At 35.7% G+C, this 71,314-nt stretch overlaps 7 protein-coding genes and 1 pseudogene across 13 annotated transcripts in view; 5 read left to right on the top strand and 3 right to left on the bottom strand.

The window, feature by feature from the left end:
• Positions 1-4,488: 4,488 nt before the first annotated feature.
• On the top strand, positions 4,489-8,245 carry LOC108996376 (UV-B-induced protein At3g17800, chloroplastic-like). Its single transcript, XM_018972245.2, has 2 exons — positions 4,489-5,085; positions 7,075-8,245. Exons 1-2 carry the CDS (start codon positions 4,667-4,669, stop codon positions 7,874-7,876), a joined length of 1,221 nt encoding a protein of 406 aa, XP_018827790.2. The 5' UTR covers positions 4,489-4,666; the 3' UTR covers positions 7,877-8,245.
• A 694-nt stretch (positions 8,246-8,939) lies between these two features.
• Positions 8,940-11,994, bottom strand: LOC108996375 (dimethylnonatriene synthase-like). Its single transcript, XM_018972244.2, is given in 3 exon segments — positions 8,940-9,879; positions 11,011-11,784; positions 11,786-11,994. Coding segments are annotated over 3 exon segments (1,560 nt in total). The 5' UTR covers positions 11,951-11,994; the 3' UTR covers positions 8,940-9,258.
• Positions 11,995-21,912: 9,918 nt separating this feature from the next.
• Positions 21,913-30,398, top strand: LOC108996263 (cyclin-C1-2-like). Of its 2 annotated transcripts, none has more exons than XM_018972041.2 (9): positions 21,913-22,117; positions 22,227-22,333; positions 23,628-23,667; positions 26,527-26,571; positions 27,254-27,372; positions 27,491-27,614; positions 28,288-28,338; positions 28,848-28,995; positions 29,882-30,398. In XM_018972041.2, the coding sequence occupies exons 1-9, from the start codon at positions 22,086-22,088 to the stop codon at positions 29,984-29,986; spliced, it is 771 nt and encodes a 256-aa protein (XP_018827586.2). In that variant the 5' UTR covers positions 21,913-22,085; the 3' UTR covers positions 29,987-30,398. The 2 variants fall into 2 exon arrangements, with proteins under 2 accessions (XP_018827586.2, XP_018827587.2); XM_018972042.2 differs by having other exon boundaries at positions 30,014-30,388.
• Positions 30,399-30,784: 386 nt separating this feature from the next.
• LOC108996261 (kinetochore protein NUF2 homolog) lies at positions 30,785-41,437 on the bottom strand. 3 transcript variants are annotated; one of them, XM_018972036.2, is made up of 12 exons: positions 41,111-41,437; positions 40,137-40,355; positions 39,163-39,253; positions 38,903-39,082; positions 38,025-38,114; positions 36,376-36,483; positions 35,515-35,568; positions 35,189-35,303; positions 34,947-35,104; positions 34,763-34,858; positions 33,596-33,668; positions 30,785-31,091 (listed from the first exon to the last, which is right to left on the bottom strand). In XM_018972036.2, the coding sequence occupies exons 1-11, from the start codon at positions 41,272-41,274 to the stop codon at positions 33,600-33,602; spliced, it is 1,344 nt and encodes a 447-aa protein (XP_018827581.1). In that variant the 5' UTR covers positions 41,275-41,437; the 3' UTR covers positions 30,785-31,091; positions 33,596-33,599. The 3 variants fall into 3 exon arrangements, with proteins under 3 accessions (XP_018827581.1, XP_018827580.1, XP_018827582.1); XM_018972035.2 differs by lacking the exon at positions 30,785-31,091 and adding an exon at positions 31,871-31,947; XM_018972037.2 differs by lacking the exon at positions 30,785-31,091 and adding an exon at positions 32,166-32,256.
• Positions 31,098-33,144, top strand: LOC108996264 (annotated as a pseudogene).
• A 97-nt stretch (positions 41,438-41,534) lies between the features above and the next one.
• On the top strand, positions 41,535-47,891 carry LOC108996260 (cell division control protein 48 homolog C-like). The gene is made up of 10 exons (XM_018972033.2): positions 41,535-42,613; positions 42,978-43,594; positions 43,996-44,148; positions 44,769-44,885; positions 45,129-45,233; positions 46,682-46,747; positions 46,892-46,956; positions 47,042-47,243; positions 47,373-47,510; positions 47,622-47,891. Exons 1-10 carry the CDS (start codon positions 41,638-41,640, stop codon positions 47,667-47,669), a joined length of 2,487 nt encoding a protein of 828 aa, XP_018827578.2. The 5' UTR covers positions 41,535-41,637; the 3' UTR covers positions 47,670-47,891.
• A 15,820-nt stretch (positions 47,892-63,711) lies between these two features.
• LOC109012611 (GTP cyclohydrolase 1-like) lies at positions 63,712-67,154 on the top strand. Its single transcript, XM_018994329.2, has 2 exons — positions 63,712-64,700; positions 65,774-67,154. Exons 1-2 carry the CDS (start codon positions 64,487-64,489, stop codon positions 66,964-66,966), a joined length of 1,407 nt encoding a protein of 468 aa, XP_018849874.1. The 5' UTR covers positions 63,712-64,486; the 3' UTR covers positions 66,967-67,154.
• Positions 67,155-67,750: 596 nt separating this feature from the next.
• LOC109012610 (AP-3 complex subunit delta-1-like) overlaps positions 67,751-71,314 on the bottom strand; it is a 6,026-nt gene continuing 2,462 nt past the window's right edge. For 3 of the 4 annotated variants that reach the window (XM_018994326.2, XM_018994327.2, XM_035690275.1), the window contains 3 exons: positions 69,281-70,145; positions 68,215-68,909; positions 67,753-68,121 (listed from right to left, as the gene is read on the bottom strand). In XM_018994326.2, the coding sequence (XP_018849871.2) occupies positions 68,323-68,909; positions 69,281-70,145 (1,452 nt within the window). In that variant the 3' untranslated portion in view covers positions 67,753-68,121; positions 68,215-68,322. Of the gene's footprint in view, positions 68,122-68,214; positions 68,910-69,280; positions 70,146-71,314 lie in introns of all 4 variants that reach the window. The other variant, XM_018994328.2, reaches the window with a different exon arrangement.

Raw genomic sequence — 71,314 nt, 5'->3', positions numbered from 1 at the left:
GGCTATCGTTTACATGGTTTTACAAGTTGTTTTTTTCTAATTTTATTTTTTATGATGTTATGGCTCTCCTTTTTTATTATTTCAGTTTGAGAAGATTTTAGGGTATGTTTAGACATATAAAAATATTTCAGAATTTTTAAAATTTTTAAAATTTATCATAATTTCATTCCCAATCATCACTCAAACATAAAATAACTTTTTTATCTAACCATTATCTAAACACAAAAATCAATACAACTTATACAACTAGTGGGAGCGGGATGACCCCAGCGGGGCCCCACCCCCCGCTCCGTTTTGCTCCAGATATATAAAAAAATATTTTTTTTACATTTATATATATAAATAAATATATTGTATATAAATATATACAATTTATTAAAGACTTGAAATTGTATCCAAGTTACTAAGTTCTTTAAGTATGACTATTGTCCTGCCTTGACCACTTATATAAAGGTTGGCCTAGGAGGCCAAAGCAATCCAAAATATAACTCTAATGAATTTAAGTTCTTTTTGTTTTTATAAATTTTAATTATATTATAATTTGGATCCAAAAAAATATTTTTAAACCCAAAATTAAGTTTTTAGACCTAATGGGTTGGTCTAAGCAAGGGGCGGAGAGGAAAGGGGAAAGGGGAAAGGGGCACCGTCCCCGCCTCCCGGGCAGGGGGAAAAAGCCCCTCCCCCGCATGGTGTGGAGCGGGCTGCAGGAAAGGGACCCCCCCTCCCGTCTCGCACCATGAGGGTAGCACCCCTAGCTTTGAAGGCTTATTTGTTCACCTCTTTGTCTGTCACAATCAATGCAACAAGACAAGTTTTGCTTTTGCTTTGTGAAAGCCAAATATCCTCCTCAGAGAGGTTGATCTCTTGTTGCTCCTCCTCAGTTAACTTGAGGCCCTCACACAAGTTTGCAAGCTCCTCCTCCATTGCTGACCTTGAGCAATGAATACGCACCCTCTTTAGATTAGAGATCAAAGAGACCAATCTCTATATTCCAAAGGAACATTGAGTGCAAACCCCACCTATATTTGATATATCTTGTAAGTAAAGATTTACATATTTGATTTCCCTAATCGTGAATGTTTTATTCTCACGCTAGTTGATCTGGTGTAATTTAATTAGCTTTTTACCTCAATTGCTTAAGAGTCTAGCTTTCTACATGATATCACCTATGGAGGGGAGGATACATCATTCACACATTTGATGCGGCAAGATCTAATTGATAAGATTTAAATTATAAATTATAACTTTTTTTATATTTTAAATCAAAACATCATGTTTTTTCAAGTACGGTATGAGAATCACATCATTCACACCAACTTGAAAACATGGTTATTCTCAACATAAACCATACAATATAGTTTACATATGCAAAAATAGTATTCCAGTGGTATCTTGACAATGCACCACACACATACGACACACGTACGAGCGTGTGCACGCACGGACGTGCTTGATCCTTTGCTTATCTTGAAGTTTTGGGATTAGCATTTGGTCAAGCTCAAAGTACGCATGCAAGGAGGTCAATTTCCATCACGGCAGTGACTTTCCTTGTTACAACCATGTTGGTATTTGTTAGCCTCCTGGTCAGGAGGTGCCTCGGTGTGAGGATTACAATCTGGGTGTTTACTTCCAGGCATCTGGCATGGGTCATCCACCCTAGGATTGATGTATGTTACGGCAGCGTGGGCGCCGCCTCTTAGCACCACCATGCTTATGATGAGAACCAAGCACAAGAGTAATCGCTTCATTGTTCTTCCTCCAAATTAGTTGTATGTATATATGTAAGTAGTTCTAGTGCTATTTTCCTTTCAGAATAGCACATGAATTTATATTGTTTTGGGATCGGGATGGGCTCAAGACTAAAATAGTAGGCATGCAGGGGGGAATTGGTGTAGAAATGCTTGTGGATGAGAGAAAATTAATCTGCGGAAATACAGCTTAGAAATTGGCAATTTATTTGATGTATGGACTTGGTAATTTGGTTCTGACGGATGAAACAGCTTAAAATAGTAAGCAAAGCTAATCTCTTTGACAATTTCAACGACTTGTTTTTATTTTAGAGAGAATTACATGGTCATGCAATAATGGCTATCGTTTACATGGTTTTACAAGTTTTTTTTTTTCTAATTTTATTTTTTATGATGTTATGGCTCTCGTTTTTTATTATTTCCCTTTGAGAAGATTTTAGGGCATGTTTTGACATATAAAAATATTTCAAAATTTATCATAATTTCATTTCCAAACATCACTCGAACAAAAAATAACTTTTTCATTTAATCATTATCTAAACATAAAAATCAATACAACTTATATAAATTTTAAATTAAAATTAATATTAAAAAATTGTATTCAAACAACTTTTTAATTTATAATATTTTATTCAACTTTTTTTCTCTCATTTCTCAAAATCTAATCAAACATCTTTTACTCAAACCATTTTATTATTGTTTACAAAATTTTAAAATACTCCAAGTATCCAAACATACCTAAACTTCATGCACCTTTTGATGAATATTAGGGTGCATCAAGACTTTTTGCAGATTCCTTAAAGTTTATTCTTGATTTATATGATTTGAACTTAAATGAGATGAGATGAGTTGAGATTAAAGTTAAAAGTTGAATAAAATATTGTTAGAATATATTTTTTAATATTATTTTTTTTAGAGATTTGAAAAAATTGAATTGTTTATTTTATTTTATATGAAAATTTAGAAAAATTGATTAGATTATATAAATTGAGTGGAATTATAATAACAAACGAGACCGTTTATTGAGTATTTTATATTGTTTAGGAAACTAACACAAACTAAAGTTAAAACAATAGAAATATACTATTTATAAGCCGGTATGGAGTATGCTAATACTTCATGATTTAATTTATAAGAAATATTTATGATTTTAAAGTTTATAAATCATATTATATCATATTAATTAATGATATGAATGATAGAATGACCCGACAAAATATAACACCGCACATGTGATTATTTCCTTAGTATTTATCAATAGTTTTTTTTTATCATGCGGCCACCTAACAATCTTCAAATAAAATGTCTTTGTGCGAGGACTATTTGTTGGGACATGATGTCTACACTGTCAACAGCATAGATGATAAAGTTTCTAGATATGATAGAAAAATATTGAAAGAAATAATTTAAATTTTTATATTTTTAAAAAGGATAAAAATATTTTTACAATTTATTTTATAATCAATCAATGTTGTGATAATATTCCTTTATTAAAAATATTTAAATCTTACTAATTTGAATTTGAATTTGAATTTATATATTAATATCTCCATTTACAAGTAAGTTTTTTTAAAAAAAATAAAAAATTATATGTCTATCTTTACTCAATATTTTACAATTGGTAGATACAAACCACGTCTGTTCCTTAGATAATAAATAATATTATCCTATCTCCTACTCTTGCGTAAATATAATAATAATAATAATAATAATAATAATAAATAAAAATGAATAATGAAATTGATAAGTGAAGACAAAATAGATAAGCAGTCCATTTCAGGGTGCCGTAGTGGCAAATTTTCAGTGTGCGTGGTGGCCAAATTATACACGGATTTGACTCTTCTTCTAACGCCTTTTCAAACGGATGGTTGACCTGTAAATTACCATCCTTGTTGGAAAATGCTACATAAAAAAATTATATAAATATAAATTCATATAATTTAATTATAAAATTATTTTTATTATAAAATATATTTAACGAATTCTATAAAATTACATAAATTTATAATTTTATTTTATATAATTTTTTATGTATGTTCAATTGTTATATTATTTATCGGGAGAAAACTTGTCATTTTTCTTTAGTAGAATTTACAAGGTAAGTCCTACTTTTTTGTTTACAATATTATTATAAGGAAACTTCTATATAAATAAATCTCATGAAAGAAAAAATTTATTATGATTTTATTTGATGCTTTAGATTTATTTTAGAATAAAAGTAATTTAATTATATCAAACCGCTTTAGATTGTGAATTTATTTTTATAAAATATTTTTACTATTAAAATATTTCTCTTAATATAGCAACTTGAAATAGCTTATCAGGCTAACAAATTATTTTTTAATTAATATCATTTCATAAATTGTAAAACCAAAATTTTTATTATTAAATCGGTGTATATAGCATATTTAATAAAATATTTATATGTCATAATTTGATTTAATAGATAAGTTTTAAAATTTAAATTTTACAAATCAAATTTTACTTTTTAAATAATATAGATAATGTCCTCAATCAGCACAGATTTGATAATAAAATAACTCATATAAATAATGTAAAAATATGATGAGTTAGAGATAAAAAGTATAATTTTTTTTCCCTTAAAACACCTAAAAATATATTCACTAACCCATGATTTTTTGGGGGGGAAAGAAAAAAAATCAAAGGTGAATTTTTTAAATAATATAATAGGATTGAAGTGTGATAACTGATAAGTTGTTTTGTTGGATAACACTTCTCTCTCTTTCTTTATAAATAATTGGCAATTGATCTTCCCTTCTCTGTCATGGCTGTCCTTCTCCCTCGGCCAGTGTGAAGTCAAACCCCGATCGTATCCATTGAAACTCGCCCAACCCCCTCTCTCACACTTTGCAGTACAAACTTCTCAAATCCTTTGCCTTTCCACTCACACTCTGTTAATGGACTGTTGGTTCTTACGCCACGGCAACCCCACCCCCACTGCTTTCACAGTTTCTTCTCCGTATCCCCCTCCCTCGTTTCGAAAGCCCCTTGTTTTTTCGACGAAAACTGTCCTCGACTTCCCCAACGATCCCCTTCTCACCAGGCGTGCCGCATCCGGTCTTTCCATCAGGCCCAGGAGGGTCTTTTCGGTAATCGCGAGCGCCGGGGCCAGCCACTTCGAGCCCAGTAGCAGCCTGAACTCGCCGCTCGAGCCCCGGTCCCAGCCGGGGAGGTTCTTGAGCAGTGTGTTGCAGAACCACCGCCAGTTGTTCCACATCGCCGTCGTGGATGAGCTGAAGCTCTTGGCCGATGTTCGCGATGGCGCCGTTTCCCGTATGCGGCTCAGCGTTGGCTCTGATGAAGCCTGCCTTCACAGGTCTGCTCCTTTAGTATCTATCTTTTGTTGTCTGTTTATTTCTCCTTATGTATCGCTATCTATGTGTCTATATGTATGTATGTATGTATGTCTGTATGTATGTACGTTTGCATTCAATTTTTTTTTTTTTAATGATGTATGCACATAGGATTTATTGAGTAAAGCGGGTGACCTTTGATTCGTTAGTTAAACTTGTGAATATGTGGAAATCTGTGAGGAGTAATAACCTTGCTTCCTTTTGTTCATAAAAGCTGTTGGCTTGTACTATAATTTAAAAGATTTTTTTTATTTTTTTTTCAGATCCATTGCCGAGTTTAATTTTGAAAGACATAAAAGAATAAGCTTGTGAAATTATTAGTCAGTTTTTTTTATCGATAAACAAACAAATTATTAGTCAGTTATTGTTGATTAAGTAGTTGATTGATTATTCTGTTTCTATTAAAAATTATTTTTGTTGGCATATTTTGGAGTGAGTTTCTTGAGAGAGCATGGTAGCAGTTATCAGGGTGTGATCCGAGGCAAGTATCTTAGAAATATGGTTGGTTTTTTAAACTTTTGGTGATTAAGTAGTCCCCTGTTGTACCTTTGAACTGTCATAGCGTCATGTGCTCATGTAATGCTATCAGTAATTTGACATGACCTGTGACTTGCTAAATTTCATCCTGTGGATGGCTCCAGTCTCTTCCAAATTTTCACAGATTAGATTGGGAAACTCCAGATCAAAGTTTGGAAATTTATTGAACCATGTAAAAACAAAACAGGACTACTAATTGCCTCATTTTCCCTTTTGTTTTCTATGTTGTCTTGTTTTGAGATTCAATGGGAACTTGGGAAGGTTGTTTTGTATGTATTAAAGATGAAAAGGGCCTTTTACTATTCCATTAAAATGGATGCTCTACATCGTAACTTATAAAGACAATTTTAATTTCATTGTAACTAACTACAGTAGCATAACGCATGATCTATTCTGGATTCTTAAGGGGGTTGTCAACTTGGGTTGAGTTCCTTTCTTACCATTGATTAGAATTCTTTGAATATCTCCTCAGTGAATTCTTGTGATTTAGGATGTGATCAACTATGTGATGGGTTACAATTGTAGATCATCTGTGAAAAAATCAGTTTTTTCTAATGATTTCATTCAAATCTCTTGGGTGGTCAAAAGATTGTGAGATGTTTAGAATCGAATCAGATGGTTGGAATTGAGAAATCTAGCTGTTTTATTGTACTTGGTTTACAATAGTGGACTTCTATGTGTGCCCGGTCTTGTTTACTGGAGATGGTAAGATCTATTGACATCATAATGTTTATGGTATCTATGTAGCATTTGAAGCCATTCATAATGAATTATGTTGAAATAGGTGTATATAAGTTTATGTAATGAAGGGCTACATTTCGTCTCATCTATGCTTTATAACTGCTTTATGTGTCCTGTAATCTGTTAGAAATGGCTAGACACCTACATGATCAGGATTGTAAGATAACATCCTCTATTTTCAGTTACTATCCTGCCTTATGACATAAAATCAGCATTGTGAGATAACATGATCAGGGTTTGACTTTTCATGTTCCTTTGTGTTCCATTCTATCAACATCTATCCTAAGCCCTACATGATTCATGCCCATGCATGGCCTAAATAAACCAACACCAAGTTGTACTGAAAATTCTTTCCCGGTGGTCTTTTTTTACTCCTAATTCTGGGATCAGAGGCATCATCTTCCAATTAGTTCGATGCCTGTTGTTTTGGTATTTGGGTCTGATGTTCCTTGTGGATTGAACTTGTCAAATTGAGGTCCATATTTCGTGTTGGTATGGCATTGTGATTGTCTATGGTGTATCAATGGCTTATGCTGAGCGCCTAGAACCCCAGTGGATGAACTGTTATTGGAATACTTTGTTGACTGAACTGTTATTTTGGAATACTTTGTTGACTGAACTGTTATTTTCTTAAATCTTTTTTTGATGACCTGAAATATATATATGAATGATAGGAGGGTTGCACTACTAAAGGAGCAAGAGTGCCAACTAGCCGTTGAAGATGTCATGTACATGTTAATCTTTTATAAATTTTCTGAGATCAAAGTCCCCTTGGTTCCAAGGCTCTCTAGATGCATTTATAATGGCAGACTAGAAATATGGCCTTCAAGGGATTGGGAGCTGGAGTCCATCCACAGCTTGGAGGTTTTGGAGATGGTCAAGGAATATGTCACGAATGTCAGTGGCTTGAGAGCAGATTCTAGTGTCACAGACCATTGGGCAACAACTAAGATTCCACGGCTCAAGCTTAGCCAAGTATATGCGGCCTCCATCTTATATGGCTACTTTTTGAAGTCTGCATCATTGAGGCACCACTTAGAGCAAGGTCTAGCCTTGGTAAACCAGGACAATCTTGGGCGTAGGACCCCCCTTCAGTTCCAACAGATGTGTCCGTATGGATTGAAAAATCTCCTCTTTGGCGGTGTTAGTAATGTACAATCTATGTCATATTCTCAAGGGTCAACTAACCAGGAAATGAAGCGTCAAACATTGAAATGTTATGTGAAGGAATTTGACCCTGATACGTTGCAGAGATGTGCAAAACTTAAATCTAAGGAGGCTGTTAACTTGATTGAGAGTCATTGCTGTGCACTTTTTTGGGATGAAAAGGTTAATTTAGTTGAGAATGATGAGTCGATCTTGACTTCATTTTCGAGTCTGAAGAGATTGGCGTTGGAGGCTGTTGCTTTTGGTTCATTCCTTCGGGACACAGAAGAATACATTGACACTGTGTATAAGCTCAAGGAGAATAATTAGTCAAACAGGGAGGTTATTAAGTAGAAAAAGTTGCTGCTTTCGGGTAATTCTCTTTGTAAATAGAAGTTTCGCGGCATACTTTTTGCTTTATTTTGCAAATACTCAAGAATTTTTGAATGTATAGTCTATCTCTATTGTCATTAAAGTTGATAGATTCCTGGGTCATTTTCATCCTGATAACTATGTTGGCTTGCTTCTGTATACTTTGTAATTGATTCGGTCGCTAGCAACTGGCATGTCAGTTTCTTCAATTGGTGAGTTTGGACTTTGGAGTCATGAATCATGTACACACAATAGCAAATTGGCACCATATCCCTGTATTCAATTTATTTTATATCTTATCTTCCATACCTTTTGTTCTTTGTTAAATGAGGGTGTTCCCCTGTTGCTTCAATGAATGAGTCTGTGTGCTTGAAAAATCAACAAATTACATTAAATCCGTCAGGGTCTCCCCTTTTGATCCAATCTATCATTCCTTCTTCATTATAACTGGAAATATGCATTACATACAGCTTGTTATCCAATAAACTAATCACCATTTTGAATCATTTTTCAGATAATCTCACGTTCCAAATTTCCTAAATATTTCAAGGGTGCAAATTGGCCTCAACTTTAGAAGTACTTAAAAAATTGCTAGAGTGGAAGAGAGGTAGACATATGACGGGTGCCCACACTACCTCATGTTGGGACTTTAGCGGTGATGCTCTTGCCAGTCCTACTCGAAGGATTTGAATCCATCACTGAGAAAAAAACATACGAGGTAGACCAATATATATTGAGAGGAGAATATAAATATTTTTAAAATTTAATCTACATATCTATAATTTTTCCACTTTAAAGTATATTGTACCAGGCCCCATTTGGATAGTGAAAATATTTCATCTGATCTGATTTTATCTCATTTCATTTCATCATTATAATTTTTTTAAATTTCCACACAAAATATAATAAATAATTCAAGTTTTTCAATTCTTAAAATAATAATAATAATATCAAAAAATAATATTTTAATAGTATTTTATTTAACTTTCAAGTTTCATCTCAACTCACTATCCTAACGGCACCTTTATGATCTCCTACCAATTAAGAAACTATATTTCAACACAGACTGTTCACTCCATGCATGAGAATACAGCTGATATCAATTGCCTAAAGAGTAGGGCAATTCTTATTCAACTCTTATCCTCTAACGTCAAGCAACATACTATAATTAATAACTGGCCTTTCGATTGGATCGAGATTTCTTTTAGTTTTCTAATCAAAACATTTTTACAATTTGGACAGATAAATATAGCAGCAGATGATCAACGCTTCAAATAGAATTATTCTGGTAGAAAAACCTGATCATGATAGTTGAACGGAGAACTTTCGCTTCAAAGCACTTAATAAAGCTCCATTGGAAGGCGAGGCTTGGGTACAAGTACGAGTGGATCTACCTTAGGTAAGTCAACTCCCAGACCTTCACGCATGTCCACCTTCACACCTCCCATGGTGGAGATGTCAAATCCCTGCAGCAAACGAGCTAGTGCCAAGTGAACCACCTGCAAGCCGAAAGAAGTTCCGGGGCACGACCTTCTGCCAGAGCTAAACGGAATATACTCAAAGTTCTGGCCCCAGACATTGATGTCGGCGTGAGTTGTCAGAAACCTCTCCGGTTGGAATTCGGACGGATTCGACCATATTTGCGGGTCTCGTTGCAGCTTCCATAGGTTGATGATCAAACGGGTGCCCTTGGAAACATGAAAGCCGCCGAGGTTACAATCTTGCATGGCCTCGCGCAGCCCTGTGAGAGGACCTGGTGGGTATAAGCGTAGGGTTTCCTTGACAATGGCTTGGAGGTAGTTTAGGTTGTTAATATCAGATTCTTGCACCCATCTTTCTCTGCCTACATGAATGTCTAGCTCTTCTTGGGCAGCCTCGAGCACTTTCGGATGGTTTAAGAGTAGGGAGAGTGCCCATGTTAGAGTAGCAGCTGTGCTTCCTGCGCCTGTTAGGATGAGAACCTGCAAATAATTAATAAAATGAATCAATGAGTAGTACTACAGTAGAAGATTTTTTTTTTTAAATTAAACTTCACTACAAGAAAAAATGATTTATGGGATTAATTTATTACAACCAAAAGACTATTTGTAACCAATTTCAATTGTAAATAATCATTTCGCTGGAATTAATTGGTCGTAAATAAACAATTTTCTTGTAGTGCTTGTACATACATAAATTATTTTTATGGACTTAATGAAATATAAAATATGTATTTATCTCTATAAGAAATCAAAATGATTATTAGAAGTAATATATTATATGCAAGTGATTGATCATCAAGTGACTCAATTATAAGGAATTCACATGCACATAGGAGAAAAAAAATGGGAGGGCATGCAAATTAATGAATTTCATCAAGATCCTTTAAGTTGTTGAGGGATAACTTAAAGGGATCTTTTTTCTATTTCATCACCTTCAATAATTAACTAATGTAAATCTTTTGGTGAAATTTGTTTGGTTATATATGTAAGTGTTTTCAACTCTTGAACTTTTTCTACTAACTTTGGAGGTTAATTATGAAAGAGAAGTAACGATTGGCGGTTGGCTTAAGTGGTAAAAATTTTGGTCTTGGTGGTATGCTCCATTTAAAGTCTAAGGTTCAAATCGGCTTCTTGGGTGCAAACAATTAGACTAGAAAATTTTTCTCTTAAATTACAATAGTTACGCTTGCGAAAACTCATTGTCAAGGGCATGTGCACTTTCAAAATTAGTCGGGACGCTATTTTTGAATATCTAATGTTAATAAAAAAAAAATACGAAAGAAAAGTGCTAATTCTACACAAAAACCTTAGAAAAATTAAATGTTTATAAATTGATACGACTTCATATAAAAGGTTAAATGATCTATTCTACAGTAAAAAAATTCACAATCCTAAGTGATTTGGTATATTATTAATTAAATCATATATTATTAATTAGTTATTCTTGAATACTTATATATTTAATTAGATTTTACACCCGAGAAAAATACTGTTTCCATCATGGCTGGCCATGAGACATACCAACCACACAAAATATCACGGAAGTCCACGAAGAAGAATCTTTAAAACGGTTGAGGAACAAGTTAACTGATAACAACAACGTTAACATACCACTGTTGTCGCCTTGATGATAATATCACGCGTATGGCCCGCAATCACAGCATCTGCCGGAAGGGTCGATAGCATTGCATCCATGAAATCACTTTCACCATTACTTTCACCCTCCGATTTCTGTCTTAGATGTTCATTGAGCCAAGCATCAACCACAGAGTCAAGTTCCTTTGCGGTTCTCTTCATGGAACCAACATGCCCTCGGAAGTCCATCCATTCAAGATATGGAATGGCGTCCGACATGACGAAAACGCCACTGAGACGCAAAGCCTCCTTTATCCCGCTTCTGATACGGTTCCCCTCGCTGTTTCTTTCTCTGTATTCGCTACCGGAAAATCGCTTTCCTACTAGCACCCTAAGGATGATGTTGAACGCCATGTGCTCGAGCAAATCACTGATATCCACCACCCCGTTGTTTTCGCACACCGAGTACACATCTTTAACGAGCGACTCCACCTCTGATGCTCGGACATGCTTTCGTTTTTCAATCGGTTGGCTTGACAGAAGCTCGAGGATGGCCATCTTTCTCACATCACGCCAATACTGTCCGTAAGGAGCAAGTGCAAAAACGGCGTCGTTGTAACCCATGTATTTTCCCGCTGCTATGCTTGCCCTCGTAGCAAAAACTCTATCGTTTGTAGCTACGCATTCCTTTGCCATCTCCGAACTACTCACCACCAAGACTCGCCGGAGACCGAACCTGAGAGAGAAAAGTGAGCCGAATTTATCGGCCATGGCACCAAGAGTTCGGGCGGCAGGGCCTTGCATGGCCTCCTAGAAGATGGAGGTGACCCAAGATGGGCAGTGCCCCTGATGGTTCAGGGACTGCAATGATTTTGGCGTCACGCCTGTAAATGGTACGTGATGCAATCTTTTTCAAGACGCTAAAGATGAGTAGCAAAGCTATAAGCGCTAAGATTGTTTGGAAGAAAAACTCCATACTGCTTATATGAGCTGAAGATATTGGGATGGAATGCAAATTGAAACGAGACTTGCATGTGAAATTTATAGCAGAAATTCACTTGTCCTTTTCTTTATTTTTGTTGAATAAAAATAAAAAATAATATTTTTAAATTTTTATAAAATATATAAAGAGAGATTTAACGTCGTTTGGATTCGAATATGAGTTGAGATGGATTGTGAATAATAATGAGATAAATTGTAAATAATAATAAAATTTATAAGTTAAAATTATTGAATAATAATAAATGATAATGATATGAATTGAAATAAATTGTAAATACAACTAGACATGAAATTATGGAGCCAAGCTATTAAATGGTCCGACATAGCCTGTCTTTCCCTCAGAAAATTCACTGGATTGGTCGAAACCAGGCTGTTAAATGTCGGTGCACAGAATATCGGCCTTCGTGTTTCACGCATGTTGTGTCGTTCTCTTATTCTTTTTGGCTTACATGCCAGATTTTCATTATTCACCAACATCCATAAAAGCAACAACCTACCAATTTCGCTATGATCACATGTACGTATTTGAACACTACTTAAAAATAAATAAATAAAATAAAATATTTCATACAATATATTGAGATGGCATATCAAGTTATAAAGTAAATTTTATTATAAAATATATTTAACGAATTTTATAAAATTTTATTGTTTTATAAATTTATTTTTATGTAACATTTTTATATCTATAACAATTTTTTTATAAATTGAAGAAGAGAATTTGTAAAATATAATTTTTTATTTTTATTTTACAAATTTATAATTATTAAACAAAAAAATTTTAAATTATAAAATATTATATATTTTAGTAATATTTAGAAATAAAATTATCAAAAAATTTAAAAATCTTGAAAATTCCATATCTAATCTCTGAATCCAAATATCTCCTGAATCTAATTGAATGAGATCGTTTAGTCAAATAGAGAATCGCTAGCAATTTGCATATAGCCTATTTGATGGACTATTCGGATGCAACTTGAGGCTGGAATATGTAACAAGGGAAGAGTATTGAGTTTGTTGTTATGTTGATGGGATCCCCTGATCATTTCTTTCTGAATTCTCAGTGAGAAAAAGTTAAAATAAAGTAGGGTAATTAAGATCAAATGTCTTAAATTAGTAATGGGTCATAGTAAGGCTCAAAAATCGGAATTGGGTAAAGACCAATTCATAAAATCAGGCGATTCTTGATAATTTTAAATTGAATATTTTAATGTTGATAAAAGAATATTAAAAATCATATTTGATGTAATTCAAGTATTTTATATCGTGTATAAAATAATATAAAATATAAATTTATTGACCAGTTTCAATAAAAATATTATATAAATCTAAATAGATTCAATAAATATGTAATTTAGGTATTTAATCTTAATTGTTGACATTTTTTTGTCTTATATACAAAAAGGATAAAGACCATTAAGTTATAAACACATGGCAAATGTAGTATTTAATACATAATCATAAATTTAATATAAAGTACTCGTCCATCTCCTTAATTTTGTATTCAACTAAAAAAAAAGAATTACATATTTTATTTTTCAATTTTTTTGTGATTCTTATTGAATACTATGATAAAAAAAAAAGTTAATATATGTTTAGTTCAATCATATTTTTGTACAAGAAATTAAAAAAAAAAAAAAAACTTAGTTGTTAGACAACTTAAACATAAATATAGTTTTGAATACGTTGGAATTGATTCAAATTAGTCCAAAATCGATTAGAATCAACCTAAATCGGTTGATTAAAGTGATTTAGTGAACGAGTCAAAATATTTATCAAAATCGGCTCGGTTTCTTACCGATTCAATTTGAATCGACTTAAATCGAATAGTGTTTTTCAAGTCTTGCATTAGAGGTAATCGCGACAGTTGTGGGGCAATGTTTTGATGGTGGTGGAGCAAAGTATGGTAAATTGGAAATATATAGAGATGAGAATCCATCCACGTTGCACATGTGAGATTTGGAGGATCAGATATGTACCAATGCTTGCATATTTGTGGGGTATATATAAGCTTCATGCACCTGCTTCTAGATAGTTTGTTTGTTTTTTTTTTTTTTTTTTTCTTTTTATAAGCTTTTAGATTGCTTTTAAATATGACTAATCTTAGATACGTATGCAAATTTCATATATTCTCTTTAAAAAAAAATTAGAATATATTATTAAAAATATTTTTTTTTATGTAAATCTTAAATTTATTTATTTTTTTAAAAAAATGAGTACGTGAAATATATACATTCTAAGACTGTAAATATAATTTCAAATCGTAAATATGATATAATGGTAGTGTTGCATGTGACATTTTACATTTAGGTGGTAGAAAGACAATAGACACTACAAGGAATGAGCCTTTTACCAGCGATTATTTATCGCTGGCTATACCATATAAATCGCTGGCGTACATCTACCCCAGCGATTTATAAGTCGCTGCTAAATCGCCGGTATTAAAGCCCCACTTTAGATCTAGTCCAACGGAAGGGAAAACTCGCCGCCATATACTGGTTATTTACCGGCGATATTATATTCGCTGCTCCATATTATTAATCGCCGTAAAATCAAAATAGGATTGAGTTGATAAACGCTGCGAAAGATATTTAGCAGCGACTAATTTTTGACGCTATAAGTGAAAATATCGCTGCCAATGCTATTTGGCAGCGACCAATCCAAATCGCCGTAATATAACTACAACAGTGTTATTGTATTTGGCGGCGATTATGAATCGCCGTTTTGATTACTGCCCGCGAGTTTTTAATCGCGGCTATTGGAGATGGCCCTTTTGGCAGCGACCATAAGATCGCTGCTAAATGCTACATTACGGCGAGTTTGTAATCGCTGCAATATAGATATTCCTATAACGGCGAGCTCAATACGCCGCTATTTCCTTATAGACAGCGATTTCGAGTTTCGCCGTCATTTAGTTATTGGTATTGAAATTAAATCGCAGCGAAATTTAAATCGCTGCTATAAGTTTATCGTAGCGATTTTGGGATCGCTGGGGTAGAGTTAATAAAGTAAAATTGATATAGCGGCGATAAATTAGTCGCCGGTTAAGGGTTTTAATTCGCCGCAAAGAATTTTCCGTGCTTAAATTCCCTGGGCCTAATTTTCTTTCTAAGCCTGGTTTTTTTATCTGTTCATAAAAGCAACATTCATAATCAATGGCGCCCAAGAAATGAAGGTTGAACATCAATATAACATGCAAAATAAAATCCCATCAACAAACATCCAAGCCCATCAACAAATCCAAACTCATATGTATTACAATAGGGTGGCGTATTGTATTCTCATATACAAACTGAGCTAAATCCATTCATATTAAATAACCATCACAGTCATTTCTCATTTTGTATTCAACTCTACTATCCACTGAGAATAAATACAACCAATATCAAACAAATTTACTGAGCGTCATGCCCCCATGTACAGCTCCTGCGACTTTAACCCAACAACGGCCAGGTTCAGTACTAGATTCGGCTGGCTTGGACCAAGTGTTGCAGCACGGGGCACCTTGGAAAAAGTAGAAACAATGAAAGGCATCAGTCTCATGTCATGTACTAACCCATCCAACTAATACATAGGTGGTAGCTTATGAAGACAAATCGAACTCAAGCACCAAAATACCTGGACTAGCACTGTTTCCTCCAATCCAATGTCATAACATGATCGAAAATATGTTGCAACAGACTGCAGTAGAACATGACACTAATAATCTAATAACTTGATAGGTTTCATGGAGGACAAGACACTGAAACAGATAGACACCTCATGATTTGAAAGGCAATATGGAAGGTGATTGTATAAAATGCCTTGAATTTTAAAATCATCACCTGGTCCAGAAAAATATATATTTAATGAAACGATTGGTGGGTGGCACTACTTGACTCTGGTTTTCTGGACCAAACATCCCTCCATATCTACATCCTGCAATTATTCAAATCATAAATGAATCCATTATGATTTGAAACTCCCTTCTTGTTTCACTGCAGATAGAACCACCATGCTGGCCCTCCTATATATATACATAAGCTCTCCAAACATGTAGTTAACAGCTTTTATTCTTTGAATTAATCCTTGTCTGGTTTATGTAATTAAAGATTCGATTCTATAAAATTTCTAGCCCGGTTACTATCCAGCAATAAGAGCTAGGCTTTGCCAATTGAACACTCAACCATCCAACCATCCATTCTTTTCCTAATAAGGGACTTTGATCTGATCCAGCATTTATAGATAGAGTCTAAAAAATTAGGTAATTTTAGAACTGTTTTTTCATTGTAGGTAGTAGTACTCAGTTCAATTGCATGGCTTGAGAAAGAAGAACAAAAAATTAGCTGAGAATAAAATGGATCAATATAAATATATATATATATATAAATATATATATATATATATATATATATATATATATATATATATACCCAACAATACTTTTATCCCATTTCATGTTATATTGATCCACACCCATCAACTTTTATCCCATTTCCTTTCAGCCGAGGCCTCGAAAGGGTCTTATCTACACTTCCATCACTTAATCTAGCACAGAACAGTACCTTAACATATCATTGGGAAGGATTCAACTTGCCAATGATATTTATATACATCATACATTCCTATTGAATCCAGGGACCACTGTTTTTTTAAGAAGTTTCCTATATATATATATGTATATATATATGTAATATATTTAATTATAGCTGTTAATATTCACGCATGAAATATGTCACGCAAAATCAATATTCACGTAAGGCTATAAATGCTGAGTGTGTAACAATATAATCCGGCATGCATGCAGCAGACCTTTGAATAATTTGCATAAAAACCTTTCAACTCCATACCTCCATGTATATATATAATCTATATGGATCTTTATATAGTCAAGACAAGATCAACATACTGATCAATAAACCATCACAATCAGCGTTAATGAAAGATACATGGCCAGAACAGCGAACATGAGATTTTCACATCCAAACAAGCATTTCATTTAATTATATTTTAGTAAATTCATTATTTAAACAATAATGTGTGTTAGTAGTACACAAGGAAATTTCAAAATGGAGTTGGTTGGGTATGTAAATTAACGTTAATTTCCGCTAAAACTACGTTGCCTCCTGATTTTCTTCATTGTTATATTTATCACACAGAAAAATATTATTATACGTGCATTACAAGTTCCAACATCTGAATATTTCCTTGTTCGTGTCTATTTTTGTTGAAGACCCAAATAAATTAATGTTATGCCCAAGCTTACATTAACCAAATCCACTTAATTGCTTGAGTCGATGCTCATGTACATATATGCAATATCTTAAGGCTTACGCAACCCAAATCGTTCAGAATTTTATTGAGCCGTATTTGTCTATTCTAGTAGGTAGGTGCATCTGTAAATAAGCCATTTGGGTCAGGATTTTAATAAATTTCTGACCCACAAAAGCCTGCCTTTGGGTGTTGGAGTAGCTTTCAAGGAAAACATGATGGCAAACTACTGATTCAGATTAAACCAAACAGGCTTCCTTTCCTGTTTTGTTTCTTCTCTTTTTGCATGAAATGGAAGCCCGGGCCAGGGATTGTAAGGCAAGCAAATTCAGAATCTAGATAAAGAGACTCTGATCAATGATAAGGGATGGTGGAATGTTAGGATCGTATCCATCATCATCATCATTTCTTAATCACAGATGCATGTACAGCTGCTGATGATGATGATGGAATATCTGCTGCAACAAGCTAGCATGCAATGCAGCAACAGAATTCCTGATATGGCAGTTATGCTATTCTTAAATTAAACTCTAATATAGTTAAGATATATTTAAACTTGCTCCTAACTAAAATAACTAGAAATTAACTTTTATGTTGTTATAAAAATAGAAAAATATGAAGTTAGTAGTATAAATAAATTTGAAACAGCTATTTATAACTAACTCAATGTGTCAGTTATAAATAGCTAGCCTCACCTGAAGTTGGCCTATTTTTTCCTTTTAGGGGTTTAATATATGAAGTATATTAAGGCATAGCTTAGCTTGAGTTGGTTTTGCTCCTTTACCAAATTATGATTTGTTCTTATAGTTTGGTACATTTTCCTATAGGATTTTAACTGTGAGCTATATTACCGAAACAATTTTGTCAGTATTGCCTTGCAACAGTTCGATCTTAAGCTTACTCCTGATCTAAATCTATATATAAACACTAAAAACATCAGTATTACACAAACAAAACCAGGCATCGAAAAGAAAATCAATATTTAGACCGTAAGATTGGGCAGATACAGAAAATCCTGAAGCAAACAGAGGAAAAATAAAATCAAGTTACATAGGAACATGCACATTTGTTTCGCAAGTTAAAGAAAAGGATTGACAAAAAAAACAAAAAAAAGACATGGTATTTTGCATGTCCAGTGTTCATGAGAAATAACCATTTCCAACCAAATACATAGTCAAGAGTAAACTAATTACATGATCAGAGTGCATTTGGCAAATGACGAATTTTGGAATAAGCACAAAAACGAATTTTAGATTTCATTGAAGGGAGGAAAACAGCTAAATTGGCAACTTTGTATACCTATACGGTAGTTCCCTTCCCTGGAGCCGCCAACGATTATGCTGATCTCTTGGCAAATCTTCAACTTGGGAAACGAAATGGAGGCAAAGAACTCATATTGTAAGGGAAGGAAACGTAGGGATTCGGCTTGTTACTAGTGGAAATGAAGGGGAGTGGATTTTTTGATTTTACTAGCTGAAAATCAAGAACCAACAACTGAAGGGAGAAAATTGCCGGAAAATGGGACAGTGAAAACCCGCATTCGGTGAACGCGGAGGAGGTCACGCCGTGGGCAAACACTGGTTAGGGTTGCGCAAAGCAGGTGCAATAGTCGCCGGGTTCGTCGAAGTGCAGAGGTTCGTCAAAGTGTTGGGGGGAAATGTGTTTGGGGGGAAAATAATTAAGACCCGAAACCTGGATGCCGGTTTGGCGCCCAGAAAATGTATTGCGGCGAAGTTTACCGCGTTGCAAATTTAATTATTTCTAGCAGCGACATTAATCGCCCCTATAGACCATAAAGTCGTTGCAATAGCCATCTTCTATGGACCCACTATACGATTGGTCGTATTTCATTTAAAAACAATCGGCGGTTTTTAACTCGCCGCTAGATGATACTTTTGCCAACGAATTATTATGCGGCGACTAATAACTCGCCGGTAAAGACCAACTTTCTTGTAGTGAGATAAGACATAATGTAACTCACCGGAAAGGAGAGAAAAATTTGCAAAGAAAAAGATATGGACAAAGCGTGGGTTGGTGGGAGAAGGATAGAATTAAATAGGAGAAAAATGAAGGACTTCCTGTGGATTATGACATAAAGAGAAGAAAATTTGTAGAGAAGGATTAAAAAAACAATCGAATGTCTCATTCTAAGTGTCAAACCGCTATAGTTTTCTAATTTAAATAGAGTTCGCATTGGTCTTGGAAGATTTTGGACCTAGCAATGTGTTCTTTGTATTATTTCTCAACAAGGTATTTAATAAAATTTTGATTTTCGTTTGGTTACATAAATAAGACGAGATAAAAGTTGAAAATTGAATAAAATATTATTATAATATTATTTTTATTTTAAAATATAAAAAAATTAAATTATTTATTATACTTTGTGTCAAAGTTTAGAAAAATTGTAATGACTAGATGAGATAGTTTGTGTAACCAAATGAAGCCCATGATTTCTCGACAAGATTCTCTAGAATTTTTCTTTTCGAGCTTTGCTACTCATCATCCCACACACCACACATCACATTTATTTTTAAGTTTAATTTTAATTAATTTATTTATTTGGTTTTATTTCTACTAAATTAATTGAGTTCATCTGCTTATCATCCATATTTAATACAATTCAAGCATTTTATATCATGTATAAAAGAGTATAAAATATAAATTCATTGACTACTTTTAATAAAAATATTATATAAATCTAAATAGTTTCAATAAATATGTAATTTATGTATTTAATCTTAATTGTCGACCTTTTTTTGTCTTATATGCAAAAATGATAAAAACCGTTAAGTTATAAACACACGGCAAATGTAGTATTTTATACATAACCATAAATGGAATATAAAATACTCGTTCATCTCCTTAATTTTTTATTCAACTAAAAACAAAAGAATTACATGTTTTATTTTTCAATTTTTTTTTTTGTAATTTTTATTCAATACATGATAAAAAAAAGTTAATATATGTTTAGTTCTATCATATTTTTGTATAAGAAATTTTAAAAAAAAAAAAAAAAAAAAAAAAAAAACTTAGTTGTTAGACAACTTAAAAATAAATATAGTTTTAAATCAGTTGGAATTGATTCAAATTGGTCTAAAATCGATTAGAATCAATTTAAATCAGTCGATTGAAGTGATTTAGTGAACGAGTCAAAATATTTACTAAAATCGGCTCAGTTTCTTACCGATTCAATTTGAATCGACCTAAATCGAATCGTTTTTTCAAGTCTTGCATTAGAGATAATCGCAACAGTTGTGGGGCTATGCTTTGATGGTGGTGGAGCAAAGTATGGTAGATTTGAAATATATAGAGATGAGGAATCCATCCATGTTGCACATGTGAGATTTGGAGGATCGGATGTGTACCAATGCTTGCATATTTGTGGGGTATATATAAGACTCATGCACCTTCTTCTAGATAGTTATTTATTTATTTATTATTTATTATTTATTTATTTATGAGCTTTTAGATAGCTTTTAAATATGACTAATCTTAGATAGAATCTTAACGTATGCAAATTTCATATATTTCTTTAAAAAAAAAATGAAATATATTATTAAAAAAATATTTTTTTTATATAGATTTTAAATTTTTTTTTTTTTAAAAAAATGAGTATGTGAAATATATATATTTTAAGTATAGTCGAAACGGTAAATATGGTATAATGGTAGTGTTGCATGTGACATTTTACATTTCGGTGGTAGAAAGACAATAGATAAGACATAATGTAACTCACCGGAAAGGAGAGAAAAATAATTGCAAAGAAAAAGATATGGACATAGGGTTGGTTGGTGGGAGAAGGATAGAAAGAGGAGAAAAATGAAGGACTTCCCGTGGATTATGACATAAGGAGAAGAGAATTTGTAGAGAAGGATTAAAAAAACAATCGAATGTCCTATTCTAAGTGTCAAATCGCTATAGTTTTCTAATTTAAATAGAGTTTGCATTGGTATCGGAAGATTTTGGACCTAGCAATGTGTTCTTTGTATTATTTCTCGACAAGGTATTTAATAAAATTTGTATTTTTGTTTGGTGACGTAAATAAGATGAGATGAAAATTGAATAAAATATTATTATAATATTATTTTTATTTTAAAATTTAAAAAAATTAAATTATTTATTATATTTTGTGTCAAAGTTTATAAAAATTATAATGATTAGATGAGATAGTTTGTGTAATCGAACAAGGTCCATGATTTCTCAACAAAATTCTCTAGAATTTTTCTTTTCGAGTTTTGTTACTCATCCTCCCACACACCACACATCATATTTATTTTTAAGTTTAATTTTAATTTATTTATTTTTTTGATTTTATTTCTACTAAATTAATTGAGTTCTTCTGCTCATCATTCCTATACAACATAATTTTTAAGAGAAAAAAAAATAAAAAAGATAAATAATCATTTGTGTGGTGTGTGGTGTAGAGATGATAAGTAGAATTTTTCTTTTCTCAAACGTAATTTTTAACTTATTCGAGATTAAAATGTGATTTAATATCTAATACTCAAACAATCTAAATTTATCATTAAAAATTAAAAAATAAGTATGATATATATGTGTGAGATGATGAATACCAATACGGCAAATATGATTACGAGACTTCGTAGTTTGGGCTGTCTAAAGGCGAAGTTTTTTTGGGCCCTGAGTCGGCCTGATTTATGTTGATCTGGGACCAAGAAACGGACCGAAACGGTAACGGAGACTTCCTTTCCTTCCAGGAATCCGACCTCCCCTTGCCGCAAGGCTAAGATTTTTCCTTATACTCCGTACCATGAAAAACTGAATCTTGAACGATCGAAGCAACTTTTGATAGTTCCATAAGAGCACTCTTAGAATCTTCCTGGTCTCTGATACGAAAAATGGCTGCAAATTTCTGGACATCCTCTCACCAGTACGTTTTCAACACAACCTGTTTTTCATTTTTTATTTACTTTGTTTTTCATATTTGTCTTGGTATATTTAGTCGTTTGTTTCTGAATTGTGGGTATTTTGTTTTCAAGAAAACAGCTATTGGACCAGGAAGAGGTGGATGTGGTGCACCCACTTGACAAAGACAAGGGCATCACTCTTGAGGATTTCAAGCTCATTAAGATGCATATGGCCAATTGTATGATCTCTGTCCCTCTCCCAGTCTCACTTGATTGTTGGATGTCATGCAAATATTTTGTTGAATTTCATCTGGGTTTCAGCTTGTTTCAGTACTTGTAGGTGCTTTTCTTTTTCAGGCTTACAGTTTATTTTTTTAGTTTTTGTAAGTATATTGAAGAAACTAATGATGGTTCATGCTTGGAATGTCAGATTTCTACATCAACCCCTCTTACAACTTTCTTACAACCCATTTCACAACCAACCAATGCAATGATGCCACTCCATTAAAGTTGAATTTTAATTTAACAACACTACCATTTATTTAAGATAGAGTTGTAAGAGAGTTGTAGTTTAATCATTTTCATACACGTAGACACCTAATTTGAAATAGGAAAAGATACAAGAAATCCACGAATCGTAGTCCACTAAAATTTATAGTAGTTGCCCAAAGGAACGAAGTATTGAAAAAGAAACTTTTAAATATCTTTTGTTGTTTTTTCATTATTCCCAAAAGTTATATCATTCCTTTCCCCCTAAATACACTACACTAGATAGATGGGGACCATCTTCCACAATGTTGCAATTTGTGGGCGACCATATTTTCCTCTCCAATTGGGAAGGGGTCTACTATTCTTCTAGGCATAACCCAAGCCAAAGTTGCATGTGGTATATGATTTTGTCAAGGGAATTGAAAGGAATTTGATTGAGAATTGCTGCTTTCCTAGTGCAGTTCACCTTGATATAATAGGTTTCTTCAAGACTTTTATTATAGGTAATCAAGAAGTTTTATTCATAAATGGAGGCAAGACCCAAGTACACAGGAAGTATACATGAGAAGTACCTAACTAGGTTTCTACAAGACTAAACTGCAAAACAAGATGCGTAATCTTTATTTTCAGAATATGGTTCTCAAGTTGTTACATTGGGTTTCTTATGCTATTAGAGATACTATTCATTCATGTATCATTAGTTGCCAAATTGTAGCTGAATGGAAAATGCTCTCTCTCTCTCTCTCTATCTGCCTATATGTGAGTGTTTTAGTACGATTATGTTTTCTGCTGGAAATTGCTATGTAACTTTTTGGCTTCATACCATCTCCTTCAGTTATTGATTTTATGGGTTTCCTTTGTTAATTGTCATTTTGTGGTAATCTGAAGATTCCACCCGCATACTTTGTATAATCATGGAATTATTACTTGGTATTTATTGGCAAAGTGTTTTACACTCACTTGTGTACACTTGACACTGCTAATAATTTTGCTTCCCAAATCCACATCATTTCAAAATTCTTTTTTTCCTGAATTTCATTACAGATATATTGAAATTGGCTCAACATGTAAAAGTGAGGCAAAGGTTTGAACTTATGCTCCTATTGCTACTGATACTATCACCTATGATTTCCTAATTTATGCTTTCATGTTCTCTTTTCATTTTACAAGTAGAACTGCTTCTTTTTTTTTTATGCCTCTGCCAGATGGTGTTCACAGTTTTGGTTCACGTATAACTCGTACAGTTTTCCCTGGAGATATTTAAGACTGTTTGGATTCAGAGTTGATCCTAACTCATCTCATTTAATCATTACAACGTTCTCATTAATTGTCATTCTGGTTGTGTATTTCCATGAAAAAGCATTTGGAAGGTGAAGGTACCTACTAAGGTGGCGTTCTTCAGTTGGGTGGTTGCTCTAGGGAAAGTATTGACTACGGATAACCTTAGAAAATGTGGTTTGTGTATAGCCGATTGGTGTGTCATGTGAAGGATGAAGAATCTTTTAATCATCTGTTTTTACATTGTGAGGTGGCAAGCTCTTTGTGGTATGAGGTTATTGGTCGGACGTGTTTATTTTGGGCGATGCCTAAGGAAGCTATGGAGCTTCTTGCATGTCGGCGGGGTTGTATGGTGAGGAAAGATGTTGCTGCCAGATGGAGAATGATTACTTTGTGTTTAATGTGGTGTCTTTGGCTAGAAAGAAATGAGAGACCTTTTGAAGACAAAGAGCGCTCTTTTGAAGATCTTCGAAACTTTTTCTTTTCTACTTTTGAGTTTGTGGGCTAAGATATTTGAAAGGAATGGATGAGAATGTACTGAATCTGTTTCTATTTTAGTTTTCTTGTTTTCTAGAGTGTAGTAGGTATTTCCTTTGTATACTTTATGTGTACTTGGGTTATGCTTATTCGTGATAATAAAATTCTTATTATTTATAAAAAAAAATTACAACTTTTCCAAATTCCTATACAAAATATAATAAACAATTCAACTTTTTCAAATCTCAAAATAATAATAATATTAAAAAATAATATTCTGATAATATTTTATTCAACTTTCATCTCAACTCATCTCATCTCAACTCACTATCCAAACCTCACCTTAGGCAGATCATCAGTCTGTCAGGGTGTAGTACATTTTTTTCTAAGTAAGCATATTATAGATATATTTAACAGTTATAGGATACAATAGTCAATAGGGTGGGAGGCCTCAACATTCATCCCAAACCAGCAAATACAACACGAGACATAAATAAATAAAAGAGGGATTTGGGGCCAATGACTTGAACCCCACCCATTTCCCACAAGGGGAAGTCGCTTGAAGCGGTTTTGATACAGACCGAAAATGGACTGTAATACTGCGACTGGAAGTAGTGAAGTGATGTGTGCTGCATTTCGTTGGTCTGGACTAGCTGTCGGAGACTTCCACTACCTTTTTCCCACGATCCTTGGTTAGGGGGAGCAAGAACATAGGAAGATAGCAAACTGGGGAAGCACCGAATCGCCGTTGGATGACCGTCGGGGACTGTGGAGGCCACGCGCCATGCTAGGAGAGTGGAGGATGGTCAGGTCTGAGGGATCCAAGGTTGCTAGCCCCGAAAATGCCACATGTGGCAGCAGCAAACACTCCTCGATGCGGTGGCGCGTGAATCTCACCCGTGGTTTGAACTGCACATGTGGCCCACGCGCTGCTCCTTTCTGCATTTTGCTTTGGCCGTCTGAAAGATCAGCAGCTGGGGAGTCCTTCGATAGGGCACGTGGTGGTTTTATGGGGCTGGAAGGCAATAGATCAGTGCTTCTCCTTGCTATGGACGGAAAACTAGAAAAAAACCAGTGGAAAACAACCTGAAAATTTTCTAGACAAGGAGGGTGGGAGGAGCAGAAGCTTCTGCTCCACCACCCCTCTGTGCTGAGAGGATGAGATGTTTGAGTCTTTTGCTAGAGAGCAAAATCGCCTCTGGAGAAAAAGAAGAGTCTCTGGGCGCTATATTCCAGGGTGTAGTACATTTGTTTAGAAGTCTGCTAATCTTGACAATGATTTATTGCGGTTACTTATTAAAAAATTCAGTTATAATCCTATTTATTAGAGAATTAGATTCTTAGACTGTTCTACCTTTTATTAGAGCAAGAAATAATGTTTTCTGATATTCCTCTCTGACAGAGGTTTTGAGAGTTTTCAAGCAAGTTCCTTTAATGCATCGTGGAAATTAAAATGTTTGTATTTTAGTTGGTGTGATGTGTAGTTATACCATAGCATGTATCTTTAACGATTACCAGTGTCTATTATGCTGAAAGGTTATATCACAATGTAATTTCAGAATTTCATATGTTAATGAATTACTTCTAACCAACACCAACATGCATGGTCTTTAAGCATGGTTCTTGATATTCTGGCAGGATACAACTGGATATGCCATCCTTACTAAATACATTGTACTTTGCAATGTCCGGGCTTGCTAAAAGAAAGATTAATTTCAATGGAACGATGAGCAATGTTTATTGGGAATAATAGAAGTCGGTTTTCTCCAGGGTAAAATATCACATATGGCCACACCTGACGGCTAAATTGATTAAACCCCAATTTCAACTTGAGATAGAAAAGAATAGGATGTTCAAGAATTTCTCAAAGCTAGATTTGACCGGTTGGAATTTGTTTTATGATAAGTAGACTGGTTGGAATATAATGGGTACTGTCTCAACTTTATTGGCTTGTAAGTGAGATGCTTGTAGTTTTGCTACTTCTATGGATACAAGCGGAACATAATTTATTTGTTTCTAAGAATTTTGGGCATTAGGTACTAAATTCTTTTTTTGGCATACTCCAGGACCACATAATAACAATTAATTTGGTAAATTGTGTTTCCTTAACTTCATAAAATTGGTACATAAAAGTTTTATTAGACTATTTTCACTGCTTAATCTTTATTATACTGGCCAAATGTTTCAGGGTGGTTGCTACTGCTGTGGCATATATGAGACGTGTTTACACCAGGTATTTGAAGTAATTAACTTGTGATGGAAAAATAAGTTTGGTCTGTGACCACAAGCTTATGCCTAATCATTGCTTTTGATATGAGTAACAACTATGAAGTTCATTTTGACTTTTAGAAATCACTTGGTAATTGATTAATGCTAGTTCATTGTATTATGTATATGAAGCACTTTTTCATTTTTAGTTTTTTTCCCTACAACCATATTCTACTTCCTATATTATTCATATCATGTCATTACAAAGCGTATGTAGTTTTGCTCCATCGGTATCTTTTTACTCAGCAAAACATTAGTTAATGGTGTATCCCATGGATGAATACATTGTCTTTATGGATTCCATTGAATTTCATTCACAAGAGCAACCTTACAATGTTCATGTTGATTCATGCCAAAAAAAAAAAAAAATAGAACTGAGATTGACAGCCTGTTTCATGTGGTTTTGTTTGACCGAATTTGGGAGAGAGCTTTATAAGAAAAACATAGATTTTCTTATTTTTATTTTGCTGCACTGTTAACTTGGTGGCGGTTTAATATTTATTTTTCTCTGTTATATTACTCTTGAATATTTATAAGGACATTCTATGTTGTCATTTCAGTATCATCTCATAAGAAAATACATTTAGGCACATTTAAGCCCAGATTTGCGATCACTGGCTAAGCTTGACTGCTTTTTGTTTTCTCAGAAAGAGTATGAATGAATATGATCCGCGCCTCGTGGCTCCTACCTGCTTGTACCTGGCATCAAAAGCAGAAGAAAGCACAGTGCAGGCCAGGCTTCTTGTATTTGTGCTCAAGAAATTATGTAACTACTTGATACTGAACTTATATAGATTAAATCATTTCAATTCCCACCAAACTCAATCATTGACATTTTACTTACTGTTGAAATTTCTTAGAGCCCACCTAATCTTGTTTCACAGATTCTGATGAAAAGTATAGGTACGATAGGTATGAGATCAAAGACATCCTTGAAATGGAAATGAAGATTTTAGAAGCCCTCAACTATTATTTAGTTGTATTCCATCCTTACCGAGCATTGTCTCAGTATGTATCTGATCCTCTTTATCATGTATCTTTAGCAACTTCAGATTGGCTGTAAGATATTTGGTTTTTATCTTCTGTGAATTAATCCTTTAGTGTGAACTTTAATTGGTTAGAGATAAGCTCCATCAACTTGATGAATGACTTGATTGCTAAGATAACATCTTGTAAAATTCATTGTGTTCAATTTTAGTTGTGGTCATTTTCTATTTTGACTCGGTACCTCACCTTATTTAAGCCACCGAATCCCTGTCCTTTTCTCTCTCTCGGGCATCATTTGATTGGGTGATTAGATTTTTTATCATGGTATCAAATAGTATGTCTGTGTTTATGGTTGAACTGTGATTAGATTACAAGCATAGCTGCATATCTGATAGTAAACATTTGGCTGAAATGTAAATGCAGTTTGTCTTCATATTCTTAGTCACTGCTAGTTAATATCCAACTTTGAGATAGCACTATTCTAAATTAGGTGCCATTCCTCATGCCTGTGTCCACATATTATACATGATATCTGTTGGTTCCAATGATGCCAATGTTGATCCTTTTGCATGTTTTTTATAGTTTGCTCATTTCTGAAAGATAGTTAGTTGATCACTCAATGAGATATCTTCCTCCGATTTTTATTTTTTATGACCAGTCAGTGAAGTCTGTCATTTTTTCCTTGCTTTGGCAGGTTGCTTCAGGATGCAGGCCTGAATGATATAAGTATGACTCAATTAACTTGGTAAGAGTCCAATTCCCAGCATAGTCATTTTTCTGAGGTGGCTGCTGGGATGCACTTCAACATGCTTATTTATTATTTTTTTCCCTTCAATTTTTCAGGACAAATATAGTTTTAATATTCTTGTGATAGATTTGTTCCAATTATTGATTTTATCTTACTAATCTTTCACCGTATGCATTGTAGAAATATATATATATATATATATATATAGTTGAGATGGCTTCTTTTCACTAAAATCACAGCAAACTTGTGTAAAATTTTAAATATATCAAGTTTGAAATTAGATAGGGTTCTTTCTTTCTTATGCAAAAAGAGTGAGAAGTTGCCATTGGGAAAAAGAATCCTAAGGGGAAGAAAATGAAACAAGGATAACCTCGTTTAAGTTGGAGACAAAATAAAAAGATTGATTAATTTACTACAATGTATACATGATGTTCTTTTCAAAAAAAGAGAGGAAAAAAAGAAAAGGACATAGACATGATGTAGCCCTAATGCTTTGAAACATGCAGGGGACTTGTGAATGACACCTACAAGACGGACCTTGTTCTCATACATGCTCCACATCTGATTGCTTTAGCTTGCATTTACGTTGCTAGCGTACTCAGGGAGAAAGATACCACTGCATGGTTCGAAGAGCTTCGTATTGATATGAATGCGGTAGATTTTCCGAGCTAAATCTTATTTTTGTCATGGTTTGTCTGTTACCTCTCATTCCAATTAAATCTAAAGTAAAACAATGAACTGGCAGCCTCTTTTGGAAGCCTTGTCATTACTCTCTATGCAGTGTGCAAGTCATTTAAAATCAGTCGTTAAAAAATCCCAGTCATGGTATCAGGTCCTGTCTTCAGCATCCAATTTTCAATGTTAGATTGTTTAGTTGCCTAGAGAAAAACCGAGGGAAACTGGGGAAGGATGTGAAAAAGTGGAGCCCATTCTAGTTAAAATTATAGCAATACATGATCATATTTCAGGTGATATGTCTTAACTGCCAACCAATATTTTGAACTTCTAGGTGATTTGCCTCGAATTCAGAGGCCAAATTGCTTGTCTTGGAGCATTTTCAAATAGTCTGTGCCTTTTTTAAGCTCTAAAATTCATTATTATGCCCTTTTTCTGGATTAGAAGAGTATCATGGTTAAATTTCAAAATACCTTGTAATATATAATTTTTAGAATTATTTTTAGTTTTATTTTTCTCTTATTTCCTTGGCTATAAGGTGACAATGCAAGAACTGAGAGTAGAAATTGAATGTAGTTTTGGTTAGTTTTGAGTTTAAAGGAGTAAAGTACCTATCTAGGATTTCAGAATCTCTAGATCTTCTACTAAAATTCATCTGGTACAAGCGGCAAATAGATGATAGTGGCATGAAAATGGTCTGTTACCCCACTGCTAAATCCAGTGCCTCATTAGCACTACTCTTCACCATATGACTTGCAGGTATGACCATGTATTTAACAAACCACATAAATTTTCATTGAGGTCATTGTTATGGTTTGCAGCTTGAAAAAAGTAAAACCATTAATGATGTCCATGTTTTTTACAGGTAAAAAATATCTCTATGGAGATACTAGACTTCTATGAAAACCACAGAATGATTACAGACGAGAGAATCATTGCCGCTCTCAGCAAGTTAAATTTGAAGCCCTAAATAGTTTGGTAACTCTGCTTCCTGCAGGAAAATAATGCTGTTTATCTTTGTTATGACCAAGATCAAGTTTCTGGTCTATCTCAAAAGAAGTAGATGACCCTACTCTGTGATATTGGAAAGCTATCAACTTGTTTTTTAGCCAAGTGAAGGGAGCTTAGCTTGCTGCACTAGTCAAAACCAAGGGGGAAGGAGTTGGATTACATTTTGTTGAGGAGACATGCTCCAATAGATCTCCATGGTGTTTGTATTTTGTAAGAGATGATTAATGTAACGAAGTTCACGGGAAAAAGCTAGTTTATCAATCAGTCTCTCTATGCAAACATGTACGTGATTTTATGTTAATTGGTATCGTTTAAAGTTATACACTTTCAGATTGATGATACAAGTGATGGATTTGATTTATTATGAGCAATGCTATATATAGTCTTAGAGTGCATAAGCGTCGCACAATCGTTTTGAAAAAGAATGAAGTCTATTATTAAAAAATTAGTTTCTTTAATGTGGATTTCGTATTTACTCACTTTTTTTAAATGAATTATGCAACGCTTGTGCACTTCACAACTATAAATATCATTTTTTTTTATATAACATGCATTTGTAATATGTTACATATATACATGTATTATATAAGAAACATGGTTTTTTCTTTGTAGCAGTGGGGTCAAAACTGGTTGAACATATCAGATGGAACGGTATCTTGGAATGCCTTTTTTCATAATCATGTTTTAAATAAATGTTATTTTTATAGAATAATTTATAAAAATTATTATTATTTTATATAATTAATTTTATTTTACAACATAATTGGTCAAGGAGTTCATTATATCCCAAATAACAGCTCCTAATATATGAGTGACACGTAGCCGCACATAGGGGATTCGAAATTCTCAAATCGATTCGCCCCTTCACACGGAAACAAATCTTTTGCAGTGCATCTCTTCTCTAGACCAATGCACTACCTTCTCCACTACAAGCCTCTTCTCCATAGCATCTTCTTCTCCCTTGAGCCGCCAAACCACCCCCCCGCGCATGGCCTTCTCCAAATTGTCGCAAGTGTATTGTATGCCCAGAATCGTCTACTGCTTGTTTGAGTGCAAGTCTCAGCCTGACATTTTCACTTTAACTGCATCACTCTATGCTAAGATATAAAATAAATAATAAAATTTACCTTCTCCTATTAACTTAAACTTTTGGAATAAGTGGTAATTTCACAGCCTGACATTTTATCAAGCAGGTGAGAAAAACTAAAAATGTAAAGAATTTAACTGCAAAATGTTCAATTAACGGAGTGAATTGGGCTTTAAAAAAAAAAATCGGCTTGCACTCCTCACAAAAATATTGAATGTGTTTTGTTAAAGAGTCAATGTTCAAATTCAATTCATTTCTTTCGTAAATTCCACTTTACAATCAATTCACTTGTTTAATAAAAGAGAAATACTCAAACTATAAAGTGATCACATAAAAATAATAGTTGTTTAATTCATAAACGTAGAAATGATCACAGAGGATTTGCAAGATTTTCAAAACTAAAGGGCCTGAGTGGGAAATATAAAAGAATTCCTGATGAAAACCCAGACAAAGGTTTTCTGAATAGGGCTCAAATCGATTTCTAGTAGGGGAAGATGTGTTTCATCATCTAGCGTAATGAGTCTATTATAATTTCTATGAAACTGCTGATGTGGCAGAGGATTATTGGAGGGCTGTTAATACCTCAACTTCGGATGGACAGCTGCAAAGCGGTTTTGATTCTAAATATCAACCATAAACTTAATAGGGCCCAGGGTAGAATAACAAAAAAGTCATAGGCAATGACAAATGCTCTCTGTGCAGCTAGACCCAATAGTATTATCATTTCTATTAAAATTATGTCCACACTTCAATCACCTTCTTCTACTAATGTTCTTGAGCACCTGGAAGAAGATGGACCAAGTCAAGAATGCAAAGACGTCGACATATCTTCCCTGCCAATAGATAAAAGCCATCTCAGTGAGTACCATGGATTCTGGATCCCAACTTGGTCTATGTCAGGAGTTATAGCATTCCAAAAACACTTTCAAGCACGCGAAACCAATATCCTATTGGTGACCCCTCCTAAAGCTGGATGCGTTATTCAGACCTTCAAGAACATCCTTTGCTCACAAACGACTCTCTTGCTCTTGTGCCCATACCAGATTCACATATCTACAATAAAAAAGAGGTTCCAGATCTCGACTCTTTTGCATCTCCAAGACTCTTTTCAACTCATTTACCTTATGCTTTGCTACCAACATCTGTGAAGGACTCAGCATGTAAGATTGTGTATGTATGTAGGAACCCTAAAGAAAATTTTGTGTCACTTTGGCACTTCATGAATAGGGTTCATTCAACCCCCGACTCACTTGAAGAATATTTTGACAAGTTCTATAGGGGAGTGAGCCTATATGGTCCCTATTGGGATCATGTTTTGAGCTGTTGGAAGGAAAGTGTAGTAAAACCATCTCAAAATATACTTTTCTTGAAGTATGAGGAAATGAAAGAGCAACCCACCATCCATTTGAAGAGGATAGCTGAGTTCTTGAGATGTCCATTTTCTCCAGAAGAAGAAGCCAAAGGTACAGTGAATGATATTTCAAAGTTGTGTAGTTTTAATAACATGAACAACTTGGATGTGAATAAAAGTGGAAGGTGGCGTATCCAAGATCATCACACGATACTATTTAGCAAAGGCATTGACAACTCGGCATTTTTTCGCCGAGGCAATAGTGGGGATTGGGAGAATTACTTAACACCTCAGACGGCAGAGAGATTAGACCATATTATTGAAGAAAACTTTCATGGCAATGGATTGAAATTTTAATTCCTGTTATGTACTAAATGTATTGATGTTTTTTAATTAACAGACATTTTTTCAGCAAAGTAATTAAATGTGTTGTATTACTGTCAAAGCTAGCTTGTACTGACGGTTGATTATAAAATGAGTTTGCTGTATAAATATTGTCAACAGTTATATGTGTTGAGATTTGTTTGGAGATTAAAATAAAGTTGTACTAATATTATTGTCAATTAAAAGATGGAAAGTCCAAACCATATTGTTATCTACAGTACATGATCAGAAGAGCTCTTTAAGCCTCATTTTTTTTCACAACTTCTCATAACTTATCTCATCTAATTATTGTTACTTTTTTAAATTCTCACACAAAATAAAATAAACAGTTCAACTTTTTCAAATCCTAAAATAAAAATAATATTAAAAATATATATTTTAATAATATTTTATTCAATTTTTAACTTCAATCTCAACTCAACTCATCTGTGAAAACAAATGAGGCCTTAATTTTTTTTAGTATATCCAAAGATGCTACTTATTAAAAAAAAGTATATCCTAAGATGCTTGTCATATCAAGTGCTCGTTCAAAACATACTTGTAGTTCGATCATGCTATGCAACTGCAAAACTATCCGTAAAGCACCCAATTAAAAGCCCATGCTAGCTTTAGAATGGGAGAAGGATGACTTGTACTATTTTAACACAGGATACAAGAATTCAACTTTCATGGCACTACAAGATGCATTTTGCAGTAAAAACGAAAATAGAAAAATAGATGTCATAATGGTTGAAGGTTAATCATACCAACTCAATCAAAATTTGATTCCGCTTCTATTGTTGGCAGCAAGACCTCAATGGATTTTGCATAGTGGTGAAACTGCAACCAGCCATACAGCATTGGACCATTTTCAGTTCAACAATTATGGAAGTCACAGTTACCAAACCAACTGACTTAGAAAAAGCAAAACAAGCAAGAATATAAGTTTGTTTTTCAAATTCCTCATTGAGAATGAAAAAATCAGTGACAGAGCTTGATCTAGTTATATTTAAGATGCTCAAACACACAGGCATTTAGAAATCCTAGGCTCTACTTGGTTAACGTTTATTGTTTTCATATTCAAAAAGCTATTGTTTTCAAGACTTTTGCTGTTTATTATAAAGTAAGCCTCGTTTGGATGTTAAGATGAGATGAAAAATACGTGAATATTGAAATGATTTGTGAATAGCAGTGAAATAATTTGATTTAAGATATTTTATGAAATTTTGGGAAAGGAGAGAGAAAAAATTGAATAAAAATATTAAAGTTAAAATATTGTTAGAATATTATTTTTTTAATATTACTTTTGTTTTGAAATTTAAAAAAGTTGAATTATTTTTTGTGTTTTGTTTGGAAGTTTGGAAAAGTTATAAAAATTTGGTAATGATTAGATGAAAAAGTAGATGATTTGAAATTAAAAAGTGTGTTTGAGTAATATTTGGATGTTGAAATGGAATGTCTTTGAAAAGTTCCTAAGAGCATTGTTAATGGTAAAAAATTAAAAACAAAGCCTTCCGTAGTAAGTTGAAACCTAGCATGTTTCTTTTACGAATTCGATTTAGTAAATTCCCCAGAATTCATAGAATTCCAGTTATTCCTTTGAAGGACTTCAACTCCTTAGAAAGGATTTGGACACTGTCTATAGGATTTGGATTCCCTAGTGTTATTGACTGAACTATGGGGCCTAGAATGGGATAGAGATAGATACATGAAGTAAACCCCATAGCATTTATGAGCATGTAATGCTGCCAAGAAATTCACTTGGGCAGCTATAAATACTTTAGGGTCTACATGTTTATATCTCTCACTCACTCCAGGCCATACAGTCTGCAAACTCGGGATCTAAATCATGCTTATATGGAAGGGTACAGTGCAAGTTTCAATTTCATAAGAGACAGACATACACACAGAGAAGGGAATCTAATAAAGTGCACCTCTTTCACAATCTCCTCAGATTTTTTAATTAACTCCTGCACTTTAGCTGCTCCAGATTCTTTTACTGAATTAGCCCTTGAATTTATAGCATCCACCTATAAATTACAGCATAGAAGAAACTGAAATATTTGACAGCTTCATATGAAATGGCTTAGTCCACGATTAAAAGGAGATGCAAATTACCTCCAAAACCACAGCTTCAACATTCCTTTGTCTAGCTTCTAGATCACGTCTCCTAGATTCCACCTCCAACTTAGTATTATTGAACTCTTTGGTAGCCTCCTCGCATTTTAGATCTCTTTCCTTCTCCAACTGCTTTCTTAATTCATCCAACTGTTCAACTGGGGATGAAGAAGAAAGGTTTAAGCTCATGAATGCTACTTCAGGAAACAACATATGAGAATGTATCCGAAATAGGAAATTACCTTTGCCTTGTCGTTCCACCAATTTAGCCTCAAGTGACTTATCCAGCATTCCCTCATCACTCAGTTTAGCCTTTAAAGCCTTGAAGTCCTTTTCAATGGATTTGGCTGAGTTTACCTATTAAAGGTGCCGATGTTATCAAAAGCATGATCAATAACAAATTCAAGTATGATTCTATCTTGAGCATAGAAGAGCTTGGAACTTTTTTCCATTAATGGACATCAATAATTCATTAAAATCACAGAAATGCCTTTCCCATGGCCAACAAAGAACCTGTCAGCTGTTACTACTCGGCTGCAAAGCACATCTAGCTCCATCATATGCTCACCTGTTCTTGTATTGCTTGCATCTGGGTAAAGTGTTTGAACATTTTCTTGAACACCTGCAAAAAAAGCACATAAAGAAATCATGAATTACCCTCTATTTTTAAGCTTGTATATTTTGTGTTTTTCTTCGTGCGTGCATGCATGCATGTTTACCTATATATATACACACACATATATATATATATATTTTTGTTTGCATGTTTACCATTATGGATTCTGCTGAGTCTTGGATTAATTGGCTCCCATAAATCAGAGCAGCAATACCACTGAAGGGACTAACTTCTACATTTTAGCTATTACCAATAAATGTGCGTTGTTATGTTTTCCTTGGAGTAATAGATCAGATAATTTGGCCACAAGTACAGCAAACTAACTGTGAGTTTAGCATAAACTTGCAAAGAAATTAACATCCATATGAATGGTATGATTTTGGAATGACAATATAACTGTAACTAATTGAAAATTCTGAGGAATATATATGTGCAGGCATCTTTGTCCAGTGCAGGAAATTTCAAGCTCCCATGAATGACTGGACTCAAGTAGCACAAGTTTGATTGACTTAGAATTCATAAATGATGAAGGAGACGCAACATATCCACATGAAACATGCAATTAATAGAAGTTAACATCAGATTAGTAAAAGCCTTTTCTTCAGTGAAGGCATTAAATTTTTGAAGCTTTTCTGGAATAGATTGGACAAGCATTCTAAGTCCATGAACATATTTTAGGAATCACAGCAAATTTGTGTAAGCCTTCTTAAAATGTTAAAAGGCAAGAGTTCATTTACAAATGGGTTCATGAAATAAACCAGTAGGCAAACCAATGAGAATGAATAACTAACATAGTCGTTGATGGAAGTATACCTTTGTATAAAGCTCAACAATGGCATTCTTATCCTGATAAGATTGTATTGCTATTTTTTCAGCATTCTTTGCCACCTCCCGAGCCGATTTCTTCTCCTCTAAAGCCCTCTTTAGGCAAAGATGTGAAGAAGTTACTAACATGTTGATAAGAAGTGCAGAGAGAAAAATCTTTATGTGTGAAATATAGAAACAAACACACTAAACAGAAAGAGAAAAACATCATGTCCTTGATAGTCCAAACCGTTTAAATTCTTTAAACTACAAGTAACATAAAAAGAATGAAAATACAACATCGAAAAGCCCATCAAACGAGAATAATATCATAGAGCCCTCTATTTAAAAAATACGACATGAGATCTAGGATCATATATAGCATCCAACTTCCAACATGAATTTGTAAGTAAAACATAGGCTTGATATTCCCACAAAAGTTGTAAGATGTTTTTTTTTATCAGTAAAAAGTAAGTTTCATTAATATGAATGAGAATAGGCATAGCCCATGTACACAGGGAGTATACAATAGAAGACACCTAAATACATTCTCAAAACGCTAAATTAGAGGTTGTAAGATGTTTAACCCATCATGCACAAAACTCCATATTTTTTTATAGGTAAAATAACATTTTATTGATAGAAGTAAACAGGCACTGCCCAAGTATACAGGAGGTATACAAAGAGAACACCTAGTTGCAAGTTATAGACTAGAAGTAGATACAAGATCATGAAAATTAGCCCAGTTGAGAACATCATATTCGCAGACATGTATATACTAATGCTGATAAAATAAAGAGTGGGTAATGGAGCTTTGCTACACATCATTCCCACACAACACCCTTATTTTTTATTTTTTTATTTTTTTTATTTTTTTTAATTTTTTTAATTTTTTTTAAGTTTTATTCTTCCTAAACTAATTGAGTTCTTCTACTTATCATTCATATATCACATATTTGGTAAGAGAAAAAAATATTATGTATAGTGTGTGGTGTGAGGATGACGAGTAGAATTGTTCTTCCCAAAAACCTCCACATTCCACTTCTTCACGTCTTGTTTTAAAGCTTTGCGTTTTCCAACCAAAACAAAACTCGGAGTACCAGAAAAATGGTACAAAGACCACCAACTCCTTACCCTATCCACAAAGCCATCATCCTCCAGCCCCATATTTTCAAATTTGAAGTACCAACGCCCTCCATTAATGCCCCCACAGTCCAAAATAATAGGACAATGATCCGAACATAACCTCAGAAGCCTCTTCTGACATAAATCCGGAAAATGTGCTTCCTAAGAAGAAGACACCAAAAATCTGTCCAGCCTAGACCAAGCCCTCCCATTAGACCACATACAATCCCCACCCGCCATAATCCACAAATTGAAAAATATATGATATTTTTTTTTGTAAGTTAAAATTCTGACTAAAAACATATTCTGTTCTTTTTTTTTATAAGTAAAACATATTCTGTTCTTCATGCTGCAATGAGGTCAAAATTCTGATTCAAAACATAAACTAGGCCTTTTTGTTTGTGTCTCGCACATGTATTGAATAACTTTATTAAATTATATGGCTCCAAAATCTCAATATGAGCATAAATGTTAAATGTTAGCAACTCCTCTATGATATGCAATATCTTACTTCATGAGATAAAAGGCAATACCTGTAACTTTTCTGGAGATTGTACAATTTTCGAACGTAAGTTTGCATTTTCTTGAACACTTTGCACTAGAACAAACTCGGCATTGGAAATCTGGAAGAAACGGAAAAAATTGTATCAATGGTAACAATAGCAGGTAAAAAATAAGAATTCATAATTGAATAGCCAATCTACACGATGGGCTTAACATATAAACTTTATTTTCAAATACAGCATCATGACCTTAACTGTTAAAACCAACTCCATGACAACAAAGGAGAACATTTTAAATATACTGCGTATTTAATAGGACAAACTCAGACCTAGAAAAATCTGGGAAGATGTGAACAAACTCGTGAAAGCAAAAGCAAGAACAGTAATGGTTCAAAATAATTAACCTACCGCATAAGCACAAACAATCTAACAACAAGAAAATAATTATTAACTCTGGGAAAGATATAATTGTGGTTGAAGCAGATAAGATACAAACACTGCTCAAAAAATAAGTAACCCGATTGAATGGAGAAAAACTTCACCAATTACTGCTAGTGCAGGATGTAGATACCTTACTACATATGTATCATAAACATATATGCTTCCCAATATCATTATGCAGATATAACCAATCAAAAACTAAGAGTCTTTCCAATTGATTTGTCATAAAACAAAGAAATGCTGAAATTGTTTCTTCGAGATTAACTGTTAAAAAGAACGATACTACCAAATTTATGATTTAATCAAACAGCAAACAATTACCTCAGCTGACCTAGCAGACCCAAAATTTGTAAATTATTCTCACGCAATTTATTTTTTTTATCAGTAAATAATAATTTTATTAATAAGAACTAGGCATGGCCAAATTGATTTTAACCAATATATCTGATCATTTTCAATAAACTGACCTTCTCGTCCATTTCTCCAGTCTTCTCCTTCAGCTTGCGAAAAGAAGCTCTCAATGACATCTGGTGATTGTTAAGTCCTGCAATGGTTTGACGCAATTCTTTAACTTTTGCATCTACCTCCTGAACAAGGGGCATCTCCCTCTCTCTTGCTTCATTGTAGTCCTCAATCTCTGCATTCAACTGCAATGCAAACATTTAGCATAACTGCATAAGTGGAAGCTTATCTTAAAGCATTTATTCATGTGTATCTATTAAAGAACCTGAGATATCTTAGCCTCCCACTCTCTTTGCTGCTCCTCCAGAAGGCTCACTTCATCCACAATTGGACGTAAAAAATCCAGTTTTGCCCGTCTAAGAATGAAAACAAAGTATGTATAAAAAAAAAGATTGAAAACAAAGGACTGAGTATTTTACAAATAAATAATTAAACTTCATTAAACTGCACAAAAGGCACATCCAGATACACAGTGTGTATGCAAGCAGGTCACATATCCAGAAGTTGAGAAGGTTACAAAAAACGTGAAAAGTTAAACCAATAGGGGCTCAAGAGGAAGAGAACATTAAAAGATAAAATTTTGAGCTTCTCAAACGTTCATGATACTCAGTTCATGTTTGTTCCCTTCCCTCCAAATACACTATACCAAGCAAGTAGGAACCATCTTTCACACTGCTATAATACGTGGGCTTCCTCCTAATCCTCTCCAAGAATAAAAAAAAAAGGTTGACTACCCAAGCCAAAGGAACCCGTCCGAAGAAGTCACTCCACAAGCATTAGATATCTCGCAATGGAGTGAAACATGCTAAAATAGAAGAAAGATGCTTCAGAGCCAACTAGACAAACTCCATTGATATATAGTTCATTTGTAAAAGCAAACTACGTTTTCATACTTAAAGGCAGCAAAATTCATCTCCTAAACATTCAAAAAGCAGAAAATTTTTAATTTGCGCGTAGAATTCCCTATCTAAATGTGCATTCTCAAATCTAGAGTAACTGATAAACAATCATATCTTTATATAAGAAAATTGGCATTAACCACAGTTTCTTAATGCCAATGTGCCAATCCTCACTGTATCCGTCTAAACCTCAACAATAATCAAGAATCATCTCTACAACAATTCACAGTTTATTATGCGAGACAAACTCAGTCAAAAAACTCACAATCTTTTCTTGTGTAGGTGATCAATAACTAGGTTCCTCATAAAAGCTGAAAAACTTCAAGAACAAAAAACTTACCTGTGAAGACCAAAATTGAGAATTGCGCTGAGGAAAAATTCAGTCCTGTCGGTATCCGGTCTTATCAGGTCTTTGAGGGTAAATCTCTTGGGGCAATCTGTCGAGGCCAGCACCTCCTTTATCCTGTTGTACAGCTTCATGATCCGAGCAGATTCAACATGGAAGTCCGGGTTCTCAAGCTGCTCGAGCGCTGCGAACTCCAATTGCCCATGATCTTCCCTGCCGGAATCAGAAACCGCATGAAGGAAAGAGAAATGATACTTGCAGTCCTAGGATGTGCAATTCCGTGCACTCCTTTGAAAAAATAGGTAAATTTGGAACTCCTAACTCACAAGAAAAAATTATTCATTTAATGGAGGACCCCGCTTTCTTCAAATGGAATACGCAGAGATTGCAACCCTATTACTGTATCTAGCTACTCTTAAGGAAAAGAGCTTAGAGCTCAAAAAACAATGTTTGAAATCCAATTTCTCCAGGAAAAAACTTGAAACTCTAATTTTCAAAGATTCCCTTTCAATTCTCAGAAGCTAAAGTAAGAAGATATATTTTTATTCTATCTGCAATTTAGGATTATTTCCCCTAATTCAGGAAGATTAGAGAACAATGAAACAGAAATATATATAAAAATCAAAAGGCTACATCAAATCATTTTTTTTTTTTCCACATTCCCGCTTTGCCGGGACTTCAATTTTCACTTACATGAACAGTAAAAAAATCTAAGTCTAGTGAACCTTAGGACACAATTCCCATCTCCACTCCACTGCCAATTCACGAAAATGTTTACAGAAAAAAAATACTGAGTATAAGCTAATCAAACAAGTACAGAACTTGGAAAAAAAAATAAAAAATCAAACGAGTACAGAATAAATCTTCTGTGACATCTTGCAATTATCTAAAAATATGCTTAAAAAACCTAACTCAAATTGTTGCGGTTTGAGTGGAAGAGAAGCAATGGGGGAAAGGGAGGGAATTACTCATGGAGAGCGTCAATGTGGAAGAGGAGACGAGTGTAGAGCTCGGAGATGAAATCCGGGTTGGGGTTAAAGAGATCGTGCTCGGATATGTTGGCGATCTGGGACTCCGACAAGATTGCCACTATCTCACCGCGCGACATGATTGGGTACTCGAACTTCGACATCTGTTAGGGGGCCGGCGGAGTGGCCAGGACTCACGGCGGAGTGGATGAAGGGGAAGCTTCGAACCCTATAACTGAGAACTAGTAAACTGTGAGTTGAGAAGTGAAGTATCGAATCTGGAAGTGAGGTCAGTGCTGGCCAACGAAGGCTGCTTCTCCTGGACTCTTCACGCGACGTAGCAAGCTGTTCAACACTGCGTTTCATAGTGATGAAACGCAGCGTTTTATCTGGGATGCAGGGGCATGTCCCTGCTATCCTTTTTAGTAATTTCCTTTTTCTTACGAATATTTTGGGGTCACCTTAAGCAGCTGCTAACATCCTTTTAAATTGCTAAGCGAGGAAGAAGATCAGGTGGAGGCGGCAAAATGAACAGAGAACTACTTCGTCGACGTCTCGAATCCTTTAAGTACAGGTCCTCGACGCTCGACGAAGTCGTGGACCGTCTCCGTGCTAGCTACAAAGACTACAGCCGAATCAAGAAGCAACCTTTCGCTACGTTTGTTCGAAAGACCTTGCAATCACTATCTCAGGAATCCCAATCGCGCTCACTGCAGCAAATGAACAAGAGGAAGAAGCGGCAGTTTAAGCCTCCCTCTCCTTCGACCCCAATCCGAGGCGAAGAAGAGTACGACGTTGAAGAAGAAGTGGAAGCCAGTCGAAGTACTTCTTGGATGAAGAAACGGAGGATAGTTGCCGAGGATCGGTTGCAGCGAATGGAAGATTTACATGTTAGAAGGATGAGGAGTGGGAACAACCATCAAACGACGTCGTCTGATGATCCGTCGGAGGACGACTCGAGTTCAGATGATGAAGATGGGGCGGTGTCCACGTCGGAGGACGCGGTTTATGGAGAGAAGATGGAACCAGCACAGTTTGACGTGACGAAATCGAATTTGCTATCTGCCTATATGGAATTAAGCAGCACGGCAGCGAAGAAGCCGGAAACGACCGGGGTGGAGGAGAATGTGGAATTGGAGGTTGCTAGCAAAAGGGTCAATAAGATTGAGTTGGCGGACGGGGGTAGAGGAGGGGAAGGGAAGGTGGGGACTGAGTTGTCTAAAGGAAGGAATGGTGGAGTTGAGGTGGTGAAGGGAGAGGAGGGGCCGAGGTTTAGGGATTTGGGGGGGATGGAAATGGTGCTCAAGGAGTTGAAGATGGAGGTGATCGTGCCATTGTACCATCCCCAGTTGCCGCGGTGGCTGGGGGTACGGCCGATGGCTGGGATTTTGTTGCATGGTCCGCCTGGTTGCGGGAAGACCAAGCTCGCTCATGCCATCGCCAATGAGACTGGGGTTCCGTTTTACAAGATTTCAGCTACGGAGGTCGTCTCGGGTGTCTCTGGTATGTGCCTCTTTTTGTCAAAATTCTTTCTTTTTGCCGCCTCTTTGAATTGTTGTTGTAAGTATTAATTAGAGTAGATTATAGTCAATGGAATTTTATCAGGTGCTTGAATTTTAGAATTGTTCGGAAATATCTACTTCAGAGTTCTGATTTTCTGGAATTTAGAATTGATTGAATATGTTACTACTGGTTTATTTGATTGGATCACTCCTGCTTCCCAAAAGGCTGATTGCTGTCAAATCTTCTGCTTTTTGGAATATTTTTTTAAATCTCTTCCTGCCTTTGGCTTAATCTTTTGGTGGGTTAGCTATTTTTTTTAGAAGTTAAAAACTCTATAAATCTCTCATTTGATGAAATATTTCAGGTGCATCAGAAGAAAATATTCGGGATCTCTTTTCTAAAGCCTACAAGACTGCACCTTCAATTGTATTTATTGATGAAATTGATGCAATTGCCTCTAAAAGGGAAAATCTACAACGAGAGATGGAGCGAAGAATTGTGACACAGTTGATGACTAGCATGGATGAATCTCATAGACTTGGACATCCAGCAGATGCTAATTCAAAATCAGAAAAATCTGAACAGAAACCTGGCTATGTTCTTGTGATTGGAGCAACCAATAGGCCTGATGCTGTTGATCCTGCTTTGAGGAGGCCTGGACGATTTGATCGTGAGATTGCTCTAGGTGTTCCAGATGAAAATGCTAGGGCTGAAATTCTTTCTGTGCTTATACGCAATCTTAGACTGGAAGGTTCCTTTGATATTCTAAAAATAGCCAGGTTTACACCTGGTTTTGTTGGGGCTGATTTGACAGCCCTAGCTAACAAGGCGGGTAACCTTGCCATGAAAAGAATTCTCGATGAAAGAAAGTCTCATCTTTCAGCAGAGTCTATAAATGAAGAATATAATGAAGACTGGTGGAGGCAACCGTGGTTGCCTGAAGAAATGGAAAAGCTTACCATCACAATGGCTGATTTTGAGGTGCTCTTGACTTCTTTTTATTTCCTTTGTTTATAAACACACACGCTCTCGCACACTCTTTGATTTATGCACTTGCACACATTCCTAGGGCAATTCGTACTTGTCCCTGATTTTTAGTTGTTGCTTCATCATCTATCCTGTCTCTTGCACACTAATTTAAGTGCAAAAGTTGAACATGTGGATGTAATAATGGAGATAATTTTGTATTGTTTTGTTTTGTTGTTATTTTTTTCATTTTGCGATTTACATCCATTACCATGGTGTATTTCACCTTTTGGTGATCAAGATTGGTCCTTCTTGCTTTACTTATGTTGAATGCCTTTGAATTCTATAAAACATAATCGCAATTTTGCTGGTTTGTCCTTGTCACTGATTTTCTTAAATTATTTGGTGTTTTTTAGGATGCAATTGGAATGGTCCAACCCTCGTCAAGAAGAGAAGGATTCTCTGCCATTCCAAATGTAAAGTGGGATGATGTTGGTGGGCTTGATTCCTTAAGAAAGGAGTTCGATCGGTGTATAGTTCGGCGTATAAGATTTCCAGAGGATTATGAGGTATTTATTATTTATATTTTCTCAATCAAATATTTATCTCTCTTTCTTTGTGTGTGTGGAAATGGACATCGTTGAAATGGACCTCAATTCGAGGAGTGAGACAGATTAAAGCGGTTTGGAAGATGATTCCAAACTGTATTATGTGGTGCTTATGGCAGGAGCGCAATGAGAGGATTTTTGAAGACAAAGAGAGATCAATAGCGGAGCTAAAAATGTTATTTTTTAGGACCCTTTGTACTTGGGCTCATGCTGTGGACTTTAATGGCATGGAATTTCATGAGTTTCTAGTTTCTAATGTTCCCACCTAGTTAGGATGGGAGCAGTAGAACTTTTCTTTGTAATTGACACTTTTTTGGATGAATATATACTTATTTTACTTATCAAAAAAAAAAAAATTATGATTACTATCTAATTTTGACTGTTGCATTTGAAGCAACATTAGCATTGTCATAAGCCCTGTAATGTTTTGGAGCTTCATATTTTGTACCCTTAAAGTGTTTTGTATCCTTAAAGTATTTTGTATCGTTAAAGTGTTCTTCTCGACGATCCCTTAAATTTGGGTCTCTTCTTAATTGGTTTGAGCCAAATGTCTGATCATGTCATGAATTTATCTCCTTCAGAGATTTGGGTTGGACTTAGAGACAGGGCTTTTGCTATACGGGCCTCCAGGTTGTGGCAAAACACTGATTGCCAAGGCTGTGGCTAATGAGGCAGGAGCCAATTTCATTCACATAAAGGTCATTCTCTTCTATTTTCCATTTCCCTTCAGTATATTTATGTTTTTTAATCTTTCTCTTATGATATTGTAGTTAAGGCATTGATACAATGACCATCCAGTTGCACTTCATAAAAACAATAAATGTATTCCTTTACTTATAAATAAATAAATAAATAAATAAATGTATTCCTCTTTTGTGTTTTTGCTGAAGGTCAAGTTCAAATCCTTACTATGGTTTTCGGGTTTTTTTGTTGATGGTTAGGGCCCTGAACTTTTGAATAAATATGTTGGAGAAAGTGAACTGGCAGTTCGGACATTATTCAGCCGTGCAAGGACGTGTTCACCATGCATACTTTTCTTTGATGAGGTTTGTGGTTCTCTGTGCATGCTAAATGTTTATATTCCTGTTATGTTGATGTCATTGCCATTTTGAAACTATAAATGTTGAATCATTGTCTCAATTCTGGATGGTAGGACTGTCCACACTCCCCCATTTCTTTCTTTCTCATCTCTTAGAATCATTTTCATCCACATTGCTTGTCCATTATCAATGCTACCTCATTAGTGTACGATGTCAATTCCTCATTTCCCTTGGACCCTTGCTGTTCTCTTTCTCTCTCATTTAAGACACCCCTAATTCCAAGAAAGTTTCATAATCCCCTTGAAAGGAAAAGCAGAATTATGATCTCGTGATCAACTTTGTTGTGTGTATTATTCGGGTGTGTTTGGGGGGGGGGGGTCTTTCTACAAGAAGGGAGAGAGGAAATTATCATAATCAGTTTATGATGCCTTGAAAACCTATCCATTCACTTTAACATCATTGGACATAAGCAAGTATTTGTGTGACTCTTTTCCAATGATATTCAAGAATTAAAATTGATTGATCCTTGAAAGTTGTTTCTTCTACTGGCACATCAAGTTCTTCAGTAATCATGGTCTTAAGTTTCTCTGGAAAAGGAGGTTGAAGTTTCATTTTTCCAACTATCAATTTGAATCTAAGAGTTCATGGTGTTTTTTCTGAAAATACTGTAAACCCAAGTCATTTTTCAGCACGAGTTAAGTTAGCATCATATAAAAGCTTTGTAACGGTAACAGGACGTCAAAAGGTCACAACATCACTCATTAGTTCTACTGCTTTATAGATCGAATGTATCTTTCTGAATATATTACGAATAGTCTATGTTTTACTCTTATCATCCTTTCATATTTGAAACAAATGCAAGTCACTTAGGTTGTTCTGCACTTGGGAATTGCATGATAAGGGATATTAAATGGCTATGGCTATGGATATGTATGCGGAGTGGGTGCTAAGCAACTGGTTATATCACCGCATCATATCATCAACTGCTCTTTTTTTTTTCCACATAGTATTGATCAACTCCAATGGATCAAATCAATTGCAAGCTTGTGTTTAAAAATAGCAACTGGATCTTATTGCAGAGAACACGATTTTTAACATCGGTGTCTTGATGAGGTTTCCATTCATTATACATTTTTGAATGGGTTATGCTGTGGTCCTTAATTTTGTCTTGATTAATTTTTTATAATCAATACAAAGAACAATCGATGGGAGAACTTAGGGATTTTTTCTTTAGTTCCTTGTGTCTGTGGGCTAAAACTCTTGTAATGGATGATGTTAACTTCCTAAATTTGTATTAGCTTTTCTTTTGTTTTTAGAGAGATGTAGGTATTTCCTTTGTATATATCCTATGTACTTGGGCTCTGCCTATTCTTGGGAATAAAGTTTCTTATTAATTATTATTATTATTTTTTTTTTTTTTTTGAGAATTTTGTTTCTTCCCCCATGATTTGCAGGTGGATGCTTTGACAACAATGCGTGGTAAAGAAGGGGGATGGGTTGTCGAGAGATTACTGAACCAGGTCAAATAATTTCTTAAGAGCCTGAACATAATCCTACTGCTCTACTCAATACGTTTTCTGTTTAGCAATTTATGTTTCAATATTACTTATCAAAAAAAAATGTTCCGATATTGATAAAATTAACCTCATTGTGTACAACTGCAGTTACTTATAGAGTTAGATGGTGCAGAGCAGCGGAGGGGTGTTTTTGTCATCGGTGCAACAAATAGGTAAGTCTCATTGTTTAATATTCTTCAATGCATTCTGATGATTACCTTCTTATTAATTCCTTCATGTTGTCATTTCTGTTGGCAGACCAGAGGTAATGGACCCTGCTGTCTTACGGCCTGGTAGATTCGGTAAACTTCTTTACGTTCCTTTGCCCAGTTCGGATGAGCGTGGGCTGATATTGAAAGCGCTTGGGAGGAAGAAGCCTATTGATGCTAGTGTGGATTTGAGTGCTATTGGGCGAATGGAAGCTTGTGAGAATTTGAGTGGAGCCGATCTTGTTGCACTGGTTTGTCAATGCCGAATAGATCTTTTTTAATATAATGTTGAAATTGATCATCTGTTTGTATGTTCTTGCGGGGAGTGGAGATGGGTGTAGAGGTTTTGCACCAAACATCTAAATTTCTACTAATGACAGATGAATGAAGCTGCAATGATTGCTCTTGAAGACAAACCAACATCAACTGAGAGCACTTTTTATGCAGCTCCATGGACCATCAAGACGACACATTTTGAGCAAGCTCTGACTAAAATCTCTCCTTCCGTGTCAGATGAGGTATGATTTGGTCTCTGCTTATTAGTATCGGGTGCGAGGATACTTGAGTCACTAACTAGTCCAATTCATTTTTTCGTACTCCTTTTAACATGTCTTCCATTGTTGAAGCAGCAAAAACAATACTACCAGATTTTATCCAAGAGCTTAAAGGCAGCATGAGAAGAATCACTATTCGGTTTTTTACAGCGACATAGTCGAGGATGAGACAATCCACTTACACCATTTAATGATAGGAAAAATTGTATACAAAAGAAGCAAAGTTTTGATGTCAAAAGTGAATATTTTCTTCCAATAGGTTTTAGTTTTAGTTTTATGGTAGCATCCAAGAAAGTCTCCACATCTCCCAGCTCTCCACAATGGGGGGACCTTTTTTTTTTTTTTTTTTTTATAAGTAAAAATATTATATATATATATATATATATATATATTTATCAATAGTAGTAACCAAGTAGGTGAAGAATTTTTGTCCTGATGGAAGCTCCAGAAATTTTTGAATAGTTGAGCCATTTCGAATGCAAGGATTGGATGACATTCTTCTGTTTTGGTGTTTTTATGTTTTTGTTCTATTTATTTGCGTTTTTGGTTAATCTAAACCTAATTAACATCATCGAAGATGTCTCCTGCTCAACCTACTACCCAACCATTCGAGGAAATGCCTCAAAGATAGGTCGGAGAATTGAGAGTGCGCTAAAACTTGATTGTTACAGGGCACAAGCGACTGGGTTTTGCTATGTAAACCTCAGCATCAGATTATGCCAACCTCAATATTTAAAACCTTGGAAGAGAGCAAAATAGGTATTACAACTTTGGTTTACTCGAACCAATTAAATACATGCACATACGGCGAGCGCACAGAAGATATCCCAAAATTGTGGTAACATTTTCTCATTGATTTCATTTTATTATGCCATACATCTTCTTCCTTTAGAACTGCACTAACATTTCATAGCAAAAGAAAAAAACTAATAAAACAAAAAAGAATAACGAAAAGTAAATATGACGTTTTAAGGTCAATCCCAAAATTGCCACGGGGTGTGCAGTCCCGAACTTGTGCTAAATCTAATTATCTTTACATCACTTTCCTCGCAAAGCGATCTCCCTAAACATTTTACCTCAGCAGATAAGTTAGCCATAATTCCACATCCTCAAATCGTAAATATATATATATATATATTAAAAAATATTGTTCTCCAGGTAAAAAAACTACAAGTAGAGAGATGCTGCAAAGACGATATCCCTCTTGATCTTGGAAACAGCCTCTTCAAATTTTGATTCAAGCTCAGTTCTCCAATAGACTTTGCAGCTTGTATGAGTTGCTGAAGAACTTCCTCCGGTCTACGAATTGCCCTGATCAAGCTGCCCTCGAAAACCTGTGTAATTTCCATGATCTCATAAAACTTGGATCCCTTTGCCCCAGCATACACAGCCTCCATGATATCTGGCCGAAACGAACTCACAAAGTTCTCCACATCAATTTGGACCTCCTGAGAAAATAAAGGTCCAATCTCAGTTATTGAAACAACGTATTTGCAGACATTATAATAATAACATTGCCATCTCTTATGACATTTATATGGAATCATATGGCTTGACTGATGATCTCAAAGGACCATCCTAATAGACTTAACTATGTAGCAGGACACAAATAAAATCCATTTCAAAGTCATTTGATGAAAACCATCAAACGTATAGTGTCATTACAGCTCCTCTGATCACTAGATAATCTTCGTTTCAGTTGTTGCCCCACTTCCAAAGTAGTTTGAGAATGTGCTTAGCTTGTATCTAACTTGGGAACAAAGCCAGAAGAACCCTCAAAAGAAAAAAGAAAAAACAGCAAGTGCATCATATGAGGCACTTCATTCTCTTTGAACCCATAGTTTCTTTTAACCCAACTCTTATGTTGACTCACTCAACTCCGAATTAACATCCAAAATTGAGTTCCAAATTCCATCTTTGTGATAAAATTATAATAATATTCTTCTGGTACTTAAGAGTTGAGTTAAAACTTCTAATAAAAATGAACAATACCAAGAAGAAGTTCCACTATTACCTTGCACTCAAGCTGAACTTTGGCAACCCTACGAGTTAAAGAGCGAGTCAAGTTCTTCCCTAGGCTTGGGAGCATTTTGAAGCTTCTCCTTCCAGACAAAGCAAGAAAGGAGAGAAACCATCTCTTCCACCATTATGTCCCTTAAAACCCCATTAAACACAAGCTTTGATAGGGTCAACTCATCTGCACTACTGATTTCACAAGCAACTCTCCCTTTCAACCCCACAACATCTTCATTTGTGACATATCTGCAATTATATCCACTCCAAGTATTTTAGTATAACATCTCATTAATAAGGCCCATGGAAAAGTAAATCTTTGGAACGTCTAAAAACCTTCCATAATTTTCTTTTTACCAAGAGTAACTAGAAAGTTATCAGCCAGAACTATTGGTCTTGGGCTAAACTTCGTGATTCTCTTCTCACCATAGACAAATAATCTAACAAATTTCTTTGTTGCCAAAAGATTAAAATTAAAAAGCAAAAGAATATGAAACCAAAAAATCAAAGCAAAAAGAGTTGGAAATCCTGCTATCAGAACTGATGTCACGTCATAGAGCTTGTGCATGAAGCTACTAAAAAAGGAGAATAATGGGTGTGAGAGCAAGAAGGAAAGAAAAGTCTCATTACCCTAGCCTCCGAAGAGCCCGTTTTCTTTTTTTTGATAAGTAAAAGATCAATATTATATATATGAGTGAAATAAGTATAGCCCATGTACACAAGAAGTATACGAAAGAACACCTAATTACATTCTACGTGCGATAGATTAAAGACAAAAAATCATGAACATTGCCCCCCTGTAATACAATGGCGGAAAGCCAAGACAATAATGTGTGGAACAAATATTTCTTCAACTCGGCCAGTGTGCGTTCCTTATCTTCAAAGCAGCGCGCATTCCTTTCCGTCCAAATACACCACATGGCGCACGACGGAATCATCTTTCATACCATTGCCACTTGATGACAACCTTGCATCTTCCTCCAACAACCCAACAGGTCCACCACTCTCATAGGCATAACCCAAGCTAAATCAACCCTTTGAAAAATCTCATCCCACAATGCCCTTGCTACCTCTCAATGTAGTAAGAGATGGTTCACCGATTCTCCATTCTTTCTACATATGTAGCACCACTCCATGACTACACATCCTTTCTTTCTCAAGTTATCCGTGGTCAATATCTTCTCGAGGGCGGCACTCCAAACAAAAAAGGCTACTCTAGAAGGCACACGAGACCTCCATATATTCTTCCAGGGAAACGGAGTATTATCTTGAGATGTCAAGATGTTATAATACGCCTTCACTGTGCATAACTTGTGATTGTTAGATCTCCATTTCAAACGATCATGTTGTGCTATAGGGATCCGTGTAGAATATAGTAATCTGAAAAAATCTGCAACAATAGATAATTCTCAGTCATGTAGATCTCTACTAAAAAGAATGTTCCACTGATACGAGCCATGAGAAAATAGTCGCACTTCCGCTACTGACGCCTCCTTATTAACTGCAATACGATATAGTGCCGGAAAAGCCCTTTCCAAAATTTGATCTCCACACCACATGTCCCGCCAAAAACTTATTCGATTGCCCTCACCAATTACAAAACAGATTTGATTTGCGAAGCATGGCCACCCCTTCCTTATAAACTTCCATAAACCCACACCATATCCCCCTCTTATTTCGTTGGAACACCACCCTCCCCTAGCGACGCCATATCTAGCATCAACAGTTTCCTTCCACAATGCTCCCTCCTCCAAGTGATATCTCCAAAGCCATTTTCCCAATAAAGCTTTATTAAAAGTCCTCAAGTTACACACTCCCAACCCTCCATTCACAACTGAGACACAAACTGTTTTCCATCTAACCAGATGAAATTTCTTCTCCTCCCCCATGCCTCCCCATAAGAATGCCCTAAAAAGTTTCTCCATCCTATTTACCACCCCTGCAGGCATAGGAAATAAGGATAGAAAGTATGTGGGAAGGTTAGTGAGTGTACTCTTAATAAGAGTGAGGCGACCCCCTTTTGATAAATATACTCGTTTCCATCCAGCCAACCTTTTCTCTATCTTCTCCATCACCCCATCCCAAATAGCTCTATTCTTAAACGTTGCTCCCAATGGAAGGCCCAGATATTTCATTGGAAAAGAAGACACTTTACATTCCAGCAGGCTTGCTAAACTGAGGATATTAGGAACCGCACCCACAGGAACCATTTCAGACTTACCTAGGTTCACTTTGAGCCCTAACACTACTTCGAAGCAAAGTAGCAATGCTCGTAGTGTTTGAATTTGGCTATTGTCCGCTTTGCAGAAGACTAAAGTATCATCTGCAAAAAGGAGATGTGAAATGATAATAGGGCCACCCGAGCCATTGCCCACCTGAAAACCAGCTAAAAACCCTCCTCCAACAACAGCCTGCATCATCCTACTTAGCGCCTCCATAACTATAACAAATAAAAGTGGGGATAGAGGATCTCCCTGCCGCAAACCCCGTGAACTATCAAAAAAACCAGCAGGTGTGCCGTTGACTAGAACTGAGAATCGGGCCATGGAAATACAATGACGCATCCATGAATTCCATCTAACCCCAAAACCACACCTCTCAAGCAAGTATAAGAGAAATTCTCAGTTCACATGATCATACGCCTTCTCCATGTCAAGCTTGCACACAACACCTGATCCTCCCTCCCGAAGTCTGTGGTCCAAACACTCATTTGCAATAAGTACCGAATCAAGAATTTGTCTCCCCCGAATAAATGCGTTCTGAGACTTGGAAATGATATGCTCTAACACCGGGCTAAGCCGGTTGGCCAGAACCTTCGCAATAATCTTATACATGCTACTGATCAGACTTATTGGAAGGAAGTCCTCAATAGTCAAAGCCCCGTGTTTCTTGGGAATGAGAGTAATGAAAGTCGCATTGAAAGATTTTTCAAACTTTTGGGAAGAATGAAATTCATTAAAGACCTGCATTACATCACCTTTCACAATATCCCAACAAGTTTGGAAAAAACCCATTGAGAAACCATCCGGACCCGGTGCTTTATCCTTATTCATACCAGAGATGACCTTGTAAATCTCTTCTTCTGCAAAAGGCCTCTCTATATCACACGCTCTCTGTGAGTCAATTGCCTCGAAAGGCAAGGCATCAAGATTCGGCCTCCAAGATTCCGATTCCGTGAGAAGGTTCTCATAATAGTGTACTATATGGTTTTCTAGCTTGGGAGGGGAAGAAATCACCTGAGAGTCTACTTGAAGCGACTCAATATCATTGTTACGCCGGTGTGAATTAGTCACTTTGTGAAAGAACTTAGTGCATCTATCCCCTTCTTTCAACCAAAGGGCCCTGGATTTTTGACGCCATGAAATCTCTTCTGCCAACAGAATTCTTTCCAGGTTTGCCATAACTATACCCTTCCTCAAAACCACCTCCTCCGAGGTATCTCCCCCTAATTCTTTGCGCTCTAACTCTTGCAATTCCTCCAACATTGCAGACTTCTGATCGTCAATATGACCAAACACTTCCAAGTTCCACTTCTTCAAGTCTTGTTTCAGCACCTTTAACTTGCTTGCAAGAATGAAACTTGGAGTACCAACAAACTGATATGATGACCACCAAGCACTCACCTTCTCTACAAACCCATCCGCTGATAGCCACATATTTTCGAACTTAAAATATCGGCGACCCCTGTGAATACCCCCGCAGTCTAGAAGAATAGGGAAATGATCTGAGCTAACTCGAGCTAACCGTTTCTGGCTTACTTCCGGATAATGGGCTTCCCACGAGGGAGAGACAAGGAATCTATCCAATCTCGACCAAACCCTCCCGTTTGACCAGGTGTACTCTCCTCCTACCAGAGGGAGATCCATGAGGTCTAGATCAAAGATAAACTCAGAAAAATCCTCCATAGCTGCAGAATTTCGGACATGCCCTAAACGTTCGCTAGGAAACCTCGTAATGTTAAAATCACCCCCCAAACACCACGGCACTTCCCATAGTGAATATACGCCCGCCAACTCCTCCCACAACCTTCTCCTGTCCCTGTCCACATTAGGACCATAGGAACCTGCAAACGCCCATTCCCATCCATCAACCACATTTTTAAACAGCGTCGCAACCGAGAAATCTCCAATACACTCCTCAATCACCTCTACCACTCTTTTATCCCACATTATTAGAACTCCTCCTGAGGCTCCCAAAGAAGCCAAATAAGCCCAACCCACATACGAGCACCCCCATAAACTTCGTACAATTCTTCTATCAATGAATTGTAACTTTGTTTCTTGAAAACAAACCACATCCCCCTTCCACATCCGCAATAAAGATTTGATACAAAGGCGTTTATTGCGATCATTGAGCCCACGTACATTCCATGATAAAATCTTAGGCTTCATAAAAAACCTAGATTGCCCCTCCCTTTCAATCTATCCATTCCTCTACTCCTTTCCTTCGCATCATAATTAATAGAACAAGTTAGCCGTTTAAGTTCTCTATCCTGCTTTGAAGCTGATTTGGAATGGCTAGCTTCAAGTGCTATAAGAAAGGCCTTGAATTGTTCTTCATAACCTCCAAAAGAAATCCCTATCACTGCTTGAATCTCCTCTACCTTCTTGAAGACCCAATTTGATAGACAACTCCCATATTTAGGAGGAAGTGTACACAGAGGAGTTAGAGAAGCCCCCTCCTCTCCAATGCTATCAGAAGAAAGTAAAGCCAATTCCGAGCTACAAGTTAAAACTGGTTCACCCCTAGATTCGGCCAAAAATAATTGGTTCACCACTGGTGCATGCTCCGACAGCACCAGCAGCGCATCAGAGCCTTCCCCCACCTCGTGCGATTGGTTCTGTATCTTCAAAACCCCATGCGACAACCATACTTCATGCCCCTGTAATGAAACTTCATGCTCCGACATATTTGATAGCACAAGCATCCCATCAGTGCCTTCCCCCACCCCGTGCGACTGACTCTGTGTCTTCAAAACCCCAGGTGACAACGGCGAGTCAACATACGAAGACCCATCCTTTGCCGACACCTCTACCGACTCACCAATCACAGAGTCTGTGTTAACAGATTCACCATGATGGTCGACAGTGTCCATCGGAAATTTCTGTGTCAGTGTGGAGTCCGGCGAAACCCATATCGGCGTCGTTAGAGAGGAGCACGCTGTCTGGACAGTGTCTACCAACTTGCCGACTTCTGTACCGGAGTGTAGTGCCTGTACAGACTCACCGTGGTAGTCGACGGTGTCCGGCGAAAGTTTTTGTGCCAGTGGGGAGTCCGGCACTATGCGTATCGGCGCCGTAGGAGGGATGCACTGGGCCGATATTTCGGTCTGCGCTCGAGACACCCATGCTTTCTTTGGGCCAGACCTCTGTTGACCAGGCCCAGGGCCCATTACGGCCCCAGCCTGCGCATGAGAAGTCTTACCCACCTGACCCAAGCCCATCTTCATAACTTCTTTCCCTTTAACGCATCGTTTAAGACTGAAAATATCTTCTAAAAAAAACCCAATCTTCTCCTCCATTTCAGCCAACGACCGTAACAACATTTCCTCATTTAGCCCCAACATTTCACTGCCATCTTCCTTCTTTCTTCGCACGATCTCTGTACTGGACGTGTCTGGGACCACTACGTGAGGCAGTACATTTTGCACCACCTCTCGGTACGAACGAGAACCCAAGGCCATCGACGAAGGAGCATCTCCACCTCCCTTGTGCCCCTTCATCTTGCCTGCCTGAGAAGGCCCCAGAACACAGGCTCCTCTGTTTCTCCGACTCCAAACAGAGGAGGAGAAAGTGAGCTCCTTAATAGTGTCTTCAAAAATCCTCCATCCCTCACCCTTCCTCCCTTCCGGTACCACTATCATACCCCTCCTCTTATCGTGTCCAAACTCCGAAAGGGAAAAAAAACTACCATTGTGGTTGCATCCCCTCTGCACCATTAACACTGAGTTTCCTTTCCTATGTGTTATTAGAAAGTCAGAAGAAACCAAGGGAGCAGCACACTCCTTCACCGTAAAGCCCAACCACCCCAAAGCTTCATGATCCAATGATACATATTTCACTACACGACGGCTACTCTCAGTTATACTCCACCATCTATCATTCTCCTTCCTAAACGAGAATAACTTATGTTCAATGAAAACATCTCTGCACATTCCCATCGAAACCAACAACAACAAAAAAACACCAAGTTGGTAAACACCAAGTTGGTAATCACCAAACTGGACTACCAATCTGAATCTAACAACCAACAGAACTACATGCTAAATCACCATTGACAACCCAAACTTCAGAAACAAGAACAGAAAAAAATCAACAAAAACCAAGAAAAGCCAAAAGTGTACGGAGAGAAAACCGAGAATATTTGATTATAATATTAAAAGAACTAAAAGAGCCCGTTTTCTAGCTTTGAATTCATCTTTAAAGGCCAAGATAGTGGAAGAGCATATTGTCTTCTTAAGCAACTTGATCTTAGCAGCCAATTCTTGCTTCATGTGGAAAACTTTGAGCTTTTGTTCAATAAGGGGAGATTTAGCAATTTCATGCTTGTCAAAAAGGCTCTCTAGAGCCTCTATTCTTCGAGCTGCTTTTCTGTAGGAGCTGCTTGGAATCTGAAAATAACAAAGCAGGTTGTAATTGCATGATATATATATATATGTGTGTGTGTGTGTGCGCACACATGGGAACCTGAAACTGAAGTTGGAGTAATACCTTCAGATCTTCTTCTGGATCTAGAAGAGGTACCCCTTTTTTCTGCAAATCTGGAAATAACTTCAGAAACCTTCTTCAGTTTGTTTTCTCGAGTTTCCAAGGGCAATAGATCCTTTGGTATGACCATAAGAATACTACTCAAACTAATAATCTGTTCATGATATGAGAGGCTATTAATTCTTCAGTGGGTGACTGATCAGTGGAGTCAACAAAGAATTTAAGAATAAAAAAAAGTAAAGGTATCACAGTAGAACATAAGAGAAAAGCAAATGCTATTTTCTCTGGAAACACAAAGGCCAGTTGAATAGCGGACACAAAAGAATGAATCAAGTAAAGAGCGAATCCTTTTAATCATAGAGAGCAGTTCGATTATCTCTCTAAACAAAAACACCCAGCTATTCTGCATTTACCAAAAGACCACCATTCAAAAACATTAGCGAGTTAATCTTGAAAAGCTACTCATCTCGACAATCAAACAATTAAAACAGATAAACTCCAAGCTCAGTTCATGCTATTACCATTTCATAACTAAAGAACTGAAATATAACAGATTCAGAAAGCCCCAAAATAAATCACAACTGCAACTTTCAATGGAAAGAATAAACAAGTTTTATCGATAAAAGAAATAAATTAATCAACATGTTGGAGATTGACAACATAAAAAAACATAGAAGAATTAGGGTCTTTGCCTGGGAGATAGGAACAGAAACAACAACAGGTTCTCCAGGCTCTTTCAATGGGACAATCTTAATGGTTTTTTTCGCAATTCCATCTTTGCTCACGACACATCTTGTAAGAATATCCACTATGTAGTCTCCATCTTCGGGCTTTCTATTTGCATCATCTGGACCACACATTAATTGTTTAATAATTCATGAATTTGAATTAAAAGAAAGATGGCCATGTTCAGTGAGAAACCATAGGCAGTTCTCCCCTTCAGATACACTTTTTACTCTTTCAAAATTTATTATCACTCCCCATGTGACCGGGTCCTTGATAGAGAAAGATGGGGAAACTTCTTCAGATCTAGAGCATTCAATACACACGAGCCTTCTAGCCTGCAAGAAAGGTAAGCAGTACTTTGGAGAGAACACAATATCACGAACATCCTTCTTCAAGCTTCTGTACTGCTGTAGCAGATCATAATAATTCTTTAAACTATCTTCTTCTTCAATTATAATTGAATTCCTCTCTTCTCCAAGATCCTTTACTTGTTTCTGCAAATACAATGAATAAGGGTACATTTTAGTCTAAAATCCCAGGGATGAAATATTGGCTGAAATCCAAACCAGGAAGACCAGTTAAACAATCAGCTAATTTATATCATTTTCTTTTTATTTGTTCATCTGATAAAGGAAATGCAGGTCCTTGATTTCCACAAAATGCTCTCCCTTCTGTAGTAGGATCATATTTTCATTCTGTACGGAGTGGTCTATGCAAGGTCTCAACCTCACATATTTTCTGTCTAGACTCTTTCGACTTTTTTTTGGGTTGATAAGCAATAGAACTTTATTGATAGGCACAACTAAAGTACACAGGAAGTAAACAGGAGATACACCTATCTTGAAGATGAAAAAGATGCTAAAAACTCATGCAGGCTAAGTCCATTAAAGTCAATGGATACATTCCAGAGGAAAAGGGTGTTGATAAAGAAATTCATCTGCTCCTCTGCAGTCCAACTTTTTTTTAACTGTCCACTACTATCTAAATTTTTTTCATTTTTTTCACTATTTACATGTGACTTCTGGACATCTTTATGGTCCTTTAGAGTCAGATACAAAGGTGATATTCTGGGCTAGGTCTCTCATCTTTGAGTTATTCGGGTATTTGCTTGGTCTTGTAGAGGGGGAAAATGAAAAAAAAAATAAAAATAAAAAAAAAGACCTTCAAACAGAATTTATTTTTACCAATTAAATATCTATCCTCCCTCAGAAGATCAAAACAAGAATTCAAAAAACCAAAACTTATAATATGGAAAGTTGGCTCCAAACAAGAACATTAGCCAAAACCATTAATTTCAACATGCGTCCTCTGCAATCGTTAACTAACCTCTCAAGACTTGGAATGGCACGGTCAGCTTGGAACTGGTAGAATGAATTACGAAGCAAATTTTCAGGATCTCCATCTTCACAACGCATTTGATTCAAAATCATATTGTAGCTTAAATGGAAGGCACTGCAATGCATTGAAATGGAAATCAGTGAATGCAGTTCCAATATCTTTATGGTCAATTGCAACTACATAAATGAATTGACTACTAGTTCCACGAAAAATTATTTCCTTTATACAGATGGACCTATTGCATGAAAAGTGTGGGCTCTTCTAATTCTTTAGGCTTTAGACTCCTGAGTTTCTAGTGGTTCCAAATATGTGCTTTTCAAACATAACCACACACAAGTGCCAAAACAAAAGGCAAGGTTAGGCTACCAATTAACAAATAATAAACATGCCTAGAACTGAAAAATATGGACCAATATCTAAACCAAACCAAATAAGGGAAACGGGAGAAAGCTTTATGATTTCTTCACCATTTACATAACTTATGTACATACATGTGTGCCAATCAGGCCACAGCCCTTTGGCCTGATTGGCATAACCCACAGTCTCCAAAATGGACGTCATTCAAAACCCCCCTCCTCCAAATGTATCCAACAAATAAAAAAATGTCCATACATGTGTGCTTGAGTGTAAAATTATTTGGCTCTCCATCAGACCACAACTGCCGATTTCGGGAGGTACAGATGAGAAATAATTCAAAATGGGAGTTTCTCAAGTATTTTCACTTCTGCCCTCTCATGCCAATAAGATTATGAAACAAATTCTACAAAATGTTCCTCCATCCAGAAGCAGCATTAATTTATCCACAGCACTTATTTAGAACATACAATTCACCAGAAGAATACCATGCTTACCTGTTCAAACAATCAGCATTTCCTTTGATCAGCATCATCTTAGCCGTAGAAGGTTCCAGTTTCTCGTCAACCATAAGAATGCTGCATATTCCACGTTTATCGATACCTCGACGACCAGCACGGCCACTCATCTGTATATATTCTCCACTGGAAATCCATCTGAACTTATCCCTGTCAAATTTACGGTCGTTTGTAAATACCACAGTTTTAGCAGGCATATTCAAACCTATGCTGAAGGTCTCTGTGGCAAACAAGCACTGTAGGGAAATGAATCTCCTTGTAATATTGCAAAGAAGAATGTCACACAATCGCAATCTTCAAATATTATATTTTTTAATATTTTTTAAAATATTTTTTTTAATTAATTCAATTCTTCTATTCATTATTTATATATTAAATATTTGATAAAATAATAAAAATTAAAAAATATGTGATGTGTAGAAGCTGTATAAATAGTAAAAATTTGTGTAAATTTTTTCTATTGCAAGAATATGAATAATAATTCACATTAAAATTGAAAACCTAAAAATATTTGCCCCTCTGGTGCTGTCCCTAGTTTGGATACTCGGGTATTCTAAAAATACTATACTATTATTTTTTATTTTTTATCTATTTATTATTATTATTTTTTATTATTTGTTATTTTATTATTATTTATTTATTACTATTGACAAAATATTTAAAAATATCTGAAAATACGTCACTATCTGAACATAAAGACTTAAAAATAGAGAAGAAAATATATATTATTTTATTGTTAGAAGAAAACAATAAATTAGTTTATCAAAGCCACCAAAAACCCAAAGAATGAATAAGGAAAACAAAAAACAAGCGTCAATCAGTTTCTTCAACCATTTACTCTCCAAATAGATGGGCAAAAAAAACACACACAAACAGAGTTTAGAGACTACTCCCATCTCCTGACTAGTTCATGTGGTGCTACATTTTTTTCCCCTGATAAGTGATTTGATAAGCCTTTATTTTATAGGAATTGGGTGTCTAGGAACAAAATCATGACTGCTCACAGCGGTACATAGGCCCTTCGCAAGAAGTTTCACGCAAGTGCACCATCAAGAAAAATTTCCTATAAGGAAACCTGACTCTAATACTATATAGAGAAGTAGAAGAAGTGTTTTTGAATGTGATAACTCACACTAATTTCATTTACAATACAAGTATATATATACAAGTTGAAAGGCTTGAGTTAAGCCCGAAAATAAGGATATCGTATAACTGCCTAATAAGTATACATTAACACCTATGAGCTGTACAGATTACACATCAAGAATTTGTAAATACAGAATTAGATTTTCAAGATTTAGAGACTTGATCTATTGTGCTTGATTGCGTTATTTTTTTAGAAGTACTAGCTTTCCTTATAATTCCGTCTATTGGTCCCAAGAAATTATTTCCACCTAAGGATTCGAATCTTAAATTTGGAAGAAGTATACCACCAAAACCAAAGTTTTTACCACTTGAATCAACCCTTAAAGGCTTATATTGATAATTATAACTGAAAATATACTATTTTAAGTGCATGCATTTGTTAATCGATCAAATAGAGAAATTCTACTCAGAACTATTCAAGTGAATATTATAAAAATGTTAGTCGCTTATTAAGTTCCGGAAGATACACGTAAACGGATTACAGTTTAAATCTATCAGTAAAAAAATAAATAAATATATAACATGTAAGAGTTTTGTTTAAATTATATATCTCACACACCCATCTTGATAGAGTTTGGAATAGTTCAAAACTTATCGATTAATAAATAAGTTATAATGGGATAAAAAAAACTCTTAAGAGATAAATACTACTCTTTAAATTTTCTAGAATTTTAATATATTGTAAAACGCGCGTCTATCTCTAATTTTTTTCTTATAGTCTCAATTTTTTTTTTTATAATTACTATATATTATCTATTTTTAAGAATGCGACCTCTTCAAAATTAAAACAAAATTAAGTTTAGGAGAAATAATAAATTTATTAATATGAATCTCAAAGTATTTTGTTATACAATAATCGACTTCTCGAATATATAGAGTCCAAATGAGATTAATATAAGAAAAATTATTTAAGGTCAATAATCTATATAAAACATAATTGAAAGGTTTTATCCTTTAGACTTTATTAGATAAGAAAAAATTTATTTAATATCTCAATTATAATATTATATATTTAATGTGACACAAAAACATCTAGATTTTACATAAAATTTAATAAACTAGCTTTATATACTAGAATAAAAGATAACATTTTAAAAGATCACCTAATCGTTTTTATAAATTAGAAATTAAATTCTAAATAATTCGTTATACAACTAATATTAATAGATGAATATTATAATTCTATAAAACATTATTATAAAAAATCTGAAATCTATATTAAGTTATGTTTTTTAAAATCTTATTTATATGTGAATGTTTAACAAATTATCAAAAATTTTAATATCTTTTTGTTTTAGGGGGCTGCCGGCTGCCACCGGTAAGAATGGCACTCATCCCAGCTTGTCCAACAAAAGGAAACTCCTCTGTCGGTGCAGTGATTTGCAACATCTTTGCTCGTATTATAAGCTCTGCCAATGAACTCAGGCGAGATATCTCCGGCCAGTATGATACCTCGAACTCTACTAAAAAATAAATACGATCGAGAATTATCCGACAATGTGAGCTCGCTGGCCTTTGAAGTTTCACCTAAAAATGGTACTATATCCAACTTTGAATCTCCAACATCGTACGTTGAACCACCGTGAAACTTGCTACCTTGAAGAACAAGGCCGGAAAGGGCCGGTGGTGCTAGTACTGCACTAACCTTGAAGAATGACATAACCGAATTTGAGAGAATCTAGCTGTATATAAATGGGGAAGAGCAAAGCCTGGTGGCTGTGGAACAACCTTAGCAGCACCAACCTTACCCTTACCAAGCACACCAAATTCAGAACTCAATCAGTGATAATATATATGCTCCACCATCTCCCTTAGATACCTTTTGCGCGAACTTGGGTACGTACGTGTTAACTCAAACTCCATTAATTTCCAGCACTATATCAACTAATGCCATAAAGAAACAAAGGCCGGTTCGTTAATCTAGAGCTGTCCATAATCATCGATTCTTTAGCACCCATTCAGAGGTTGTTTAGATAATGAGGTGAGATGATATAATTTTAGATGAAAATTAAAATTTGAATAAAATATTATAAAAATATTATTTTTTAATATTATTATTTTTTTAAAATTTAAAAAAATTAAATTGTTTATTATATTTTGTATGAAAATTTATAAAAATTATAATAATGAGATGAGTTGAGATGGTTTTGATATCCAATAATGCCTTAGTTGTATTTACTCAAAATTTTTTAAGCTGGTTACATAGATAAAATGAGATGAAATGAAATAAATTTAAAAATTATATTGTTAAAATATATATTTTTAGTATAATTTTTATTTTTTAAAATAAATAAAAATTTAAATTATTATTATATTTTATGTGAGAGTTTGACTACACGAGAGACTCATCTTCTTTTTCTAACGAATAATTTTACTTATAACTGTAAAGTGCATAATCATTTTAAAAAAGAATAGAGTCTATTATTAAAAAATTAATTTTTTTATATAAATTTCATATTTTATTTATAATTTTTAAAATAATTACGTGACGATAACACGATTTAGTATTGTAAATATATTTTCTCTTTCCTAACCATACCATGCATGTATGAACCTGATCACGCTGTCCGCCGTTTCTTGCACCAACTAAGGATACCGATTCACCGAAACAACAACCACAATTATTTCTTTCTTTCTTTCTTTCTTTCTTTTTATGCTCTTTAGTTTTATGGATTTTAAACAGAAAGATGGGCTCTACAGCCACACATCTTGAGCCTGACTGGAATACCGACAGTTGCAGCTAGCGAATGGAAGATTTACATGTTAGAAGGATGGGGAGTGGGAACATTAACCATCAAACGACGTCGTCTGATGAGCCGTCAGGGGGATGGAAGGGGTGCTCGAGGAGTTGAAGATGGAGGTGATCGCGCCATTGTACCATCCCCAGTTGCTGCGGTGGCGACGAAGCTCGCTCATGCCATCGCCATTGTATCTGATATGTGCCTTTTTTTGTTAAAATTCTTTATTTTTGCTGCATTGTTGATTTGTTGTTGTAAGTATTTAGAACAAGTTTATCCCTATCTCCTTGCCTGCCTGTGATTCGTAGGATGCAAAGACTTGCACAGTATAAAAAACCAAGCAATAAGCAATAAAGGCAAGTTGGCTATTCCTACCAAGGAACAAAAAGCCTCCGACGGTGGAATCGAATCGAATCGATTTATTTCTAGTTTGTTACTTTTAAATAATTTTAAATATCTTATTATTATTTATTATTTTATTATTATTATTTATTATTATTATTTATTATTATTTACAAAATACTTAAAAATACGTCACTCTCCTGTACAACGTGAGACGTGCGGGCAATAGCTATTGTACGAAGTAAAATATATAATATTCCTTATTCCGCATCGTCTTCCCCTTGGTGCGGGTGGGTTTGGGTGGACGGTACTATTCTCATCCCTACTGCTTTTCTCGGTAGTTGGGTCCCACCACAATTTGCCCTTTTCCTCTGCGTCCAAATCCAAACAGCCAACCCACGTCTGAGATCAGAGCGGAACCAGAAGAAAATAAGGAAAGCGAAAGCAATTTTGCGTAGTCGACCCTGATCCTGCGCTCCCGTACAAAGTAACAAAACACAGCAAATGTTCTTGTGGGTGTAGGTGGGGCCGCATCTCGATGAGAGAAATCTAAGAATCCACACATTCCAACGATCAACGGCAACCCTACGTTTCTCTTCTCTGTTGCAACTTGTATCATCACAACCCCCCCCCCCCCCCCCCCAACATCTTTCTTAGGTTTTGGGTATTCTTTATTTATTGGAGTTATTTTATACGGGTAGCAACTTGAAGTGGTAATTCGAATCCAGATGTCTGCTACGTTTTGAATTTTTTTATACGGATAGGCTTACATTTTGAGTATTCTTATTGGTTCTTTATTGGGTTTTGGTTTTTTTTTTTTTTTTTTTTGCGGGTTTGATTTATATTCTTGGTGCCCCAAATTCAAATTTTTGATTGATTTATACGTCTCCTTTTGGTGTTTTGTGACCCTTTTTAGTTTCGCTTTTGTTCTTCATCCGGGTGCATCCGGTTTTGAATTTTCTTCCTGGTTCATTGCCGGCTATTGATTACCGGGAAGATATATTTCAGTTCGTTTGTTGAAATTTGGTATCTGGGTTTGTGTTATTTGTGGTCTATCAATGGGCGCTTTGGATCAGGGACACTTCGATGTGGAACTTGAGAATGAAGTGAAACCGGGTTGTATTGAGCTGGGATTTGAAGAAGAGCCAGAGACTCTAGCCATTAAGGACGCTGTAAAAATTTTGTTGCGGGGTTTAGGGGAGGATGTTGATAGAGAAGGTATCAAGAAGACCCCTCTTCGCGTCGCCAAGGCCCTTCGAGAAGGAACTAGAGGTGCTTTTTTTCTTTTGCCTTCACATTGTTTAACCGTGTCTATATTCACAACTGATAATTAATTAATTCCAGTAGGAAAGATAATTTTATTTTCCCTGTTTTATTTCTCTTGGATCTTCTCATTTTGACGTATTATCCCGTGTAATGAACTATATGAATAGGTTTAGTTGTCAGTTTTGTTGTTGGGCTGATTTAGACAGGCTTGTCTTAGTTTAGTTTCTTCGGATTAGTGTAGTTGGGAGGCTTGTGTATAATAATCATAGATTGTTAACGATTAGCATCTTCAACACTAATAATTTAAACGCTTGTTGATACCTAAATGATTGCTGTCTTTGTCTGTCTGTTACTGAAAAATGTTGACTTTGGGAAATGGTGATAGGAGTCTATGACTCTATGCTCTTACAGGTTTTTTTACGGATTTTTTTACCTCAAAAATCCTTTACAGATTTTCATATAGGCGACTCAACTCAACTCAACTAAACCTAATTCCAATCAAATTGGGGTCAATTCTATGTTCCCTCATCCACTAATCGTGTATGATATTTTTAAATAAGAATTTTATTACTTATTAAAGAAGAAAGTTATACCGTATTCTACCACATTATCCCACCCAAAAATTCATATTATTTCTTGCCCCTCTATTCAGCTTTACTTCACGACTTCTTCCCAACAGAATGGAATTAACTGGATTGCTACAAGGTGCTTATTATTTCTTTGGTGCATGCCAGCCTAGAATGCTCATACTTTATTGTTTGGGCAAGGAAATGTATAATATTGTCATTTCTAGGCCACTTGTATTATTTATCTGGTAGATGCTATTTCCGCTTAAAAATTGTTACATGCTTGTATTTTGACTTCTCTTCAAGCCGATGTACCTTTCCTTAATCACCTTTCTGACGCTAGCAATGAAGGGATACTCATTCTATGAACATAAGGGCTTTTGGGGGGCTGTGGACCACGCAGGATTCATACTAGCTTTGTCCTTGTTTCATATAAAATTAAGATGAATTGCAGGGTGAGCGATTTATTTCTAATTCTATTCCTTAATATTACATCTTTGTAACTGTTTTTAGGTTATAGACAAAAGGTGAAAGAAATTGTCCAGGGTGCTTTATTCCCTGAAGCTGGTCTGGATGGTGGAGTTGGTCATGCTGGAGGTGTGGGTGGACTTGTGATTGTTCGAGATCTTGACCTCTTCTCATACTGTGAATTGTGCTTGCTTCCATTCCAGGTGAGGTGTCATGTGGGTTATGTCCCTTCTGGTCAACGAGTTGTAGGCTTAAGTAAGCTTTCCCGAGTAGCTGATGTATTTGCGAAACGACTTCAAGACCCACAGCGTCTAGCAGACGAAGTTTGTTCAGCTTTGCATCATGCTATCAAACCGGCAGGTGTTGCTGTCATTCTCCAATGTTTTCACATCCATTTCCCTAACTTGGAATCTGTTTTTCTCGATTCCAATCACCAAGGATGGGTAAAGCTTCAGGTCTGTTCAGGCTCAGGGTTATTTGAAAATGAAAATGCAGAATCTTGGGGTGATTTTTTGGGTCTTTTGAAATTTAGAGGCATAGATGGGGAGAAAGCCCATAGAAGAGAATCAAACGATCAATGTTGGTGCCCATCCCAATCTTCCTCAGGCGAGAAAACTTCCTCCAGCAATGGACCAGCCAATCCAGGTATGGTTACTGCAGTAGCTTCGATTTTGAGGTCTCTGGGTGAGGACCCATCGAGGAAAGAGCTTTTAGCAACTCCTTGTCGTTTTGTGAAGTGGCTGATGAACTTCCAAAATAGTAAATTGGAGATGAAGCTGAATGCCTTTGTTTGTGGGAAGACAGAATTCCTAAAAACTAATGGGGAAGTCACCCGGTGTGAAAAACAGATCCATTCTGAGCTGAATTTGTCGTTCTGGTCTCAGTGTGAACATCATTTACTTCCTTTTCATGGTGTCGTGCATATAGGATACTTTGGCACTGAAGGATTCAATCCCATTGGAAAATCCCTGTTACAGTCAATAGTACATTTTTATGGTTTCAAGCTCCAAGTACAGGAAAGACTAACCAGGCAGATTGCAGAGACTGTTTCATCACTGTTTGGCGGAGATGTAATGGTAGTTGTCGAGGCTAACCATACCTGTATGATCTCTAGGGGGATTGAGAAATTTGGAAGTAGTACAGCTACAATCGCCGTATTGGGTCAATTTTCGACTGATCCTGCTGCGAGGGCTATGTTTTTGCAGAGTATTCCAAACAGTTCAACTACTGAAGAATGATGATTCTAACTTCTCAAATGCCTTTTTTGTTTTTTTGGGGTCTCTAGGTCCTGTCATTCATTTGCCGTTCTGGGTGGTTTTTGCAATTGCAGTGGTGCGGGCATGACACTGATAAGTTGTGATGGATCTTCTAAAAGACTTGAAGACAAACCGTCTTTCTTAAGTTGTGTTGGTTGAGAGAATTGACACTTCAATTTTATTGTATTTTTCCACATTAAAGTTCTTTTCATAGACCCTTCAGAAGATAATTATCAAGGGCAATTCAAGTCCTTGTTCCCATTATAAATATTTTGTAGAATTCCTTTCAGGAAGAACCCTGGAACGATTCAACTCATTAGACAAGAAAAACTCTATTTCCAAGCATATTTATTGAGACATCAAACACATTACTGATGTGAAAAAAAACTATTGCCTCAGTTTGCATGTAAGGCTCATTTTGAAGCATGGGAATGAAATAATGGCAATGATTCCATTATTATATTTCTCCACCTAAGCGTTAAGCCCAAAAATGGAGGGGGCATGAAGTGTGCGATGTTACCGCCAGAGAAACAGAATACACAACCAATTTCAAGCTATACTCTATTTGTCAGCAAATGGTCGAAACAAAAAATAATTTAACTTTTTTAAATCTCAAAATAAAAATAATATTAAAAACATATATTCTAATAATATTTTATTCAACTTTCAACTTTCATCTCAACTCATCTCACCTCATCTCACAAAACAAACCAGGCTGGCAATCCCTAGTGTTTGAGTAAGCAACGCCATAACATGTTAGGATTTTATTTATTTTTTCCCTTTTCATTTCCTCGGTGTAATTTGTCTCCGTTACTGTGTATTGATAGTTACCTAAATTGCCAATATTGTTTGTATAACTGCAAGAAAATTCTCAAATGACCAAAATTGCCTATTTTCTTTCACCCTATATCTTAAATAGAAGTGCAACAATTACAAAGAAATCCCGATATAGATACGAGGGAGAGAGATAGAGAGCCATGGTAACCTTGCAATTCGCACTTGTATTAAATTTCCAAACTCTAAGGTAACAAAACTTTCATAGAAGCATTTCATATTGACATATTCCTCTCCCCAGCACACTTGGGTGACGTCTCGTCCAAAAGAAATCTGAAGGCAGTTCTCATAAGCAAGCACAAGCTGAAAAAATACAACAAAAACTGTTAGTGTTGAAAAAATCAGGAGACCATTTACTTGATGCAATAAATATCACAACAATATGCATATATATACCAATGAATACCAGAACCCATATGCTATAACACATCCGCAGAGAGCCCTTTGGAGTAGGAGCCTCACTAAGGGGCGATCAAAGTCCAAGTCATATTCAACCAACATCGATTAATATGGAATGACATATGGCAGAGCATAAACATCAGCAGACCCCATCTGCAAAGCTTCTGCCCACACATGTGCCTCTTCGACCTGAAGAGAGCCTCTAAGAGAGCCTGCCTTTGGTTTCTCTGATTGTAGACAATTGCCGCCAAACAGCCATTCCTGGTCACCAATATCAGACCACTCTTCCATTTTCGGTATAGAAAGTATCTGAATCAGGTACTTGGAGTCCGAATGTGGTGATTTTGTAGGTGCTCCACCATTATTAAGAACTTGTACAGGAGGAGATGGGCTTATTGAACATGCATTTGGTCTTTGTGTCCCAACCAAAGGTGGTTTTGTAGATGCTTCACCATTCTCATAGACTTTTAGGGCAGATGAAGACCTCGCTGAACATGCATTAGGTCTTTGCAGCTCTACCAAACCATTACTCTTGTGCTCCTTGATGTCCAGAAGAAGATTATTGGTACCCCCCTGCCTCTCACATGTTACCTGACTGGTAGTTTGGCATGGTTCCAACTTCCTTCCATTTTCCAGGACAGGATGAGAGGAGCAGACGGGTCTCAGCAACTTTTGAGGCCGAATACCATTGTCTGTGAAAAACTTAAAAGAGTAAGAAACTAAAATCTAGAACCAAAAGAATTTATCTCCCAGAAAAGATCAACCGGAAAAAAAAAAAAAAAATTAAAATTAAAAAAGATTAAAAATATGTGACTATGCTATCTGACCAGCGGCTCAAAACCAAACACTAGTAACTTGGAGACCAAGTTTTAGATAAAAAGATTCTCTTTTAAAGGATTAGAAACATATACCGCCAGTAGCCCACAAATAATGGGTGTTTACGGGACCATGTAAGTACTATAAAGCCTCTGTTATCATTATTGGGGGGACAAATTTGTAGTTCTAATCACCAGACAAAATAGAAGTCCTGCAGTGTGACAATTGTATATGGGACAGGACTCACCAAGTGTAAGCCCATTTTTGACAAACTCCTTACGTTTTCCAAGATTTCCCTCACCAAAAGAACTCTTCCCCATCATTCCTGGAAGGTCTGATGGCTTAGCATTGCATGAATCGAGGGAGTCGCTGTCTTCCAATTTAGGCAGCTGTTTACTCTGTTCACTTATCTCCTTCACTTTCTCCTCCCTTTTCTTTTCTTTTGCCCTGTTCTTATCCTTTGATTTGCTTTTCTTTTCTCGATCTTTATCCCTAGGTTTATCAACCTTACTTTTCTTGTGCTTGTTCTTCTCTTTCCCATCCTTTAACTTCTCAACATTCTTCTCCATTGGCTTCGCAATCCCTTCAACTTTCCTGTGATACAGAACAGACAAGTTTTCATCAATTCCATTCTCCAAACTTTTTGTATCAACATGGTTTCTTTGTCCATTGGCCTTCCAGCCATTTTCTTTCTCTTCCTTAGTTTTCCCTTTTCCTTCGTCCCAATGGGCAACATTGCCCTCCACCACCCTGCTCGGAAATTCAGATTTCCTTTGGCCTGTAACAGTAATCTTCTGAACCATTTGATTTTCGGTTGCTCTTTCTTCATCCTTGATTCTCCTGGCCAACTCCTGCACATGTTTAATCTCACCATTCGGCAGATTGTGAGCAGGCCTCTCTCCTCTATAGCTCTCTGGTTGCCCTGAGACACTCTTCTCATCTGAAGTCAGGTTTTTCACTTTATCTCTATCCCTGTACTTGTCTTTGTGCTTTTGCTTTTGGTCTTTCTTGTCACTATGTTTTTCTTTATTTTTCTCATTGTCCTTCTCTTTACCTTCTCTCTTTCTGCTGCCCTTCTTATCCTTTTTATGCTTTTTCTCCTTGCGCTTCTCCTAAAATAAAAATCCAATTAGGTAAAAAACTAGAGCAAAAAGGAAAATTATACAAAACCAACAAGGATAGGTAAAGAGCCATCCAAGTAGAACATAAGAATTATTAAACCATTAAAAACAAGAATCTGATTGCAGATAACAAAGAAAAAATATCTATTTCTGTCACAACATGAAATTTGTCAATAATGCTTGCATTGTGGATGTCTTTCCATGAAATGTAAGTAATAGCCATTACTTTGCCTTTACCCATTTTTGTCCTATAAAAGAAATGCACGATGCTCCCAATCACTTTCCTTTCTCTACTTAATTTCATTTTATTGAAGAACAGGAAGAAGAAAAGGCTAAAAGCTGGACAAAGCTGGTTTATCTCGTGCTTTCTGTAGGAACAACCCATTGCAGGCACAAACATGAGCTATCATGTGATCGATCAACATATGATAAGTAGGGAAATGCTATCAACTGAGCTCCCAACCTATATAATAAGTATACTTGAAATTATTTTCAAAGCTTTTTAAGTCTACAAAGAACTATGATGAACAATGGAGACCAGTGCTATGCAGATCATCATTAATATTAATCGCAGGCATTCCCCCAAGTACTAATGTAAACCAGCTATCCTAGTTAGGATGTCAAACAGTTCTCAATATAAACACGTGTGTGGTAGGCCGGGAGAGGGGATATCTATATGTCAAGACTTCAGGTAATATTGACACACAAAATAATGCTCTTAGTACATAAAAAAAATATTTAGCAAATATAATGATGTTGGTCATTGCCATCAAATTTCGAATTAACTAGTACGTTCACGATAACCTAACATTAATGGAAGAATAAAAAACAACCTGATGAACATATTAAAGATTTTCAAATCTACTTCAGTTCTAAGATGATGCCATATGCTCAAACTTTCAGTGGTCTTTTTTTCTCCTTGAGCCAGTGGCCTATGCATGAACTATGGGGTTCCATCTTGAAATTCCGCATTCCTATGTATTCTGGCAAATTTTAAGATTTATGGTATCAAAGTTTGAGTCTGTTCTGTACCTTTTAAGTCCATCCCCAGTCTTTATCTTGTTAAGTTGTTCAGATTTTCACTGACAAGAAAGCCTTGAATGAACAATTATAAAGTTTTATCATTATATCTTTTGCAAATTCTTCTCCCTTTAAAAAAT

The sequence above is a fragment of the Juglans regia genome, chromosome 5 (assembly GCF_001411555.2).
Source record: "Juglans regia cultivar Chandler chromosome 5, Walnut 2.0, whole genome shotgun sequence".
Taxonomy (NCBI): domain Eukaryota; kingdom Viridiplantae; phylum Streptophyta; class Magnoliopsida; order Fagales; family Juglandaceae; genus Juglans; species Juglans regia.
Note: the sequence above shows the minus strand (reverse complement) of the source record. Positions and strands in the feature narration are given on the sequence as shown.

Bases quoted from the DNA above. Each gene is read 5' to 3' on its own strand.
- LOC108996263 (XM_018972041.2), top strand. From the start codon at position 22,086: ATGGCTGCAAATTTCTGGACATCCTCTCACCA. The intron at 23,668-26,526 runs GTTTGAACTTAT...CAAATGTTTCAG, and splicing joins CATGTAAAAGTGAGGCAAAG to GGTGGTTGCTACTGCTGTGG. The intron at 27,615-28,287 runs GTATGTATCTGA...TTGCTTTGGCAG, and splicing joins CCTTACCGAGCATTGTCTCA to GTTGCTTCAGGATGCAGGCC.
- LOC108996261 (XM_018972036.2), bottom strand. From the start codon at position 41,274: ATGTCGAAGTTCGAGTACCCAATCATGTCGCGCGGTGAGATAGTGGCA. The intron at 38,115-38,902 runs GTCAGTTTATTG...CGTTTCTTCCAG, and splicing joins CTGGAGAAATGGACGAGAAG to ATTTCCAATGCCGAGTTTGT. The intron at 35,304-35,514 runs GTGAGCATATGA...CACCTTTAATAG, and splicing joins TGCAAGCAATACAAGAACAG to GTAAACTCAGCCAAATCCAT.
- LOC108996260 (XM_018972033.2), top strand. From the start codon at position 41,638: ATGAACAGAGAACTACTTCGTCGACGTCTCGAATCCTTTAAGTACAGG. The intron at 44,886-45,128 runs GTCATTCTCTTC...GTTGATGGTTAG, and splicing joins CCAATTTCATTCACATAAAG to GGCCCTGAACTTTTGAATAA. The intron at 46,748-46,891 runs GTCAAATAATTT...GTACAACTGCAG, and splicing joins TCGAGAGATTACTGAACCAG to TTACTTATAGAGTTAGATGG.
- LOC109012611 (XM_018994329.2), top strand. From the start codon at position 64,487: ATGGGCGCTTTGGATCAGGGACACTTCGATGTGGAACTTGAGAATGAA. The intron at 64,701-65,773 runs GTGCTTTTTTTC...AACTGTTTTTAG, and splicing joins CCTTCGAGAAGGAACTAGAG to GTTATAGACAAAAGGTGAAA.
- LOC108996376 (XM_018972245.2), top strand. From the start codon at position 4,667: ATGGACTGTTGGTTCTTACGCCACGGCAACCCCACCCCCACTGCTTTC. The intron at 5,086-7,074 runs GTCTGCTCCTTT...TATGAATGATAG, and splicing joins GATGAAGCCTGCCTTCACAG to GAGGGTTGCACTACTAAAGG.